This window comes from Nyctereutes procyonoides, unplaced genomic scaffold, assembly GCF_905146905.1.
Source record: "Nyctereutes procyonoides isolate TBG_1078 unplaced genomic scaffold, NYPRO_anot_genome, whole genome shotgun sequence".
Lineage (NCBI taxonomy): Eukaryota > Metazoa > Chordata > Mammalia > Carnivora > Canidae > Nyctereutes > Nyctereutes procyonoides.
The window spans coordinates 51107809-51178063 of NW_026575044.1; the positions used below are offsets into that span (position 1 = coordinate 51107809).

At 38.5% G+C, this 70255-nt stretch overlaps 2 protein-coding genes across 2 annotated transcripts; one reads left to right on the top strand and one right to left on the bottom strand.

The window, feature by feature from the left end:
- Positions 1-2792: 2792 nt before the first annotated feature.
- Positions 2793-25427, bottom strand: CEP76 (centrosomal protein 76). Its single transcript, XM_055324451.1, has 12 exons — positions 25192-25427; positions 23896-24051; positions 22786-22867; positions 21933-22157; positions 20624-20809; positions 18579-18676; positions 17904-18032; positions 12884-13072; positions 9206-9372; positions 7783-8116; positions 5705-5922; positions 2793-4896 (listed from the first exon to the last, which is right to left on the bottom strand). Exons 1-12 carry the CDS (start codon positions 25252-25254, stop codon positions 4758-4760), a joined length of 1986 nt encoding a protein of 661 aa, XP_055180426.1. The 5' UTR covers positions 25255-25427; the 3' UTR covers positions 2793-4757.
- A 282-nt stretch (positions 25428-25709) lies between these two features.
- On the top strand, positions 25710-45961 carry PSMG2 (proteasome assembly chaperone 2). The gene is made up of 7 exons (XM_055324427.1): positions 25710-25952; positions 30036-30207; positions 34306-34364; positions 37319-37437; positions 38317-38490; positions 44698-44818; positions 45647-45961. Exons 1-7 carry the CDS (start codon positions 25896-25898, stop codon positions 45794-45796), a joined length of 852 nt encoding a protein of 283 aa, XP_055180402.1. The 5' UTR covers positions 25710-25895; the 3' UTR covers positions 45797-45961.
- The last annotated feature ends 24294 nt before the right edge of the window (positions 45962-70255 follow it).

Sequence of the window (70255 nt, forward strand, 5' to 3'; positions counted from 1 at the left end):
CGCCCTGGTGCCCCTAACTTGAATTTAAATAAAAACTTGGAAGAAAAAAATGGTTAAAATTGTATGGTAGGCAAATTATGTCAATAAAGCTGAATTAATGATAAAATCTATTTGCTTATATTCAAATCAAATAGATCATCTAACTTCTGACAATCATCTTCTAGTTTCATGCTCCCATTGCTCCCATTCCCATGGTGTACAAGGAAAAGATTTTGTAAAAATTCGGTAACAACTGACCAGTTACATCTAATTTGTAAATAAATTCAGAATTTCAGAATAATGCTCTCAAAATACAGACAATAGGACTAAAATATTTTCTAGGTGTATGTTAGTTGGGACTATCCCTGGATCTGTTTACTGAAATCTCTCTTAGGTATACAAATAGTCGAATTCTACACCACCAAGAATCTTAAGCAGCTCACTGCCCCTCTAAGGGCCTCAGCTTCCCTAGGCCATCTTCCCTAAAAAGTAATTCTGGCCTCATGTCAGTGACTTGATACCCTAAATGTTAACTGTAATTTTTGATAGGTTATATTATGAGTACCATTAAAGACAGGTGCCTTCCATATTTCTATGTCTTGGGTACAACCACTAAAATGAAAACTTTCCATTCTATGTTGGATGGTTACTTGGTCATACCCAATAATGCCCACAGAGAGAAAAACTCACATTATGCAGATATAGCAAAAGGAGTAAACTCAAAGCCAGAACTTGATTTTAGAGCAGATCTGCTATTTGAGTTATATGTGTTTGGACAGGGAACTTCACTTCTCTAGATCTCCATTTCATTACTATATATATTATGTGGACTAGAAGACCTAAGACTCCTTTCAAGTCCAAAATCCTGTAATTTTAGGCCATGAAATATTAGATCATGTATAAAAACAGCCTATATATAAAGACAGTTAAAACTCTAGTTTCAGATACAAAACCAAAAAAACAAAAATGAAAACAAAACTAGTTATCTTCAAAAGCACTAGGAAATATCTGTTTTGGAGTATTAATATGAGTATTCAGTAGAATCAGAGACAAAATCTTTTCTAAGAATATATGTGAACTGGGACACCTGGGTGGGTCAGTCACTGATTTCGGCTCAGGTCATGATTTCAGAGTCCTGAGATCAAGCCCCACATTGGGCTCTGTGCTCAGCATGGAGTCTGCTTAAGGATTCTCTCTCTCCCTTTCCCTCTACCTCTCCCCCCCACACACACTGCTCACTCTCTCTAAAATAAATCTTTAAGAGAAAGAATATATCGTGAACTAATGACCAGCTAATAACCTCCTCTATTTCCCTCCTAATATCAATGACTACTTCAACATTGGTGTCATGTAGTTAATTCACAAACCAAATACAAGTCAAATGTAATTATGACTATGCCAACCAAATCTCAGGAGAAAACATTAATACCCAACATTTATATGCATTAGTGATAAGTCAACTTGTTTTTTATTTTTTTAAAAGATTTTATTTATTCATGAGGGACAGAAAGAGAGGGGGCGGGCAGAGACACAGGCAGAGGGAGAAGCAGGCTCCATGCAGGGAGCCTGATGTGGGACTCGATCCCGGGTCTCCAGGATCAGGCCCTGGGCTGACAGCAGCACTAAACTGCTGAGCCACCCGGGCTGCCCTCAACTTGTGTTTTAAATGTAGAACATGCTATAAACAATTTAGGTTCTTCAAAATTAGATGGCTTCTAGTTTATATGTTTGTCTGTTTATTTTATATAAGCTTTGACTAATCTCAAATTATTTCTCCACTATCAACAGAAACAACAGCTAGAAAGCAATGCTACTTTTTCATTGACTTAAAAGAGCACGTTTAAAATTAGATCATTTAATATCTGTACTTATCTCTTTAAGTAGAAAGGACAAAATTGTTATCTAATAGTCAAAAACAATTAAAAACCTGACAACTGTAGTCTAACCTAAATTATGTTTTTTTAGCACAGCATGAAATCAAAAGTGCTAAATCGGCAACTTAGAACTAATGCCTTCTGATGGTCAGTTATATAGCACAGAATACTTTAATAGCAAGTGTTTTCAAATATAAAGCCTACTTTTCATTTGGTTCAAATTTTGTCTTTTTTTTTCACTTTTTTTTAAAATTTTTATTTATTTATGATAGTCACAGAGAGAGAGAGAGAGAGAGAGAGAGAGAGAGAGAGAGAGAGAGAGACAGGCAGAGGAAGCAGGCTTCATGCACCGGGAGCCCGACGTGGGATTCGATCCTGGGTCTCCAGGCGCTAAACCATTGCGCCACCCAGGGATCCCAAATCTTGTCTTTGTTAAGAAGTAGAAAAGTGGGTTTAAAATATGTATTTTCCAGAACTGCCAGGTTTCAGGTGTTTTTGCAGATCATATCAAAAAATGTACACCTCAATAGTAGAAAAAAGTTCCAAGGCATTTGGAGTGTTCACTTAGTTGGAACTAAATTTAGTAAGTTTTATTCAACAGGCTCATGCTTGAGTAATGAAGTTTCTAGGTTTCTGATAATCTTCTACTAAATAAATACACCTATATATTATATACACATACATATAAATGTATAGAGGACTGTATTAGTGTACATATTGTCAAAAAAGAATAAAGACATATAAAAATTATTTTACATTTTTAATAGGAAAACAACTTTTATGACAGCTAAACAGACAATGCAAATTCAATTTTTAAAAAGAAACATTAGTAATAAGAAATCTAATGATAAATTCACTAAAAGAATCTTTTGAAATAAACCACCTTTACAGAAAATAATTTCTATAGACTTTATAATGGAGTCTTCATATTGGAGTCTATTAAAGTGCATAAAAAGAAAATTTATTTTAGAATTTATACCAAAGATGCATTATGAATATACATGTGTTTTTCTGGTCCACCCAGCCTCAAAGATAACATAGCCTTAATCTTAACATGTCTGCCTTCTAGTGCCCCATAAATAATTTTATTCCAAAAGCTGAAAATTATAAGCAATTTTCCCTATTGATAACCTTATGAGTAATTCTGGTAACAAAGTAAAAAAGTCAATTCTTATTTCGCTAATTCTCTAAAGGTATGTCAGTCTCACAAGAATATCTGATTACTGTTTTCAATGAAAACTGAAAGTAGAGGGATATTTTCAGATTTTTAAAAATAAGTTAAATCATAAATATTCATCATATGTAAAAATAAACAAAAGGTAAATTTTAGGGTATCTCTAGATTTTCATTTTTTAAAAAACATTAAATCATTTTATTTACAATTAAGTGATGAAAAGAGTAATTTTGCACAGCCAACTGGTACACACTGTTGCGTTTTTTGTTTTTTTTTTAAGTTGGTTCCATGCCCAGCGTGGAGCCCAATGTGGGAATCAGACTCACAACTCTGAGATCAAGGAGATTAAGAGTCAGACACTTAACCAACTGAGCCACCCAAGTGCCCCTCTTTTTTAGAGAAAGTGTTTTTTTTTTAAGATTTTATTTACTTATTCATGAGACACACACAGAGAGAGAGAGAGAGAGAGAGAGAGAGACGGAGGGAGAAGCAGGCTCCATGCAGGAAGCCCAATGTGGGACTCTATCCTGGGACCCCAGGGTCAGGCCGTGAGCCCAAAGCAGACATTCAACCACTGAACCACCCAGGCATCCCCCCACAGTGCTTTCTTAAAAAGACCAATAGATGAAGCAACTGAATCAAGATCTATGCACAGATGCTAAATGGGCAATCCAATCTATCAATTATGTCATGCAGCTTCTTACAAAAAGTCAAACTACTACTGCTTTTTTGATGCTCACTTTTAAAACTAACTTCTAAAACTCAGTTTTAAAGCAAATATCAGCATGGAGTCCCTCACATATGCTCATTTTTCAGGGGCCTCACATAATGATTCTCCAATTTAGAGTAATTGCATATACTCTGGTGTTTTTATCAGAATGAAAAAAAAAAAGGAAAAAAGAAAAACAAATGTGATTTCATAAGATGGAATCCATAAAAAGGCCAGTAATGAATCCTCTGACTACCGAGAATCAGCAACAGACTGCCAATAATAATTACAGAAAACAGTATATCGGTGTCGTAACAAAAGGGTATGGTGAACTTCTTCTAAAATACTCAGTTCATTTTTATATAATGAATCAAACTAATGTATTTATAAATTATTCATTTATCTTTATGTGAGATTTGTTTTATTAATATTTATGCTTTTCTGGTATCAGTTTTTCCTACTCTTGCATCAGAATCTTCCCATAAATCCCTGGAAAGTCACAAACATCCCTATGGCCAATGGGTAAGCCACAAAAGTGATAGTTCACCAAAATGTATTTTCACCTATTTAACAAATCTGTTGTGAGGTTAATTTCTAATTTATATAAAATAATCCCATTAATCATTAACCTATGAAAAATAATGATCATATTGATTTTTCTATGGCTCAAACCCTTAGACAAATAAACCTCTCTCTGATTACCTGTTAATGTAAAGAAAACTGAGTAAATTTTATTTTATTCATATTTAAACTACTGAATACCTGTAAACAATGTAGCATTTATTAAAATAGACACTTAATTTATACTAAATTCCACTCAGACTTTACAAGTTTTTTATCCTTAATTTTTAAATACACACATGATTTTTTTCAAACTATTATCAATCAGGTATATACAAAAGTGAAATATGACATCCAAGCCAAAATGTGATTTTTAAAATAATGAACCTCTAAACAGCTATAATGTACAATGTGTAAAATTCCAATAAAACACAGGTAGATTCTTACAGAAAAGTTAGTCCTATAATACCGAGCGATATTTACAAGCAAACATGATCCAAACAGCACATGCAGATTCGGGGTAAGTAAACACTCGGACACGAACTGCCAGTCGCACCTGGTCTCCACGGCAACAGATTATTTCTTCACAGAAAGGAGACCTACAAAAGAAAACTTATTTAATTAAGAAGTGAACACAGATTTTACTTTATCTCCAAATAAGTCCATTCCATATTTAAAATAATTTTTAAAAATCTAGTCTCTGCAGAACATGAGAGACTCCTTACTCTGGGAAACAAACAACAACAACAAAAAAAGAAACAAACAAACAAACAAGAGGTGGTAGAAAGGGAGGTGGGCAGGGGGTGGGGGAACTGGGTGGCAGGCACTGAGGGGGGCACTTGATGGGATGAACACTGGGTGTTATTCTATATGTTGGCAAATTGAACACCAATTAAAAAAAAAAAAACACACACACAAAAAAATCTAGTCTCTGTTACCAATAGCCCTATGATTTTGGTTTAGCTATTGAAATTACACAATATTTTCTCAGTCTATAAATTTAAAAAATTACACTAGATAAGATTAGAAATCCTCAGCTGAGATAGCACCAAAACCAACGGGAAAATTATTCCAACTACCTAGAGCCACATTTCAGACCTAATGAATCACTATCTGTGGCAAGGAAAATAAATCATTATAAAAGTTCACGTGATTCTAAAGTCATTCCTAAACAACCAGACTAACAGACTGCTAAAAGTCTAGGTTAATAGGGACACCTGGGTTGCTCAGTAGGTTGTGCGTCTCTCAACTTCAGTTCAGGTCATGAGATCCACCCTCGCACTTGGGTCCATGTCTGCTTATCCCCACTCTGCCCTCATCTCCTACTCTAATTAATTAATTAATTTTAAAAAAATCTTTAAATTCCTAAGACAGTTAACATTTACAAATTCATAAATTCCACCTTACCGAAGACATGTAGCAAATGCACGCCTTGCATTTCTATAGACAAAATGTATTGGGAACCCTTTAAATGTGTGACCATCAGGTACAGCCCTCCTTATGGCATCTTGAAATTCTTCATTGCCTGCAGATATACTTGTTGTACGCTCAAATTCATAAGAAGCCAAAGCTGGTGATAAGAGATAGGAAAGCTGGTCTTCCCAAACAGTAGTGAGACCAAGATCCTTCAGCAATTGAAAGATAAAAAGGTGAAATATACTAGTATTTTAAAAACCAATTATAAGTGTTGATGATTTTAATATATTTAAAATATAAAAAATATTTTAATATAAAGCCCATCATAACTTTTTAAACTTTCTATTATGATAAGGACACGTACAAATAAAGGAACTACAGGTACCTGGTTTTACTTAGAAGAAAAAAAAGAAAAAACTTTTAATACATTGATGTTAGTACAGGCTCTAAAATCTGTACTTCCTTAATATTCACTAGAAAATACTACATGGAACAGTCCTACTATGGAAAACACAGTGCTGCTGAAATTTGAAATCACGTTTTATTTAAAGAGTAAGATTGAATCTGCTTAATTTAATTGTCCCAACACAAATTCAACTATAGTAGGAGAGAAAAGTGAACAAATGAATTACATGATAATACTAACTTTTATACCGTAAAGGGATATAAAGGTGAAAAGATATGCTTTAAGCCTTCAGGGAGCTTAAAACATGTTTCTATAGAATGTTGAAGGCATTTAAGATTTCACTTGTAGTATGAAATGAACTACATATATCTATACACGTGATATTTTAAAAACATTGTTACAAAAAAAATTTTCTCAAAAATTCTAAATATTTTGATTATCATAATAGATCTCTGCCATTTCCTGATTTTGTATTCAAGGTTTTAGCTGGTTCCAAGTAACCCCAAAGGTCTATGTTCATCTATCTTTTTTTCCGTGGCGACAAGTAAATCTCACTTGCTGGCTTACAGCCACCATTAACTTAGTGATCAACACTAGTATCTAGCTCAGTTTTTTGTTTTCTTTTTCTACATAAATTCCTATTACAATAAAATACTGGTCTTATTTGTAAACAAGACCTAGGAAAACTAAAAGGCAGTATAGTATGAGTGATGGAGGGAAACGTGCAGTAGTGAGGGGCTTTCATTCTCCGCAGTGTAAGTGAAGTAGGTCCTTGAACAACCTACTGCTGAGAACAAACTATAAGTGCCAGATTACTTTCCAAAATGCACTTCTAAAAGCTTTGATGAGTTGGCAAGTGAGTACAGCAGATTTTAGAAGCCAAACTAATAGTAATTGGAAGCCCAGAAAACATAGTTAATAAATCACTTTGCCTTTGATGCCCTCAAGGAACACAGTCAACAGGATTCACTGAAGGTGGGGAGTCTATTATGGAATCCCAAAAGATGAATTAGAAATAAATATTCTAGTCCTTTGATGGTTATGTGTTGCACCCACTCCAATCATGTTTTCATTCATTCCCTGACTGGTTTTTTCCAATGAACAAAAATTCTTAAAATATACTAATCTTTTTATATCTTTTTATGTCTGCTATGTCTAATGCACAAAAGAAATCTAAATGGCTAATAAAAGGACTGATCTCATTAATAATCAGGGCAATGCAAATTAAAGCTAGAATGAGAATATAATTTTACATCCAGCTAAATTCATGTGATAGGGCAAAATAAACAAAACCAACCTGGAAAAAAATGATTACGAAAAAAATATAACCCAGTATTTTCAGTAGGAATAATATGAATTAAGTACTCCACAGAAAAATAAATCCAAAGAGTGGTATTCAGCAAAAGTCTGAACTAGTTTATCACTCATTTCTAGAAGTAATAAATTCTAAAAGTATTAGTGAGTTTGGAAACTTTTGGTCTCAGAACCTAACTCTAATGACTTTCAAAACTACAAGCTTAAAGGCAGGAACTAAATTTGTTTTGTTCAGGGCTAGAACAGTGATTGGTACTATCCTAGCTGCCCTCCTCCCCTTATGTATTATTGTTAAATACATAAACAAATGAAAAAAATGCATGAAACTACAAATATCAGTGTTAATTACCTTCCTGTGTTCTGACACTAGCAGTCTTAGCTGCATTTCTATTTCATTACTTGTTACTGAAGCATCAATTGTGGATGCACATAGAGGGGGAAAAGGAGGAAGAGATGTTGTAGCTCCTGGAGCACACACAGATCTGATTGCTTCTTCACTCATGGGTTTCCATTTGGATTCATCATTCAAATCAAATACACAGATTTCTACTGAGTCAGAGGGCTGACAATTTCCCAGGAACATCTGATGATTGAAAACACAACCAATTGTTCGATATGGGTACAGAGGTTTGGGCTGTTCTGCAACTGGAGATTCATCAGGATTGGCAGGTTTGTGGATGTACCTAAAAAAAGTAAAGTATAACTTTATACAGTAAAAACTTAAAAATTAAGAAGGTAACATTTATTAAGAAAGATATTTAGGGCTATAACTATTTCCCAGGACTAGAGTTTAATACTTATTTTTTCTTATATTTCTACAATTTTATTACAGTAATTGTATGGCACATATGATATAAAAATCAACTTTACTCAACATGAGAATATATTCTATGTATAACCATTAAGATCAAAATCATTCATCTCAAATAACACAATTAAAATACTTTAGCTATACATTAATAGGTACAACTAACAAAAATGATTATCAACCAGGGGAAAATTAAGAAACCTAAGAAGATGGCCCAGGGCTATGCCTTTAGAAACTCCAACATTTATAGATTAGATAAAGGTGAAGTAAGAACAGCCAGATAGGAATAATATAAACTAAAAAAAAGAAAAAGGAATAATGAAAACTGAAAGACAATGCTGTGGTAGAAGCTAAGGAAAGAGATGGTTCCAGGAAAGAGGGAACACTGAACTCTTTCAAAATCTGATGGCAGTCCAAAGAACTAAGAAAAGCATACAGTGAATTTACCAATGTGGAGTTGGTGACATCAAATTTTCAAAAGAAATCATGATTTACAACAATTTATTTTTAGGCTTGGGGAAAAACATTAGAAAAAGCATATGCCAATTACAAAATTTAAAATAAGTAATTTATTTTTTAACCAATATTATATTGGTAAAGAATATTTTAGGTGTACAAATTTTCTTCAAATTAAGAGCTGTTTTAATTGAAGCAATCTTTTGCTTGGTCATAAAAAGGCTCTAATAATGAAAATTATCAATTTGTGCATTTGAGTACCATCTAATATAAACAAAGAATCTTTAATTTAAAACATTTACATCTTGGCTCAGCGGTTTAGTGCCTGCCTTCAGCCCAGGGCGTGATCCTGGAGTTCTGGAATCAAGTCCCACATCAGGCTCCCTGTGAGGAGCCTGCTCCTTCCTCTGCCTAGGTCTCTGCCTCTCTCTCTCTCTCATGAATGAATAAACAATTAAAAAAAATTTACATCTTTATTTTAATATCCTTGTAAACATGACTGACAAACCTGTGTCCTGTTAAACTCTCCCAAAAAGTGATGGTTCCATCAGTTCCACAGGTCATAACCCATGCATGAGGTACTCCTTTTGCCTTAGTCCCAACACAGACAAAGGCTTCTAATCCATATCCAAGAAGAAGGCTGCACAGAAGGTTAGCATGATCTTCACAATCACCCTAGAAAATGAATTAAGTATTTATTCCTTCACAATTTTCTCATTAAATGTTCAATACAAAATTATAACTAAAAAGCAATATTAATATTCCATTTTTTAAAAGATTTTTTAAAGTAATTTATAAACTCAATATGGGACTCAAACTCACAACTCTGAGACCGAGGGTCACATGCTCCATTGACTGAGACAGCTAGCCACCCCTAATTTTTTTCTTTTAAGATTTTATTTATTTACTTGAGAGAGAATGAGTGAGAGAAACCAAGCACAGAGGGAGCCCGATATGGAGCTTAATCTCAGGACTCTGAGATGATGACCTGAGTGGAGGCAGATGCTTAACCGGCTAAGCCACCCAGGTACCCCTAAATTTCACTTTTAATCATTAGTCTAGTGTTAAGCTGAAACAATTAAGGAGAGGGGTAAGAATACATTAATTTTAGAAGAACCTAAATTATTTTACAAAGTCAGTGCTCACAAATCTGATAATCATACTTGGAAAGGGGGCATTATTCTAAAGTTTATTTAAAAACTTAGAGGAAGAAAAGCAGCAGGATTTTAAAGATGAATAGCTAAAGAACATGAACAGACAAGATAACAAATGATACACCAAGAAATGCAAATACAGAGGAAAATACTCAAACTTAAAACAATCAGTTATGGTATCTATATGTGATCATTTTAAGGCATTAACATACTAGAAAAAAAATGAGTGAAAGAACAGCAAAATTTCAACAATGGCTATAATTATGGGAGGTTTTCTATCACTTTCCCTTCTATTTTCTAAATTTTAACATTATGTTACTTTTACAACTTAAAAATATGAAAGCTACAAAAACAGAAAATATCTGATAATCTGTAAAAAAAATCAAAATATTAAACAGTAAGGCTACAATTATATAAAGGTATGTATTTAAGTGCAGGACTATAGGTTATATACAAAAGCAAAACTATTAAGTTCAATGTTAGCAGGAAGGGTGATTTTGTATTAGTGGCTCTACACAGATGCTTTTTGATCAACTATAATAGAACCCATACCATTTTAAAATCTCAATATGGGCAGCCCGGGTGGCTCAGCGGTTTAGCGCTGCCTTCAGCCCAGGGTGTGATCCCGTAGACTCGAGATAGAGTCCCATGTCGGGCTCCCTGCATGGAGCCCACTTCTCCCTCTGCCTGTGTCTCTGCTTCTCTTTCTGCCTCTCATGAATGAATAAATAAAATATTAAAAAAACAAATAGGGCAGCCCCAGTGGCTCAGCAGTTTAGCACCTGCCTTCAGCCCAGGGCGTGATCCTGGAGACCCAGGATGGAGTCCCACGTCAGGCTCCCTCCATGGAGCCTGCTTCTCCCTCTGCCTGTGTCTCTGCCTCTCTCTCTCTCTCTCTCTCTTTCTGTGTCTGTCATGAATAAATAAATAAAATCTTAAAAAAAACAAAAACAAAAATAAATAAAATAAAAAAATAAATTAAAATAGATAAAATCTCAATAGGACTTTCAAAAAATATAATATCCATTCTTTTAGATTCAGTAGTTTCTATAATACTGAGATTTTATACTAAAAAATTTCAAAAGAAATATAATAGTACTCCTAATATTCAGTGAAAAAAAAAATTCACTCACAAAGATATAAAAAAATTAGAAGCAAGCTACTGTAGCCAAAAGAAATAGTTACTACAATGGCAAAATAGTTATGTAGATTTTGTATACCAACTAAAGAAAACTTTACATTTATCCAACCATTAAGAAATGGAAATCATAAAAACTGTAGTTAACACATGGGAAAATGTTCATAGCATAATGTTCAATTATAAAGCAGCACACAAAATTTTATGTACCTCAGTTATGGAAAAAAATGATATATACAAAGGAGAAAAATACAAAAATATTTTTAAAAGGCAAAAAACTGGCAATGGAATTATGAGTGAAATTTCATCTTTACTATTGTAATGCTCTTGTTTGTGCAAGAATATCTTTTTTAATAATTTCAAGCTTCTGGGGCACCTCAGTGGCTCAGTTGTTTAAGTATCTGCCTTTGGCTCAGGTCATGATCCTGGTGTCCTGGGACTGAGCTGCACGTTGGGCTCCCTACTTAGTGGAAAGTCTGTCTCTCCTCCTCCCTCTGATCCTCCCCAGCTCGTGCTCTCACTTGCTCTCTTTCTCTCTGAATAATTTTTTTTTAATTAAGAAAAAATAATTTCAAGCTTCTCATTTAAGATGTTTTCCATTTAAACAAACTCAGGTAAATAAAATAATGAATCAAAGGGGCAATTATTTGCTTTATGAGTGAATTATTTACAGTGATTTTTTAAATTTATTTGAGATTGAGTGTGAGAGAGGGCACAAGGAGGGAGAAGGACAAAGGGAGAGGAAAAGGGAGAAGCAGGCTCCCCAATGAGCAGGGAGCCTGACTGACGTAGGGCTTGATCCCAGGATCTTGACCAGAGCCAAAGACAGATACCCAACCAACCGAGCCACCAGGCACCTCATTATATAATAATTTTAAGTATATACCATTCCTGCTATATTTGAAATAAAAAAAGCTGAAATCCATACACACAATTTTTGAGAACCACAGCTTGAGAATAAATCAAAGTAATTTTTTGATAATGTTTAACTATTTTTTTTCCTTTTTTGGGGAGGGGGGGAGAGAAGTAGGGAAGGACAGAGGGAGAGAGAAAAAAATCTTAAGCAGACTCCATGCTGAGTGTGGAGCTGGACTCCAGGCTCGATTCCACAACACTGAGATCATGACCTAGGCCAAAATCAAGAGTCAGATGCTTAACGGTCAGAGCCACTCAGTTGCCCGTTTTCGATTGTTTTTTTTTTTACATAAAAATCTTCCTAACAAATCAATCTAAGTGAGTTAAATAGGTTCTTCTACTGTATAAGCTTTGCTTTGTGAATGAAGACTCATACTACATATACAACCTCAGACCAAAAAATATTATTTCAAAACAATTTTTTTCTATTTCAGAACTGAAATGCTAAAGATAGTCTTGTTTTTATATTATCATTTTAGAACAGAGATTAAAAATATCAAATTACCTATAAAATTCATTTACTGAAATCAATTTAACATCAATAAATGTACGCAAATTCTTAAATATATACTTACACTTGAAACTAAACAAAATACCATGCAATCTAAGATTTTCTTCCATATTCCTTTTGTACTTCTATTTTCCCTTTTAAAAAAAAGTATCATCGAAGTAGCTTTTAACACATGAATAGTACTAGAAAGACCATGATTATCCCAGCATTGTCTCTAATTCAGTTGAATTTACCTCTGTATCTTGATTTCTGACATTACAATACTTATCTCCACCTCACAAAAATCATATTATGCTAAGAAACTATACAAGAAAATAAAAACGCTTTTTATGTATTAAAAACAAGAGACTGACTAGTTCAAACTGATCATTTATCCATTTTTCTAGGTTAATTATTTTCAAATATGATAAATTCACAATAACTATAATGTATTGCTGTTTATTTAATTCTATTAGAAGTGCAGAGTACCTTGTTTCTACAGAGAAAGGCCAGCAGAGTGCACCACTGTTCCTGTTTACCTCCTCCTCCAATAACAGGGGCTCTTTCATAACCAAGGACATTAACAAATCTCGCTGCTTGCCTTGGAGTATCCAGAAGCCTCCCAGCTCGAAGTGGTTTAATATAGGAACAAACTGGTCTGTTTATCCCATTTTCATCCTGAGGGAAGAGGGAAAAAATATTAACTGTAGGATAGATTATTCCCAATATTAACACCTTTTCTTAGAATATATTAATGTGGGATAAAATAATTCTGGATACCATTTATTGAGTGCTTACCCTGCATCCAGCAGTGAAGTGCTACACACATACATCTCTTTTAATCCTCTTAATATCTCTTACTATTTTCATTGCATAAATGAAGAAATTGAAGCTACAATATTATGCAACAGAGCCAGAATTCAAACCCCAAGCTATCTCCAAAACTTGTGACAGTTAAGGACCTGAACTACCATGATTCAGCAATGTCACTCTGAGATATCTGTAGCAACTGAAATCAATATCTCAAAAAGACATCTATCTTCACATCCATGTTCACTGCAGCATCAGTCACAATAGTCAAGATATGGAAACAAGTGAAATGTCCTTTAATGGAAAAATAAGTGAAAAAATGTGGTATTACCCATACAACAGAATATTATTTAGCTATATAAAAAGGAGATCCTGCCATTTGTGACAACACAGATGAATTTGAAGGGTATTACACAAAGTGAAATAAGCCAGATAGAGAAACAAATCTTGTATGGTTTTCCTTACATGTGGAATCTTAAAAAAAAAAAAAAAAAAAAAGCTGATTTCATAGAAATAGAGAATAGAATGGTGATTGCCAAGGATTAGACAGAGGGAGGAACAGAGAGATATAGGCCAAAGGGTACAGATTTTCAGTTATAAGAAGATTAAGTTCTGAGGATCTAATGGAAAACACGAGAGTAATTAATACAGTAAACTTGAAAGCTGCTAAGAGCAGATCTTAAGTCTCCTCACCACATAAGAAAGAGGTAACTATGTAAATTGATGGATGTGTTTATTATCTTGATCTTGATAGGCATTCCACGATGTATATGTATAGCAAATATACATATATATTGTACACTTCAAATATATACAATTATATTTGTCAATTACTCCTCGATAACTTAGAAAAACAAAAGGACTCTTCTGAAAACAGAACAGGCAGGTGGGTAGGGGATGGAGAGGGGATCTAAGTCACAGTATCCTTTCATATTATCATAAAGAACTTAATACTGTATATCCAAACAGAATAACTCTTCTGATTTACTAATATAACAACAAATTATCAGAGCTCATTTTCAGTTTGTTTCCATTACACCTGGAGATCCACAGGAAACAAGGATTTGTTAACCAAGTCAACTGCAAGCAGAGTTCTGAAAATCATTTAAGGAAAACATTTTACATTTTTAAATATAAATATATGATGTATCCTAGCATTTAAGGTAACTACAGTGCATACAAAAGTCTCTGGTGATGGTCCACCACTGTGCGTTTAGAGTTAATATTACCAAAGCCTGCATATCCCTTAACTTCATGATTACTGAGATGACAAAATCAAAACACTATTTTCTATTCAAAATTCAAAGACAATTTAACACACTGTGTCATGGCAAGGCTCCTCAGAAACAAAGTCTAACTCAGCTAACAGAAAAACAACTGTTTTGATTATCAGAACCAATGATGTCTTTCTATAACCACAAAAACATCACCTCTCCACTATAATCCCAAACCTTAGGAAGGAAAACAAAACAAAACACCCCTTTTACATTTAATTATAGCAAGAAAGATAATAAATTTTTTGATGTAGAGCGAAGTATTATTATGATTTGACTTTTAACTATGGTTCTCAATTCTAAAAGGCACTGATTTTTTTTTCCTTGTCTCTCCCACCCCACTATTACCTCCATGGCTCAAATACATCCATGGTGATCTCTTTCTTACTCTCCATCTCCCCATACAATCTTGGGAGTCAGAAATAGACAGAACAAAGGAATCAGCTAAAAAAAAAGCTCAAGTAGAATGAAGAATCAAAGACAATTAAGGAAACTAAGGAACAGAGGAAGACAAGAGATTTAAGCAAAGGGTGTTTCATGGCATTTATTTTATTTCTTTTAAAGATTTTTATTTATTTATTTATTTATTTATGAGAGACACAGAGAGAGAGGCAGAGACACAGGCAGAGGGAGAAGCAGGCTCCCTGCAGGGAGCCCGATGTGGGACTTGATTCCAGGATCCTGGGATCACAACCTAAGTAGACACTCAACCACTGAGCCACCCAGGTGCCCCCATAGCATTCATTTTAAAAACAGAAAACCATGATTCTAATTTTGGAGGGAAGTAGAAAACTATTATTTGGATTTCTTTCATATTAACTCAGTGTTATTACTGATCTAGTATAGTGTTGGAATATTAAGTCTTGAAATCACAATCTGAATATTAGAAGGATAACCTCAGTCTTCAAGTGATTTACAACACTTTTTTTATCTTTTAAAAAAGATTTTATTTATTTATTCATGTGAGAGAGAGAGAGAGAGAGAGAGAGAGAGAGAGACAGACAGACATAGGCAGAGGGAGAAGCAGGCTCTATGCAGGGAGCCTGATGTGGGACTCAATCCTAGGACTCCAGGATCATGCCCTGAGCCAAAGGCAGATGCTCAACTGCTGAACCATCCAGGCATCCCTATAACATTTTCTTAAATCTTAATGGTCAATTTCTATAACTTATTTTAAAATTTCTTGCACTAGAAAATTTAAGTTATCGTTAATTACTATTGTACTACAGTAAAACAAGCAAGGGAGGAAAAATAAGTACAACAGATTATTATGTTTAAGAACTTGGAGGATTCTACAGCTGTTACAATAAAGGTAATTAACTGAGTTCCTGAGTGGGCCATTTAGTCCTATTCTTACAACTTCACTATCAGAAAGGAAAGGAATGAGTACCTAAAAAGTGGATGCATTTACCCTAAGACAATCATCAAAAGTAGCATCTTAGAATACAAGATATATCATTGTTTCATTACAGCAGTATTTCTCATATTAGCCATAATACATCAAATGAAGGGTCTTGAAAATTTCAATATTTCAGCTTCTAAACCTGCACTGTCCCATTAAGAATGCCACTAACCCTGTGTAGCTATTTAAATTTTAATTAAAATTAAAATGTAAAATTCAGTTCTTTATTGCAACATTTTGTACACTCAATAGGTCAATGGCTATCAATCATACTGGACAGCACAGAGAACATTTCTCTCACTGCAGAGAGACAGTGTTGCTGTAAATTATTTTCTCTTATGCCTAGAAGCACTGGAAATTCATTTTCAGACCATGTATAATAATTTTTTGGTTTAAAATTTTTTGTGCAGTTTTTTTGTGCAGTTTTTGTGATTAGATTGACTGTCTTAAATAAATGCTATTGTTTCTTAACTTCATATCTAGTCAAATATAGAAAGCAGCAGCAAAGATACTTCTGGGGAACTGAAGTAAGATAAACATTTATTTACTCTCTATATGTCCAGAGGTGGTCCAGTCAAACCAAAAATGCCCTAGTCAAAACTGCAACTCAATGGAGTCTCCATGACTGGGCTGCTATTTGATCTTAGGAAAAAATCTTCACTCTTCTATTCTTTATACTATTTAGTTTTTACAAAATAGTAGAAACTTCTGGCCAACTGACAATCTCATATTGTTACCATGAGACTAAGTGACCTTATGTAGTTCAAATCTTACAACGAATTCTAAGAGATGGAAACTTGTTTAAGTAGTATTTCCTTAAAAAAAAAAAAAAAGAATTTGCATAACTGCATATCTCCTCCTATTCCTCTTCCTCTTTCCTTTGTCATTTTTCTGGTCTACTTACTCATCCACTCATTCTTCTCAAGTCCCAGATTCCTTATATAACCTCACCTCAGACTAAACAGCAGAGAGCCAGTTATATTTTGACTGGTTTCTCTTTGCCCCATCCTGGCATCAATGCTATCTTGTCTGCCCTGTTAAACAATGCATAGACAATGCTACTGAAAAGCAAGAAGCCATTTCCCACATTTCCATCCCTACTCAACTAGGCTCTCCCACTTCTAAGCTCCTTATCTACAAACTGACCTACTCTTAGTCCATCCTACTATGTAGGGTAAAACTAGATGAATGTACAGGATCTGAGAAAGATCAGTCAAAATAATACCACACTATAACTCTTATAAATGCATCTACATAAGGCTAACTATATATAAAAAATTTGAATGGTTCCTCAAAAGTTACAAAAAACATGGATCTGATCATATATTTTATTCTGATTTGATAATGAGAGAAAATAAGGTTAGGCTGTAGGAAAAATAGAAGCATATCTATATATAACTGAAATGCTGCAGTTAAATATTGCTTGTCATAGGCTCAGAGATGGTGGCTATATAGAATTATTACATATAAGACTGTCTTTAAGAAAATAGCCTAACAAAATATATTTCTAAACATATGTGCCCATAGCCCCAATTCTGCACATCAAAGCTGAATTTACATTATCAACTGCAAAGTATTCTAGTATTTAATCATTTAGTACTAAATATCACACTCCAACTTAAACAAAATGGGTTTTTATCTATTTTAAATCAAATATATTAAAAAAAGGTTTAAAAAAATTGAAATGAGGGACACCTAGGTAGCTCAGCAGTTGAGCATCTGCCTTCAGTTCAGGACATGATCCCAGAGTCCCAGGATTGTGTTATGTATCAGACTCCCCACAGGGAGTCTGCTTCTCTCTCTGCCTGGTGTCTGCCTTTCTCATGAATAAACAAAATCTTTTTTAAAAAACTGAAAATGAAAAGCAAAATAAAATACTGCGTTACATCACCTACTCAGCGAAAGAGAATATTACAAAATCATATTCAATTTTTACAAATAAACTTTCATTTGTCAGGAATACATTTTAACAATTCACCTTAAATGAAACTTACATATACAACAGTAAATATTAAACACAAACCTGTGCAAAAATCTTGACCAGCCGTGAGTTGTGTGAGGGTCGAATTTGCAAATATTCTCTCCACCACTGCTTTGCATATACAAGAAATAATCGCTCTTTCTCTGCAGTTTTCTGACGTTCCAAAGCAAGCTTGAAATTTAAAAAATATGTATTTTTCCTCCTTAAATACTATAAAATAATTAACAATTCTACATACTTCCCTCCATCTCTATCACCACCCTAACCCAAGCCATCATCTCCATCATCTGTAACAGCTTCCTGACGGACTTCCCTGTGTCTATACTCCCCCCTCCCCTTATAATCTAGTTTCCATATAATGGTCAGTGATCTTTTTTTCTCCCAAGACAAATTCTTTTTTAAAGATCTTATTCATTTATTTCAGAGAGTGAGAAACATCACAGAGGGAGAGGGAGAAGCAGACCCCCTGCCCAGGAGAGAGCCTGACGTGGGGCTCAATCACGGGACACTTAGACCATGAGCCGAGCCAAAGGCCGATGCTTAAACAACTGAGGCACCCCAAGATAAAATTTTTTTAATAATAAATTGTATTGTCATTCTCTTGCTTAAAACCAGTAAGTGGTAATTTTCCAAAAAGAAATTACTTTCTAGGATCAATAGATAAATATACTACTATGAAAACAAATACACAAAGAAGAGAAATTCAGAATCATTTACCTGTGTGTTCACTACTTCCTGAGATAATGTCTGATTGAGTGGTGGGTACATCTCAAGTTTTATATTTAAAATTCCAACAGAAACTTTTGATTCTGTGCCTATAAATATAAACAAATATTTAGAACTTCAGAGGTTTCCAGACTATGTATATTTAGTCAACCAAAGTCTAACCAAAATAATCTAAGAATTTTGTGGTTTACCACTTACGTGAAATACAGGTAATATTCAACATCTTTAATATTCATATTAAAAACAATTCAACTCAAATCAGTTTTTATTTTGCATAAAGACCTTGATCTAGTTGTAAGATTATCTATGTTTTGAGCTTGCTTATTACATTTTAAAGGGCTATCTGGATCTAAAGGATTTTGTATTCTTAATTTTCATCTTCATTAAACGTATACCAACCAGATTTACATTAAAAACAAAGTAAAGCAACTGTTAACATCTGGTTCTCAGGAAATATTTATACTTTGTCACATATAATAATTCCTTCCCATTTTTCACATCACATGTGAACACAAATTTTCAATCCATACCTGGATTTAAACAATTTGAAAACAAATACACTTGTTACAAGATCTACTGTTCCTCTGGTGAATCAGAATATACTTGTTTCTTGGTCACTACTATGATAATCATGTTAGGCCTATATTTGAAGACAAATAATGTGTATCTTTTGAAAATACATATATCCCACAAAAAACTTGTGCCCTTACTATTTAAGGAAAACCACATTCTGGGTATGACTTATCAAAATCTAAAGTACTAAAGCTATACCGTCCACCAACCAGGTTTGACTCTGTGACTTAGTTTCAATACCAAGTATTCCCTTATATGTTATGCATAAAATACTGGTAGGTTTTATTCTATTAGAAAATACATATCACACATCAGATAGTTCCCAAGAGTCCAAGGAAACAATGGTGAATAAAATAGGCACCATCTCTCTCCTCAGAGTATTATTCATAGATCCTGTCAATGAACAAGTCAGCACCTCTTTGAATCCCATATTCCCACATGTAAAATGTTGGAAAAGTATCAACTCCACATTCTGTAAGAACCACTGCTGCAGGAAGGCACTGATACTAATGGGGGATGCACTGTACACTGGAGTGTGCTGGAGTAGAGTTTTTACATATGCATCTGTGTGAAGAATCCTACTGGTCTTTATAGCCTTATATACAATCAAATCAATTTGAAGAAAAAAAATAAGCCCCTGAAAAAAAAATTTTTCCTTACAAGATCAGTTTGACTGTATAGTTCTATACCTTTTTTTTTTTTTAAGACTTTATTTATTCATGAGAGACACACACACACACAGATTGAGAGAGAGGAGGCAGAGACACAGACAGAGGGAGAAGCAGGATCCATGCAGGGAGCCCGACATGAGACTCGATCCCAGGTCTCCAGGATCAGGCCCTAGGCTGAAGGCAGTGCTAAACCACTTAGCCACCCAGGCTGCCCTAGTTCTATACTCCAAACATGCTTCACGACATTTCCCAAGACCCCAATACTAGAGTCCAAATGTAATTTTAATGAAATTCTTTAAGTATTTTATTAAGTATTTATCTATTTGAGAGAGAGGACGCACACAAGCACAGGGAAGGGGAAGGGGAGAAGGGGAGAAGGGGAAGGGAGAGGGGAGAAGGGGAGAGGGGGAGAGGGGGAGAGGGGGAGAGGGGAGAGAGAGAGAGAGAGAGAAATCTTTTTTTTTTTCTTCTTTTTTTTTTTTGAGAGAAAGAAATCTTAAGCAGACTCCTCCACACTGAGCCCAGAGCCTGATGCAGAGCTTGGATCTCATGACCCTAAGACCATGACCCTAAGATCACGAACTGAGACAAAATCAAGAGTGGAAACCTAGAGTCGGATGCTTAAGTGACTGCACCATGCAGGTACTCCCTAATGAAAGGTTTTTTTTTACATGTTTCCTGTTTGGTTTACAAAGGCATTCAGAAAACATAAAATGCATTTATAAACAAGCTATGGCTATAAAAAGGTAACAGTAAAAAAAAAAAAAAGGTAACAGTGATGAATCATCATACCTACACCCATAAGCTCCACAGTAAGACTGGTCACTCCATTTTCTGAGCCCAAAACTGATCGCCATTCGAGAAAATAGGATGCTACTAAAGTAGTCTCACCAAATATGTCTGTTTTGATTAGCACCATATGAACTGGATCACTTATTGATAACATTGTTGTTGAATCAGCCATTCTAGTTCCATCACCTGGCAACATAAACCAAATGCATCACGTTACATATTCCATTAGACCAACATAGAAGAATATGTTTATTGCAAAGGATACTAATATACTTACATAAAACCAAATAAAGTAATTTGGTAATGCCTCAGAAACCATGCAACAGATTACTTAATTTAAAAAGTACAATCCTGGGGCGCCTGGGGAGCTCTGTCAGCTAAGTGTCTGCCTTTGGCTCAGGTCATGATCTCAGGGTCCTGAGATGGATCCCCAGGTCACACCCCCTGCTCAGCAGGGAGTCTGTTTCTCCCTCTCCCCAACACTCTCTGCTTGTGCTCACTTGTGCTCTCTCAAATAAAATCTTTAAAAAAAAAATAAACAGCCTTATTAGGGTAACCTTTTTCACCAAGGGCAAAAAAATTTTTTCATACTGTATTAGCCATCTTAGCAATCTAAATTTCTAAAGGTGTAATTTTTTAGCTTTGCTAAGCAAACACATTAAGATTTCTATATTGAAATAACATAAAATGCAGTTACAGAAATAATATAAAAATTATAGGAATCAGGTATATAATTTTAAAAAATTAGTTACAGACTCCCATCCTATTTCTCAAAGTTATCCTTCATAAATGAGAAGAATTATGTCTTGTTCTTCACTATATCCTCAGCACTTGCCTAGTATAGTATAACGCATCTAACAGGCATTTGATTGGTTGACTGACTGATTTTGGGGGAGGGGGGGAAGAGGAGGAGAGGGAGAAAGAAATCTCAAGCAGACTCTGTGCTGAGTGCAGAGCCCGATGCAGGGCTCAAACCCACAACACTAAGATCATGACCTGAGCCAAAATAAGGAGTCAGATACTTAACCGACTACAGCACCCAGGCAACCCCCTAACAGATATTTAAATGTTTACTACTTAAGAAGCAACCATTAAAACAGTAAAAATAAAAAATCTTAAGGGAAAATTATTTAGCAGAAAATAAAGCAAAAAGGTAGAAGTAATTTATGTAAAAAAGAGCAGTGGAGAAAATAAAAGCAAAGTAGGAAGATTCAATCATCATAAAACTCTCCTTCTAGCAAAAGTTATGTTACAATAAAACCTAACAAATATTTACTCAATTAAATGACAAGTTATTATTGCTCCTTACCTAAGCTTTCTCTGTGTACTTCAAGTAAAAAGCCATCATGAAAATCTGGTTCACAGGCACATGGAACAGGTTTAGAACGAAAACGTTGGTTTCGAAAATGTAAACATAGAGTAAAGGTTGAACAAACTTGTCCAGGTAAAGGCTCAGGTTCTTGTAGATGTTCCAAGAAAGCTTTTCCACCCAAAACCTGAAGGTAAAGATACCTCCGTGTTGGATCAATATTAGCTGTAAAGTGTAGCAATATATATGAGGAAACTGCCAAACAACTTAAGGAATGTGATCAAGACAATAGGAAATAATAACTTGACAGAAATAAAACCAAAGACTAAATTAAAAAAGTAACAAATTTACTGTATACCAGGACCATTTGAAACCAAGAAAGAAAACATACACAATAAGATATATCTTTATCGGAGTTTTTATATTCTGGCTACTTTCTCCCAGCTAGAAAAGAGTCAGAGCCAAGGCTTAAGAAACCTTTGCTCTTCAGGTGCTTATCTAATAACACGCCTTCACCACCAAAGCCAAACCAAACAAATATAAACTCAGCAAGTGTACTTGTTAGGCAATTACCATTAAAAAAGCAAAGCTGTACAATGTTTATAAAACATATTATTAAAACATGAGAAACAGGTAATTCTGTTTTTGCTTCCACTCTGTGATATACTAAAGCTTCTGACATACACAACTTGGTGCAAAACAGAATCTAAGTTTTTTGGATGATTAATTACAAAAATGGTAAGAATCTCATTCGAGAAGGAAATAAATGGTTTTCATCAAATACCAAACACTACAGCACATCAATATGTAGTACTGTGCAAAACGAAATCAATGTTAAAAGAAATATACATACTTTTTTTTAACAACGTTGATTGTCTATCAGTAAAACAAACAGGTTGTTTTGGAGAGGAAGGTAGTTCTTGATCAACACTGTCCTAGAAAGGTGGGAAAAAAGATGAAAACAAATTAGAAAACAAAAATTATAGCTAAGCAAAGAAACATCAACAATGGGTCGGACTAAGAACTAAACAGAAGTATACAGGATAAAGCCCCCTCAAGGAAACTCTTATTTTCCCAGCATAATTAAAATAATGAAAAGAGTTGATGAACTGGTCACTCCTAAACTCTAATAAGGAAATAAACTGTCTTCAGTGTCCACAGAATGCTATTAACAAATCCTTAATACCTTAAACAAGGTTAAACTTTTTCTAAACCTAATATGACATTTGGCTTATGATTCTACCATGAACTGATTTTAATAAGGAAATGACATTCACACAGCAGAAGCTGTTATTGGGTCAATTTTCAAACAAATGGGTTTATAAACCTCAAAAACCAAAAAAGGAGGCTGTATTAAAATACTTATTCCCTGATGTATTATGCACTCCATCCAATTTTTACATTATACTACCCATGTATTATTAGGTCACAGTTTCTCATTATTGCCTCATTTTCAAAAGAAGGCCCACTTACTATTTTGTGCACAGAGGCTTATCATCTCACTACCGACCTATTTGTATAAAGAGATTTGAAGGTTCTTACACATTATTTTCTTTAAAAAATTGATAATCTGTTAATCACAGAGAATGAAGTTCTAAAACAATGTGTTTATTTAAAAAATATGCCTAATCTAAAAAAATTATAAGACACTACTTGCGAAAAAGAACTAGGTTATGGTGAACAAATTTCACTAAAATATGTATACTTACAGATACAGACCTAGGGAATAACAACAGAAAATTCTGTCATTGTAAAGAGAAATATGGTATGTAACTCCAATCTCACTGATACATAATCCCACTTGCTACATTCAAGGGTAGAGTGAGCTTATAGTAAGGATATTACCAGTCAAAAATGGCCTTTTAAAGTGATTTTACTAAAAACAGGCCCCAAATATGGACCCTATAAGCAGCATTATGCCCAGGAACATATTCTCAAAATTCTTCCCCACCAAACTACTCACAGTAACAAAATTAAGTTCTTTCATCACATCATCAATGATTCCCCGACGTCTAAGGGCTTTGATCAAATCTTCTGTTGATAACTGTTGTTGATCAGGTGCCAATTCTTCCCGTATTGTCTCTGCAAGGATTTCTCTTATTCTGCCATGGACATCCATCTGTGTAGAAAACTCGCATTATAACTCACATTTATAAAGCTGACAAACATTGCCAATTAGCTAACTTCTTTCTAAAGCAACCAAAAAAAATAATAATAATAATAATGGGAAAGTACTAGGGGCACCCGGGTGGCTCAGCGGTTGAGCGTCTCCCTTCCGCTCAGGGCGTGACCCCAGAGTCCCGGGATGGAGTGCCACATCGGGCTCCCTGCGGGGGACCTGCTTCTCCCTCTGCCTGTGTCTCAGGAATAAGTAAACATTTAAAAAATAATAATGCGAGAGTGGACAAAATTCAAGACGGCTTTTCAAACTAATGTTTGAAATGTAAAATTATTAAATTAATTAAATTAATGTAAAAATGTAAATGTAAAATTATTACTAGAATTCGATGAGAATAAAGCTAAGATTTTTCTTTATTTCATCCTAAATTTCTTTTAGTACAAATTCTAGAAATAATCTCTACTGGTTATCTACTACCTTTGTTACCATTTCCCCACAAATAACATTCAAAGAAAACAGACCTATTGAAAGTGTAGTACACTCAAGAGAACACGGACCTGGACTGGGAGATCAGAGAATGAATTTCAACTTTCAGCTTATTAGACGTGACCCTGAGTTAATTCGTTTACCCTGTATGAATCTGCAAAAGATTACTGCGAGGCTTAGGCCAAAGATGCTTTACCCTGAGCACAGAACCTGGCACACCGGTGCACTGCAAACGGGAGCTTTCACTGCTTCAGCTCCCTGCGTTCAAGGCTCCCGCCGGGCGCCGAAGGGCCGAAGGGCCGAAGGGCCGCAAGCACTCTCAGCACAGACCCTCGGCACTTCCCTCCGGACTTCTCGAAGAACTGCGCACGTGGCTCAGCTTCAGAGACGCGAGTGTCACCCTTAAAGTAACTCTAATTCCTACCCTCTGAACACACATCTGCTGCAAACCAGCTGGTATTCGGCCTGGCCTCCCGAAGCCGCGGGGTGAGCGCCTCCTCCTCCGCGCGCCGCGCCGCGCCGCTCACCGCCGCGGCCCTTCGCCGAGGCTGGAAGGCGGCCCCGGCTGCACCCTCGGAGCCCCCCGCCCGCGCCGTCGGCCTCGCCCGGGACGCCAGGCGGGGGGCGCTCAGGGCCAGACTTGATCACCCTCACCTTGCTCAGCTGCTGGTGGATGAGCTGCTTCAGCTCGGAGGCCTTCTCCGGAGGCAGCGACATGCCGCGGCCGCCGCTCACCGCGCTTCCCCCGCCTCGGGCGCGCCCGGCCGGCCCCGGGGTGCCAGTAGCCGCGGGGCGGAGGCGGCGACCGCTCGGGCTCGCGCGGCTCCCGGGGGGCGCGACGCCGCGTCAGGGCCGCGGCTGGGCGGGAGCCGAGGCGGCGGTGGCGGCGCTCAACTGTGGCTTTCAAACGGCGCGGACTGCCGGGGCGCGGGCTGCCCCCGTCCGTGCCTGACCGCGTCCGCCTGCCGCTCCCGTCCCGGGCGACGCCCACCGCGCCAGCCCAACGCTCCCCGCCGCCCTGCCCCGCGGGGGTCTCCGCCCGCACTGCCCGCCCCCATCTCCCCCGGCGCCCGGCCCTTCCCGCACCGCGGACCGGCGCAGAGCTGGACTGGCCCCGCAGGACCCCACGCCGAGCGGCGGCCCGGGCCCCGCCCCCCGCCCCGCCCCGCCCCCCGCCCTGGGGACTGCGGTGCCAGACCCGGCGCGGCGCCCGCGGGTCCGCCTGCCCGCCCCCGCCCCCGGCCTCCTGGGCCCGCGCTCAGTCGCCCCCAGTCTTCTCGGGCCCGCGCTCAGCGGTCCTCCCGCCTCCGGCCGGGCCCGCGCTCGGCCTTGCCTGTCCTCCCGCCCTCTGTGCCACCATGTTTGTCCCCTGCGGAGACTCGGTCCCCGACCTCGCGGGCCACACCCTCCTCATGGTGAGTCCCCGTTCCGCGAGCTCCGCGTGCCCGCCGGGCCGCTGGCCGTGGGGGCGCCCGGGGGCCGCCGGCGCCGTAGGGCTAGTTCTCCGGGCCGGGTTAGCGGCCCGCGCGGAGGACGGGTGGTCGCTGGGTGCGGCGCTCCGCTGACACTCGGCCGGCGCCGCCCGCAGACGTCCCTGACTGGACTCCAGTCTTCGCTGTCGCGCGGAGCCTGTTTGCTGGTTACGGGTAACGTGCGACATAGGTCGTGCGGGCCATTTTCTTTTCATCGTATCCTCGAAAATCTTTTTTTAGCTAAAATCAGAGCCATGCTTAAGCTGGCGAGACTTTAAGTCATTAGTTATTTAGTCATTAACTAAAAACCTACGCATAAGGTAATAAAAGCGATGTTGGCCGGTCACTAGCTCCTGCTTGGTTTTGGGTTTTTTGTGTGTGTTTTTTTTTTTTTTAAGGACTTCACCTATTGGTTCATGAGACACACACACAGGCAGAGACACAGGCAGTGGGAGAAGCAGGCTCCACGCGGGGAGCCCGACGCGGGACTCGATCCCGAGTCTCCAGGATCACGCCCTGGCTGAAGGCGGCGCTAAACCGCGGAGCCACCAGGGCTGCCCTAGGACCGCACTTGGAAAGGACGCACAGAAGAATCCTGGGACTTACTGGGAGGGGAAGGACGCAAAGGCTTGTTAAAGCTTTATATGTGGAATCTCGGGGCCTGGGGTGAAAAAAATCCTCAGATAAAGACACAGAGAAGGGGTTGGCGGTAGCCAGAGGCAGGTGAGGATGAGAGTTGCCTGAGTGAGATAGGTGGAGGCAGTCAAAAGGTACAAATCTCCAGTTATAAAGAGGTCCTAAGGATGTCTTGTACGGTACAGTGACTATAATACAAAGTATTGCATAGTATATTTGAAACTTGCTAAGAGAGTAGATTTTTTGAAGATTTCATTCATTTATGAGAGAGCTAGAGAGCACAAGCAGGAGGAGAGGGGGGAGAGAGAGAGGGTGACGCAGACTCCCCGCTGGGCAGGGAGCTGTATGCTGCCTCCATCCCAGGACTCTTGGATAATGACCGGTGCCTAAGGCAGAGGCTTCACTAACTGAGCCACCCAGGCACCCTAAGAGAAGAAATCTTAAAAGTTCTCATTATGAGAGTTATTTATAACTATGTGGTTGATTGATATTAAAGTAAGCTTATTGTGGTAGTCATTTCACAGTATATACATAGGTATATACCTATATATATATATATATATACACATATGTATCAAATTATATACCTAAGACTGATACAATGTCATATGTCCCTTATATCTCAATTTTTTAAATGATGGTAACACTTTTGGGCAATTCTTACCTTAATGATGCATGCAAGAAATATCAACGAATTGCTAAAATTAGTCTGTGTTAATATACTGAAGGAGGAAATTTTATATAATTTCAAAGTATCTCCCTGAAAAATATTTATTATATTTTCTAATAAAATGGAAAGATATCCTTATAGGAGATAACTGGCAGAAGAAAAAGCAGAAAAAGATCCGTAGGGAAAAGTAACGTCCAAAAGATTATTGGTGGTAACCTTGACAGTTACCAATAGTTAAGGGGTGAAGGGAGGGAAGCCATATTGGTGTGGTTTGAGTAAGTGGAAGAAGAGATAGAGACATGTATATGTATGTATATATTTGTTCATCAATTCAGAGATAAAGTTCTTATATTTTAGTGGACAACTGGGGAATTTTGGCTACGGAGAAACATGAAGAAGGAGGTGGTAGCTAGGGGAGTATGTGGGATCAAGGGAGAGTACAGCAGAGTGAAGGAGCTAAAGAAAGGAAGGGTATTTTGTTTTATTTTTTTTAAGGAAGGGTATTTTATTTTATTTTATTTTTAATTTATGATAGGGAGAGAGAGAGAGAGAGAGAGGCGGAGACACAGGCAGAGGGAGAAGCAGGCTCCATGCACCGGGAGCCCGACGTGAGATTCAATCCCGGGTCTCCAGGATCGCGCCCTGAGCCAAAGGCAGGCGCCAAACCGCTGCGCCATCCAGGGATCCCCAAGGAAGGGTATTTTAGAAGGGAAGGTTAGAGCATGTGTATATGCTGATGGGAAGAATCCAGTAGTGAGGAAAAGGTGGATGATATAGGAGAGTGAGGGTCCAAATAAAGTAGCAAAATCCTTGAGAATGGGAGAGAGAATTACAGGAGATAAGCACGAGACTAGTAGATGAGATCAAGGAGAAGTGGACCACCCTGAAGGATCCAGAAAAATAAGATGAAGGGGAGAAAAAAAGCAATTGCTAGAAGAATGCAAAGGAAGAGCTACATTAAAGAGATACTATGGAAATAGAATCAATGAAAATTGGATATATATGAGATACAGTTGTTAAGAGGAAAGGAAGAAGTTTCTAGGGTTAAGTATTAGATGAATAATTGTTGCTCTTCTCTAAAATACAAAACATGAGGACAAGTTTAGGCAGAAGTTTAGTTTTGTACATGTTGAATATGCATTGCCTGTGATATAACCATATGGAGATATCCATTAGGATCTGAAGTTCAGATAAATGTTTTGAGGTATAGGTAGAGATTTAGCAGTTGGACTCTTTGAAGTCATGGTGATAAATATGTGTGTGTGTGTTTAATGTGAAAAGAAGCTGACTCTAACCTTTAGGCACTAACAAAGCAAGTGGAAAGATGACCCAAGAGGCCTTTATACTTGTTTTCAAGCGCTTGCAGTGTTCTTTTCTTGGTGTGTCTTTAGGTGACCAGTTAATTACAGACCTGAAAGACATAAGGAAGACTGCCACACAAAGTAATTCTTTTCTTGATCACCCTTTTTATTTTATTTTTATTAAAAAAAAATTTTTTTAATTTATTCATGAGAGAGAGAGAGAGAGAGAGAGGGAGAGACACAGGCAGAGGGAGAAGCAGGCTCCATGCAGGGAGACCCATGTGGGACCCGACCCTGGGACTCCAGGATCATGCCTTGGGCCGAAGGCAGGCGCTAAACCACTGAGCCACCCAGGGATCCCTTGATCACCCTCCTTAAAATTGCAACCAGCCACTTCCATATACACACTTTTAATTTTTCTCCATAGCGCTTAGCACTATATGCAGGCATACCTCGAAGATTTTGAGGGCTTGGTTCCAAACCACAGCAATAAAGTGAATATCACAATAAAGCAAGTCAGATGAATTTTTTGGTTTCCCAGTGTATGTGAAAGTTATGTTTATACTGTAATCTATTAAGTTTGCTATAGCATTATGTCTAAAAAGACAGTGTGCATACCTTAATTTTAAGATACTTTATTTTTTTAAATATTTTATTCATTTATTCATGAGAGACACAGAGAGAGACAGAGGCAGAGACACAGGCAGAGGGAGAAGCAGGCTCCATGCAGGGAGCCTGATGTGGGACTCGATCTCGGGTCTCCAGGATCACGCCCTGGGCTGAAGGCAGCGCTAAACCGCTGAGCCACCCAGGCTGCCCCAAGATACTTTATTGATAAACAATACTGGCCATCTTCTGAGCTCTCAGTGAGTCTAATCACTGATTGCAGGTCAAATGATAAATATAATAATTATGAAAAAGTTTGAAATACTCAGAGATTTACCAAAATGTAACAGACACAAAGTGAGCAAATGCTATTAGAAAAATGGTGCTTATAGACTTCCTTGAGGCAGGGTTGCCACAAACCTTCAATTTGTAAAACAAATAAACAAAAAATTATCTGTGAAGTGCAATAAAGTGAGGCATGCCTGTATTTTATTATATTAAACTACTCTCTCACCAGAATGGAAGCTCCACAAGGGAGGAACTTTTGTCAGTTTTTCTTACTGCATTCCTAGTGTCTAGAGCAATGATTGACATGTAGTAGGTGTTCAATAAGTGTTGAATCAGTAGTCTCAAAAGTAGAGGAAGCCCCTGCGGAGACCTCTGTTGCAACGAAGGAAAGAGTTTCTATCCAGCTAGGACGTACCTGAGCATAACCATTAAAAGTAGTCCTATGATTATTGTCTTTTGTCTAAACTTTTAAAAGTGCTGCTAATTTTGATGACTTAATGAGCATATTTTTTTTTATTATTTCAGCCTGCAGTATCTGTTGGAAATGTTGGCCAGCTTGCAATAGATTTGATTATTTCTACACTAAATATGCGTAAGATTGGTTACTTCTATACCGACTGTCTTGTGCCGATGGTTGGAAACAATCCATATGCAACTGCAGAAGAAAATTCAACAGAACTCTGTATAAACGCTGAAGGTAATTAAGACTTAAGTCTGTTTTATTTTGTTATAAGGAAGAATTTTAAGTTAGAAATAGATTCTACGGATACTATTTTATAGCAGACACGTACTTAGTGCCGGCTTTGTGCAGAATCATGTTGTCCTAGTCTCCTACATCCTGATTTTAGTTCTTAGCCTTTTCTAAATGGCAACTCCTATAATGACTGTACTTCTTTAACTAGAATTTGAGGTTTCCTCTTTTTTTTTTTTTTTTTTTTAAATAACGTAAGGGGTTTTTTTTATCCTCGGTTTTAATTTCTGGCAAGTATAAGCATCACTAATATGAGGGAAAGGAGTAAAGAGTTCTACTGGGTTCAGCCCTTTAGGTTTAACATGTCCTACCTTACCTAAGCCTCATAGTTATCATCTCATACTGTAGAATCTATGATAATATAATATCAATAAGGCCCAGAGAGATTGAGTTCCCTAATACTGTTAGTAGGTGTAGGCTTTTCCCATACCATAAATCTCCATATAATTTTTCATTGGACTATCAAGCTTGATTAATTGGGAAACATAATTGACATTGTACTGATCACTGTGTTTATAATTTGGTACTACTCCAAGCTAATAAGGGAAAGCTATTGATCATGAAGCATAGGAGTATCCACTTGCTTTGTTTGATGGCAAGCTGCTCCGTTGACTGTTCAATTTTCTGTTTAGTTTTTTTTTTAAGATTTTATTTATTTATTCATGAGAGACAGAGAGAGAGAGAGAGACAGAGAGAGAGAGAGAGGCAGAGATATAGGCAGAGGGAGAAGCAAGCTCCATGCAGGGAGCCTGATATGGGACTTGATCCCAGGACTCCAGGATCATGCCCCGCGCTGAAGGCAAGTGCTAAACTGCTGAGCCACCCAGGGATTCCCAATTTTCTGTTTACATTTTAAGGTGGAAGCCACAGGTGATAGAGTAGCATGGAAGACCATTGATGGGGCTAAAAGACAAATGAAGAAGCTTTTTTTGTTGTTCATCTTATTAATGGCACCACTAGCTTGTAATAATGAAACAAACTTTTAAAAAATAGCCTTAAGGGGGATCCCTTGGTGGCTCAGCGGTTTGGCACCTGCCTTTGGCCCAGGGCGCAATCCTGGAGTCCCGGGATCGAGTCCCACGTTGGGCTCCCTGCATGGAGCCTGCTTCTCCTTTTTCCTGTGTCTCTGCCTCTCTCTCTCTCTCTCTCTCTCTCTCTCTCTGTCTATCATGAATAAATAATAAATAAAATCTTTAAAAAAGTAGCCTTAATATTAAAATTCCTGCAGGAGGGATCCCTGGGTGGCACAGTGGTTTGGCGCCTGCCTTTGGCCCAGGGCGCGATCCTGGAGACCCGGGATCGAATCCCACGTCGGGCTCCCGGTGCATGGAGCTGCTTCTCCCTCTGCCTGTGTCTCTGCCTCTCTCTCTCACTGTGTGCCTATCGTAAATAAATAAAAATTCAAAAAAAAATATTTAAAAAAAATAAAATTCCTGCAGGAAAGATGGCTTTGTTAACACAAGACTGAATTTCAGTTATTGCATTAAAGGATAAAGGACTGTAAATGATAGAACTAGAATTTTTTTTAATTTTTTATTTATTTATGATAGTCACAGAGAGAGAGAGAGAGAGAGAGAGAGAGAGAGGCAGAGACACAGGCAGAGGGAGAAGCAGGCTCCATGCACCGAGAGCCCGGCGTGGGATTCGATCCTGGGTCTCCAGGATCGCGCCCTGGGCCAAAGGCAGGCGCCAAACCGCTGCGCCACCCAGGGATCCCGATAGAACTAGAATTTATATACTTTCCACTAATGGTAACAACTATCATTTATTATTTCCTATGAGCTGAACACTGTGCACTTAAATGTATTCATTTAATCTTTGTAATTATTCAATGGGTAGTTTTATTGATGAGGAAACCATTGCAGAGAGAAGTTAATAATTGGTGTAACTAAGTTTCTGATCAAGGCTCTGACCCCTGTGATCTGCCTCTTAAGTACCACACTGCCCTGCTACTGCACTTTCACTCTAGTAGAAGACTACTACTTTTGTCCTTTCTGTGACACAAACTTGCAGCAAGTCAGTTGGGTATAGTCCTTTTATCCACTTTATTTTTAAAATGAGGTATTTTAAAATAAATTGTAGGGGCTTAGTTAATTAAGCATCTGTCTTTGGCTCAGGTCGTGATCTCAGGGTCCTGGGATTGCACCCTGTATCAGGCTCTCTGCTTAGTGGGGAGCCTGCTTCTCCTTCTTCCTTTGCCCCTCCCCACCACTCATGTGTCTCTCTGTACTCTCTCTCAAAAAATAAATAAAATTTAAAAAAAAACAAAAAAATAAATTGTAGACATTGTGACTTTCTACCTTCAAGTATGCATCTTCTTTTTTTTTAAAGATGTTTTATTTATTTATTTTACAGAGACTGAGAAAGAGAGAGAGAGAGTGAGCACAAGCAGGGGTAGTAGCAGAGGGAGAGGGAGAAGCAGGGTCCTGCTGAGCAGGGAGCCCGATATGGGGCCCAGTCCCAGGATCCCGAGATCATAATCTGAGCCAAAGGCAGATGCCTAACCGACTGAGCCACCCAGGTGCCCCCACCTATGCATCTTTTAGAAACATTTTCTTAAATAGCTAAATACCATCACATTTAACAAAATTACCAATTTCTTAATGTCTTACTCTACCATATCATAATCAAATTGTTAGAGTTTCCCCAAATGTTCTTTAAAGTTAGTCTAAACCAAGACCCACAGTAATCCATCTGCCTCTGAAATTTCTTTAACTCTAGAACAGTCTCTTTTTCTGCCCTCTTTTTCGTGAAACTTGCTTATTGAGGAAAAAACTGAACCCATTGTCCTATAGAACATCTCACCTGCTGCATTTGTCTGATAATTTGCAGTGTCAGCTGGCTTCGTCTTCTAGTCTCTGTATTTTCTGTAATAGTACTTAGATCTAAAGGCTTGATTAGATGAAAGCTAAATATTTTCCACCAGAATATGTGAAAGGGGATGTTGCTTTCATATTGTATCATATCAGAAAAGCAATGGGAAGCAGGATCTTAATAACAAAAAAAGATTTGCATGATACACTGTGGAGAACGTGAGTGTTGCCATTATAGGAGGTGGCGTATCTTATATTTTGCTCACTCCGTATGGATACATCCTCTTCCTACTAGGACTATACAATTGCATTGGGTATGTTTGTCAGAAATAGATTACAGGCCTGAGTGGCCCACATCTTAGTCCCTTCCCCCTAAATTTGTGCTCTTTTCCCTAATTCCTAAACACTCTGCTCTTGCCTTTGTTCTGAACATACCTGGTAGTCACTAGACTTGATGCTGGATACCCCCAATCACACCACACACAGGTCCAACAAGGTCCAACAAGACACTTACCAGAAGACTTACAACTTGGGGACACCAGGGTTGCTCAGTGGTTGAGCACCTGCTTTTGGCCCAGGGCATGATCCTGGAGTCCCTGGATCGAGTCTCACATTGGTCTCCCTGCATGGAGCCTGCTAGCCTGCTTCTCTCTCTCTCTCTCTCTCTCTCTCTCTCTCTCTCTGTCTCTCTCTCTTTGAATAAATAAATAAAATCTCTAAAATATATATATTAATTTGACCTATAAGAAGAAAAATAATTTTTGGTATTTTCTTAACAGTTAACTTGTCAGGGGCGCTTGTGTGGTTCAGTCTGTTAAATGTCCAACTCTTGATTTCAGCTCAGGTCATGATCTCAGGGTTGTGAGGTCGAACCCTGCATTGGGCTCCTCACTAGGCATGGAGCCTACTTAAGATTTTCTCTCCCTCTGCCCTCCACCTCTAAAAAGAAATAAAATAAACTGTTAACTTATCAGAAGTGAATCTGTTCCATAGAATAAAGCCCACAGGTGCATTTTAAGGTACTTCTAAAATGTTTAAATAAAACATTTAAATAAACTGAATGATATAGTTCATATGTTCTATATTTAATTATTGAAAATATTAGGTATAAAAGTTTTTACAATTCAGTTTGAAGTTTTTATATTAGTAATTTCACTTGTATAACCATCATTTTAACTATTTTATTATTATTATTATTATTATTATTATTATTATTATTTTGTCTTTGTAGTATATTCATTGCCTTCAAAGAAGCTCGTGGCTCTTCAGTTAAGGTCCATTTTTATTAAGGTTAGTATATTATATTTGTCTTTTTAAGTTGATCAAAAAAATCTTATAAAATTCAGAGCTGTTACTGTTATTTCATGATTATATTGAAAGGAATTGGGATTATATGATTATATTATATGATTAATTGATTAATATGATTATATTATAGCTTGGGTCTTATATATTCCCATCAGGTAGCATTGGTGAAAACATTTAAGCATAGGAATATTTTCTGTTTTTGTTACATTTGTATTACATTTCAACCAGTGGCATGTACATTTAAACCATGTATTTGTCAGAATAAATTCTGAAAATATCTTCTTTCCTCTTCTGCTGCTACCATGCTTTTCAAACCCCTGCCTTCTCTCAATGCTCCTGATTCTGCTGTGGTTCCACCCACCCCTACAAACATTTAATAGTCTCTTTGCAAATAACACTACCAGTGATCCTTTAAACCTAAATCAAACCCTCTGGTGGCTTCCTGTTTTATTCCCAGTGAACTCACAGCCCTAACCTTGGCTTATCCTGGTTCTTCCTCTGTCCTGGTATGGTATCCACTAGCCACATGCCATTCCTTAAGTTTGATTCATAAACTAAAAGTAAATAAAATTAAAAATCCACTTCCTCCTTTGTACTAGCCACATTTGAAGTTCTCTGTAGTGGCAGACAGCTGCCATCAAGGCACTTCGTCATCACAGAGCGCTCTCTTGGGCAGCTGCTCTACACCTAATCTAACTTAGAGCCATTCCTGTGTGCTCTGTGTTTCGCTCTTTCACTTAGCCTGCTTCAGCCACACTGGTGGCTGTGTTGTTCCCTGTGTTGTTCCAACAGATTAAGCTCATTCCTGTCTCAGAGTCTTTACATTATTGTTTTTGCCTGGAATACTTTTCCCCTAGATACCTAAATGGCTTGCTTCCCTCAGTCCTTGCTTAAATGTTACTTGAAGAAAGGCCTTCTTGGCCACCCTTTCTATTGTATTATCCTGGGGTGGCTTTCTACGCAACTCATCACTACTTGGCATATCATATATGTGTTTATCATCTACCTCTAATATAAAGTAAGTTTTCTGAGAGAAGTAACAATGTGTCATTCATTCTTATATCCCCAACTTCTAGAAGAGTGCCTAGCATGTAGAGAAGCATTTGGTAAATATTGGTAAAGTGGATTCAGTACCATCTGTTCAGGAGGTCAGAAATATGTCGACATTCCATAAGCTCTCCCTCATGCCCCATCCTAGTTATTATATTATGTAATGGAATCTTATGATATGTACTTATGTCTAGCTTCCTTTACTCAGCATCTATTTGTGAGGTCCGTCCATGTTGTTCCAAGGAGAGGTAGTTCATTCATTCTCACCTCTGTGGGATTCTCTTGTATAAATAAACCATAATTTATCCATTGTACTATTAAGGGAAACCATAATTTATCCATTGTACTATTAAGGGAATTTATCCATTGTACTATTAAGGGAACAAATACCCAAAATTTTGCAGGAGAATTGCTAATATTTTTACATTATGCCATGCATGTGGCTTTTTCTGTTCTCTTAATACCAGGGTGAGTTCAAGAATTAAGATAGACAAAAAAAAAAAAAAAAGAATTAAGATAAACATGTCTCAATGAAATTTTTGGTAAGATAGAAATAGTGATTTCAAAATAGCAAACGTTTATTGAACATGGATTCTTTGCACCAGTACTTATATATATATAAAGTACTCTACGTTGTCAACAATCTGATGAAGTAGGTACTGATATTATCCTCACTTTACAAATGAGGAAAACCGAAACAGAGAGGTTAAACAATTTCCTGAGACATATGGTCTGTGGGAGGTAGAGCCAGCATTCCAGACCAGGCAGCTTGGTTTAGAGCCTGCCTCTCTTAGTCATACTATACCACCTTCCTTGTTTTAACAGTCTGTGAAGAGTTTCCATAAAGGGAGTTTTTCTCCCCCAAATTTCATAACCCACTTCTCAGATTAACCAGCTGTTAACATCTTGCCGTTCCTGCTTGATCCGCTCTATTTGCGTATGTTTACACACAATTTCCTTCTGCCAGACAACCCAAAAGCAGTCTACTGATGTAATGATATTTTACCCGTAAATACTTCAGCATGCATCTTTCAAGAATAAGGACATTCTCCTTCACGACCACAGCGGCATGACCGCCACATTAAGCAAGTCAGCATTTAATGAATTATTCAGTAGTGTCATGACATTCAAATTTCCCCAGTTGTCCCTAAAATAGTCCTCAGTTCTGGATCCCGTCAAGTTTCACGCGTTACATTTGGCTGCAGTATCTTTTTAGTTGCTAACTGTTGAGATAGAAGTGGACTCCTCTTTCTGTTCTTCTCAATATTGACTCCTTTGAGAATGAAAGTCAGATGTTTGGCATCCTAGGTTCACCTAATTATTTCCCGGTCATCTTTCAGGTCAGAAATTTCTAGCAAGAACATCTCATAGAGGGGATCCCTGGGTGGCGCAGCGGTTTGGCGCCTGCCTTTGGCCCAGGGCACAATCCTGGAGACCCGGGATCGAATCCCACGTCGGGCTCCCGATGCATGGAGCCTGCTTCTCCCTCTGCCTGTGTCTCTGCCTCTCTGTCTCTGTGACTATCATAAATTAAAATAAAAATAAAAAAAAAGAACATCTCATAGATGTCCATTTGATAGTTTTTAAGTAATGGTAGATTACTTTAAGTAGAGAACTGGGAAATTTTGTCAGTCAAAATAGACATTTTTTTGAAATCTAGATTTCTCATTATTTCTGAATTGTAAAGATATAATAAAAAGCTCATTGCTCTTCATCCCTTAGCTTCATTTTAAGGATAGGAAGTGGATCTAAAAGTAATTAGAATTTTATATATATGGATTTCTTATCATCACAAAAGGTCAATAAAATATTTTATAGAATACTCTTATTAAATGCTAAGATCTAACTTTTAGACTTTCTTTTTATTCTTTCATTGATATACAAAGTATAAATCAAAGCCATTCTGTGAGAAACTGCTTTCCTGGGTGAAAAGTAGTAACTGTGCCAAAGTTATTGTTCTTTCAAGCAGCCATTCATATCACCGTAATGATCTACAACTTCGCAGGTATGTGTTTTTTACCTTTAAAAAATGTTATGATTTACACAGTATTATGGTGGTATCTCTATTTAAAAAGCTAAAATAAGTTTTAAAAGCCATGTATATCTTTACCTACCCTTTCTGGAATTTAGAAAGAAATAAAAGAAAGTCAAGAGATTGGAGAGAGTATGGTTAGGTAGTCCTGTGTTTGGTGCACAAGGAAGTCTTTGGTGTAAAGATAGTGATGATTCTGGAACTGTGCTTTAATTCTTTGATATTGTGTGTAGCAACATCACAGAGCTCAGCTGATGAAGAGAGAGAGGATACCTAAGATTCAGTGGATGATAATTTTTTGGAAGACTGAATTCACATTTCTATTTATTTAGCCATCGCAGAAGTCCAGTTGCCTTTAAGTGTAACTCCCAGGCATGTCAGACTGAATTCCTAAACAGAAGGCAAAGCATCCAAGAATTAAAAATATAAACTATTTTCATTATCATTTGTGCACCTATAAAAAATCCTGATGAAAAAAAACATTTAGCCAAGACTAACCTTTCAAAATTGGAGCTAATTCTTATTAATCTCACAGTAGGTATACATGTCTAGCAATCTTACAAAAGGCCTCAGGGCCAGAAGGGCACATGGCTGTGGGAAATAGGTTATCTTCGTAACCTTGCCTTCGTTTAAGTCGGCCTGCGTCTCTATACTCTCTCCTAAGTATGTAAATAGCAAACCAGAGCAATATTTTTACATTATTCTTCCATAGGCTGCTGAATCTTGTGCTTTGTTTTAGTAACAGAATACAGAGAGAACAAACATTTGCTTAAAAAAAAAAAAACTGATACTTGCCTTAATGTTCACATTTATTATGGGTTTTTAGAAAATTAACTATATGATTGTTTCTAGCACTCCCTTCAGATACCTACTTACACCCATTGTGCAAAAAAGTGTTCAAAATAGAATACAGAGCCTTAATTGGGAAGAAATGGAAAAAAGCCCATGCATTCCTGAAATAGATGATTCTGAGTTTTGTATTCGTATTCCTGGAGGAGGTATCACAAAAACACTCTATGATGAAGGGTGAGTTTGTTCATCTATTTGTTCATTTGTTCCTTATATAAAAATAAAAGTAAAAAAAAAAATAAAAGTAAGGGGCACCTAGGTGGCTCAGTAGGTTAAGTATCTGCATTTGGCTGGAGTCATGATCTCTGAGTTCTGGGATTGAGCCCCATATTGGGCTTCTCAACAGGAAGTCTACTTCTTTCTCTCTCTCTCTCTCTCTCACCCTGTGCCCCTACCTACCTCTCATTCTCTCTCTCTAATAAATAAAAATATTTTTAAAAAATTAAAAATAGAGGTTAAGAGGTGTACCTGGCTGGCTCAGTCAGAAAAGTATGAAATTCTTGATCTCAGGGTTATGAGTTCAAGCACCATGTTGGGCATGGAGCCTACTTTAATAAAAAAAAAAAAAAAAAAAAAAAGAAGGTAAGTAGGAGAGTGTTAGATTCGTATTACAACTTTGAAAATATATTTATAAAATATGTCTTGTATTCAGGGGAAAAACTGAAATTTAGTTTTAGGAAAATTCATTCCTAAGAAAACATATTTAATGCTTTGTAACGTGTGGCGTGTTAAGGATCCTAATACTTCCTCTATGCAACCTCTACAATCAATCTTATTTTTTTTAATTGTGGTAAAATATGCAAAACATTAATGTACCCATTTTTAAGTGTACAGTTATGTGGCATTAATGAATTCATGGTGTTGTCTATCCATCACCAACTATTTTCATAACTTTGTTATTCTAAACAGTCTGTACTTACTAAATAACTCCTATTTATTTCTGCAAAATGCATACTAATGTCCTCACCCTCATTTCTCATTTTAGTAATTTGAGTCTTTTTTTTTAAGATTTATTTATTTATTCATGAAAGAGAGAGGCAGAGACATAGGCAGAGAGAGAAGCAGGCTCCCCACAGGGAGCCCAATGTGGGACTCAATCCCCAGACCTGGGATCACGCCCTGAGCCAAAGGCAGATGCTCAACCGCTGAGCCACCTAGGCATCCCGAGTCTTTTTTTATTCTTAGTCAATTTTGTTGATCTTTCAAATAACCAACTTTTGGTTTTATTGATTTTTCTCTATTGTTTTTCTGTTCTGTTTGTTTTATCTCACCTTTAATCTTCATTATTTCCTGTTTTCTGCTAACTCCAGATTTAGTTTGTCTTTATTTTGTAGTTCCTAAGATGTAAACTTATGTTATTAATCTGTAAAATTTCTTCTGTTTTAAAATATGCATTTGCAGCTGTGACTTTACCTCTTACACTGCTTTAGCTACATGTCTTAAGTTTAGCGTGTTGTATTTTCATTTTTATTCACCCCTAATATTTTCTGATTTCCCTTGTGATTTCTTCTTTGACCCATTAGTTGTCTGAAATTGTGTTAATTTCCACATTTTTGTGAATTTTCCAGTTTTCCTTCCATTGTTGATTTCTAGTATCATTCTTTTGTGATTGAAAAAGACACTTTGTATGATTTTAACCTTTTTCATTTATCAGGGCTTCTTTTGTACCCTACCAAAGGTCTGTCCTCGAGAATGTTCCCTGTGCACTTGAGAAAAATGTGTATTCTGCTTTTGTTGAGTGGAGTGTTCTGTATATATCTGTTAGGTCTAACTGGTGTAGAAGGTTGTGTAAGTCTTCTATTTTTTTTTATTTTTCTCAATCTGTTTATTCCATCAGTTATTTGAATGCAGGCTATTGAAGTCTCCAACTATTATTGTAACACTGTGTCTAGTTCTCCCTTCAATTCTGTCAGTGTTTGCTTCATATATTTTGGGGCTCTTATTTTGTGAATACGTCTTTATATTAGTTGCATCTTCTTGATGAATTGGCCCTTTTATCGATATATAGTAGCTTTCTTAGTCTTTTATAACAGTATTTGACTTGAAGTCTATTTTCTCCAATATTTGTATTAGCCACCTTGCTCCCTTGGTTAGTATTTATATGGAATATCTTTTTCCATATTCTCACTTTCAAACTGCGTGTGTCCTTATATTCAAAGCAAGTCTCTTATAGACAGTATGTAGTTGGATCATGTTCCTTATTTGTAATTATTTTTGTCCCTGCTCCTTTCCAAAGTATTTAAGACTTCTTTAGTAGAAAGCATACAGGCATTTCACCTTGTTTTTCCAGTACACTTTGTTTTGTCTGTCTCTGGCCAGACTTGTGTACCATTCCAGCCTTCTCTTTTTCCCTGAAACCTACTCTATTCCTATTAAAATTGTCATTTCTTTCCTTTTTTTTTTTTTTTTCTAGTTTGTCACCTATTCGTGTTTTTGCTGCTTTTCCTAGAGGCTAGCTTATTCCTTGTAATATAAAACATCACTTCAGTTATTCTTTTACCACCGCCTGGAAGCCCCCAGCTGCCCCATCACACTCTGCCCATCCCTGCCCTGAATACTACCAGCCTTCAGTCCAGTCCTCCTCTTGCTTCATTCAGGCCATGTCATTTGTAGCCTGGACCACCGTAATGAAATACCATCATCAGGTGGCTTCAGCAGCAGCCATGTATTTGCTCACAGTTCTGGAGGCTAGAAATCTGAGAGCAGGGAGCAACATGGTTGGTTTCTGGTGAGACCTTTTCCTGGCTTGCAGATGGCTAGCTTCTGGCCATATCCTCACATGACAGAGAGACCTATGTTTTCTTCTCTCCTTACAAGGCCCCAGTCCTGTCAGATTAGGGCCCCTGCCTTATGACATGATTTAATCTTAATTACCTGCACAGATTCTATCCCCACATATGGTCGCATTGGGGTTTAGGGCTTCAGTTTTGGAGGGGCATGCACAGGTTTGGTCAATAACAGCTGCCCTTAAGAGCTTTTGATTGACTCCTCTACCACCTCCATTCTCTCTCTGCTCTGTCTTGAGTTTTGCTAGAATTAAAATTCAAAACCAGTCACAGCATCCCCTGAGTAAAGTCCATCAGCACTTTCACTTGCTGTGTGCAGAATCTGGTTCATACTCTTAATGTGCCTTACAAGGCTCAGCAGGATTTCCTTGCCTGGCTCATTCCCTGATGCCTTGGACTCCAGCTAAACTACTGGCAGTCACAGTTTCCTAAAAACTGTCTCGTTCTTCCTTCCCTTGTTCCGTGTCCTTTTCTTCTCTTGTCTACCTTGCAAAAACCAACCCAGTTTCCAAGAGTCACCTCATAACAGCACTCCTTGTGTCCTCACTTACTTCTCCCTTCTGCACAAGTGATTTACTACTCTCTGTATCCTCACAGCTCTGCTCCTTCATACTGACTTCTTAGTTCTTTACAAATCAGTCTCTTGCTTTTGCTTGGATTTTGTTAGAGTAATGATGGCAGACTTGCCATCTTGCCATCAGCAACTAGAAATTGGACAAAATGAATGAAACAACTTTTTCAGACATTAGATTGCCAAGAGCACACAGTTGTGTTGCCTAAGAGAAGGCAAATAGGTCCTACAGTTGCCCCAGCATTCTGTCTGCAGATACTTTGTTGACTACAACACAGGGAGGGGAGGGAACCTGAGCAGAGCGGTCTTGCTGAGTTGAGAAGACAGACAGCATCACCGGAGAATGCTAGGACAACAGGAATGAACACAGCAGAGAACTAGAGAAGGAAGAGCCCTAGGGGGTCTTCCTGAGTCTTTGAATTCTGAGCCACACTTACATATTTTTTTGTTATATATATTTTACCTTCGCATTATGAGAACAAATATATATTCTGATACATATACTTAGAAAAGATAATATTAATAGGTGGTGGCAGTGGTATGGCTGACCTGAAATCCCTTATACTTAATTGGAATAGAAGTACATTTATAATTTAATAATGGATGTATCTCATGTGCTAGATTTGAATGTCACAGAAGGTAATAAAATTAGCCATTTTCCACTTTCCATTTTTACAGAGAGGACCAGAGAATGGCATTAAAACTGTTACACTACTCTTTATATTACAAACTAGTAGTAGAAGCACTGTAAATCCAAGATATACCCCTGCAATTTTTAACTCAGAGACTTGAAAATGAAGGCACAGCCAGGGAGGCTAGCCTCCTGTAGGCAGGAGATGTTTCTAAGGCTACCACAATATGAATGTGTAGGAACTAGAATCTTCTGAGTCATCATGACTCACAGTGCTACCATACAAAGCTTGAGAGCCCCTAAGATATTTGAGAATTACATAGTGAGATGATGTAATTAGTATTAATATCTTCCAATTTCATTCATTCATTCATTCATTCATTCATTCATTTATGAGAGGGACGGTGTGTGCAAGCAGGGGGTACACCTGTTGTGCAAAAAAGTGGAGGAAGAGTGAGAGAGGAGCAGAAGAAGAGGGAGAGAAAATCCCAAGCAGATTCCACCCTCAGCGTGGAGCCGGATGTGAAGCTCGATCTCACAACCCTGATATCATGACCTGAACTGAAATCAAGAGTTGGACACTTCCCCAACTGAGCCACCCAGGCACCCTGACCAGTTTCTGATATTTAGAGACTGAGGTGCTGTAGTAGGTTTCTCCTGACATCTGAGACTTCTAAACCTACCTGTCAGAGTCTACACATCTGAAATCCCTGGCTTAGCAAGCCAGCACACCTGGATTTCTGTAGCTCTGTCAGTCACATGCTCTCAAGTTTTGGCATTACAGTATTCTCCTAGTTCTTGGTTTTAGAGCACTAGAAGTCTTTTTTGCTTTTGTTGATAAATGGAAGCTTTTTGCATTTATTTATCTCTGTCCCATCACTAGCTTGAGGCATTTACAGCCCACAGTTAAGAGACTTTTGGAGTCAGAAAGACCTGGGTTCAAGTCCCACCCCTGCCACTTCATAGATACAGAACTTTTAGTATTTTAACTACATTTCAAATCCTTTAAACCTCAGTTACTTCGTCATAATAGCTAGCATGTATGTAGTATTGACTATGTTGGGCACTGTTTGGTTTTTTTTTGTTTACTTTTAAAGATTTTATTAAAAAAAAAGATTTTATTTATTTATTCATGAGAGAGAGAGGGAGACAGAGACACAGGCAGAGGGAGAAGCAGGTTCCATGCAGGGAGCCCAATGTGGGACTAGGTCCCAGGTCCCCAGGATCACGCCCTGGGCTGAAGGCAGCACCAAACCACTGAGCTACCCGGGCTGCCCATTGGGCACTGTTTTAAAACACTTTGCCTCTACTGCCTCCTTTACAGTACACAGCAACCTGTGAGGTAAGTTCTGTTGTGTCCTCTTTTACAAATGAGACACACTGAAGCTCTGATTAAGTAACTTGCCCAACATGTCTGATAAGTGGCAGAGCTAGAATTTGAATCCAGGCATTCTGTCCATTATTCCAAACTGATTCATTGATAAAATAGAGATAATTTTAACTTCCTCAAGAATTGTTGCTGGTATTGGGATGCCTGGGTTGCTCGGTGGTTAAGCGTCTACCTTCACTTCAGGGTGTGATCCTGGAGTCCCAGGATCAAGTCCCACATCGGGCTTCCTGCAGGGAGCCTGCTTCTCCCTCTGCCTGTGTCTCTGCCTCTCTCTGTGTGTCTCTCATGAATAAATAAAATTTTAAAAAAAATTGTTGCAGATATTGAATTATAAAATATGTAGATAGTGCTTAGCACATAATAAATCAATCACTCAGTAGATCGAATCTGTAAGAAATAATAGTAAAATTTTTCCCTTTATTTCAGTTCCACAGTTTTCCTTCACTGCTTTAGGTTATTAGTAACGATGTTATTTCCTTTCAGTCTCTTTGCTATAGTGCTTCCAAAAATCACTATCTTCTACAGCAGATTTGGAAATATATCCAAGTATATATCAATGGGGATGGTTTTTTATGCAGCCTTGTGTGAGACACAAACTTGTATATGCCCGGAGTGAGCATTACATGGCTTCTAGTCCTGTAATAGCATATATCTGGGGCAAAGAGGGCTAAATAAGTGATGTTATTATGTGGCATCTTCTCCTTGCCTAAAACCTGGCAGATTGTTTTAGCTTTAAAAACAGACACAGAGGGATCCCTGGGTGGCGCAGCGGTTTGGCGCCTGCCTTTGGCCCAGGGCGCGATCCTGGAGACCCGGGATCGAATCCCACGTCGGGCTTCCGGTGCATGGAGCCTGCTTCTCCCTCTCCCTCTGCCTGTGTCTCTGCCTCTCTCTCTCTCTGTGACTATCATAAATAAATAAATAAAAAAAAAAAAAACAGACACAGATGGAATCAGCATCTTATATCAATAGCAGAATACTTAATTATTCTCTGTATTTGTTGTAGCTGTTCTAAAGAAATCCCAGTGGTGGTTCTGCTGAAATTTGTTTCAGAAGGAGACAATATCCCAGATGCATTAGGTCTTGTTGAGTATCTTAATGAATGGCTTCAGATAATCAAACCATGTGTAAGTTTTACACTTTAAGCCTCTAATTTCTCTGGTTATGTATACACTTGCATTTTATATTCTATATAAGTGGACCAAATAAGTGAAAGTTTGTTAATATATAAATTGAGGTTTATGTAAAATTTAGCTTAATTAAATTTTTAAAAAGAAAAGGCATTTAACCAACAAGTTATCTACAGTTGTTTCATTAAGGCTGATTTTCCAGAAGGAAGACCTTAAGTACTTCATTGTATTGATTGTTCATGTTGCATTAATTATAGCAGACATTTCTTAGACGAATAAACAAATTTCTTTGCAATTTGGGACTTTTTTTCTTAAGGAAAGCAAAACCTCTTTATGTAATACTATAACTATTGAATATGTATTATAATTAAAATACTTTTCTGTATTACACCCAGGGAAATCAGTTAGCTTCTGGCATAATAGAAGTACCATAAGGATATGATAGGTATTGTCTTTTTAATTCATGCTTTTGCTAGGAACAAATTCATACAAATCATACAACACTGATATTATTATTATTATTATTATTATTATTATTATTATTATTTAACCCCTATTCCTTTCAAATATGGTTTTACTTGATGGACCTTTCTGGCATTTCTTTATGATTTGGAACCTAAGAAAATTTGTCTTCAGTTAATGTAGAGACATAGAAATTTATTGCTTTGTTTTTCCTTACAGTAAAACTCAGCTAAAAGTATCAAAACCAAAAAGAGCAAGAACTAACAAAAAATTAGAGAAGGGAGAGTCTTATGCCGCTTAAATGTTAAGAGGGGATTTGGTGGTAAAATGGAAGGATTAAAGTATTTTGTTCTTCATTTACAGTGTGATGACCCCACAGCATCTGCCTTGCAGTGGAAAATGCCGAGTTCGTGGAGATTACTCTTTGGCAGTGGTCTTCCCCTGCACTTTTCTGATCTGTTTTCAGTTTTATACATTATGTCCCAAGACACTTACTACCAACACAACTGTTAAACAACTATATCAAAAGTTATACTATCTGAGAATGTATGGGAAATAAATCTTTACTTTTCACAGAAAATCTCAGAAAATGGATTAAAAGTTGTTTTGCCATGCTTTTCACTATATACAACAAATGTAAATTTTGTACAATAAAATACTTCCTGATTTTGTCTGAAATGTGTCCTTTGTTTTGTTTTTTGTTTTTTAAACTCAGATTTCTGTTTTAGTTTCCTGTGTCAGCTGTAATAAATTACCAAAAACTTAGTGGTTTAAAACAACACCAGGGATCCCTGGGTGGCGCAGCTGTTTAGCGCCTGCCTTTGGCCCAGGGCGTGATCCTGGAGACGCAGGATCGAATCCCATGTTGGGCTCCTGGTGCATGGAGCCTGCTTCTCCCTCTGCCTATGTCCCTGCCTCTCTCTCTCTGTGTGTGACTATCATTAATAAATAAATAAATAAATAAATAATAATAAATAAATAAATAACTTTAAAACAACACCATTTATTATCCTGCAGTTTGGGAAGCCAGAAGTCCAAAAATAACAGAAGAATATTTAATTATTCTCTGTATTTCTTGTAGCTGTTCTAAAGAAATCCCAGTAATAGTTCTGAAATTTTTTTCAGAAGGAGACAGTACCCAAGATGCATTAGGTCTTGTTGAGGATTTTAAAGATTTATTTGTTTTAGAGAGAGAGTGTGTTAGTTGGGGGAGGATATAGAAGAAGAAGGCAAGAGAATCCTCAAGCAGATTCCCTGCTGAGCGCAGAGCCCGGTGCAGCCCTCGATCCCAGGACCCTGAGATAGTGACCAGAGTCAAAATTAAGAGCCAGCCGCGGGATCCCTGGGTGGCCGCAGCGGGATCCCTGGGTGGCTGCAGCGGTTTGGCCCAGGGCGCGATCCTGGAGACCCGGGATTGAATCCCACGTTGGGCTCCCGGTGCATGGAGCCTGCTTCTCCCTCTGCCTGTGTCTCTGCCTCTCTCTCTCTCTCTCTCTCTCTCTCTCTCTCTCACTATCATAAATAAATAAAAATTAAAAAAAAAAAAAGCCAGCCGCTTAGCCAGCTGAGGCACCCAGTGTTGAGTATCTTAATGTCTGTAGATAATCCACTGGGCTAAGATCAAATCTTCAGAAACCAATACCAAGGAAATCGAAAACTATGACAAAGAATTGAAATTGTCTTAAGAAAGCACAATGATCTACAAGAGAGCAACAACTAAACAAAATCAGGACAAGAATGAATGAATAAAACGAGACAATTTCAGTGAAGAGAAACTATAAGAACAAAACCGGATAGAATTGTGAAAAATTTATTAGGTCCAAGAGCAGATCTGGTCAACCTGAAGAAAAAATCAGCAATTCTGATCATTGAAATTAAGTCAGAGGAATAAAAAGAAAAAATAATGAAGGAAAATGGAGCAAGCCTAAGGGATCAATATATGCACTATGAGAGTCCTGGAAGGAGAAAGAGACAAAACTTATTTGAGGAAGTAATGACTGAAAATTTCCCTAATCTGGTGGAAGGAAATGGATATCCAAATTTTGAGAAGCTCAGAGGACTCTAAATAGAATGAAACCAAACAGCCCCGCAAACAACTATAGTTTAAAAAAAAAAAAAAAAAAAACTTGTCACATTCAAGTGAGCCCCCACAAGATAATGAATGGATATCTCAGCAGAAACCATAGAGCCCAGAAGGGAGTGAGATACTATATTCAAAATGCCGAAACAAAAAACTGGTCAATCAAGAATACTATTCTTCAAAAGTATTCTTCACAAATGAAAAAGAGCTCGACTTTTCCAGATAAGCAAAAGCTGAGGCAGTTCATCACCACTGGATGTGCCCTATAAGAAATGCTAGAGGGAGTCCTACCAGTTGAAGAAGATGTTAGACATCAACATGAAAGCATACAAAATAGAAAACTCTGTAGTAAAAGTAAGTAGGCAAATGCAGAGTCCTTTATCATTGTAATGGTGGTGTGTAAAGTACTTTTAGTTCTGGTATAGGTTTTAGGAGACAAAAGCATTAAAAATTACTATAAAACTATGTTAATAGCTTAATATATAAAGACATATCTTGTGAATCAAAAAGTGGGGGAGAAGGTGGAGAAATGTAAAAGAGTAGAGTTTTTGTGGAGCACCTGGGTTGCTCAGTCAGTTAAGTGCCAAATCCTTGGCTTTGGCTCACAGTCCTGTGATGGAGCCCACGGCAGGCTCTGTGCTTAGTGCAGAGTGTGCTTGAGATTCTTTTTCCCTTCCTTTTACTTCCCCCTCTGCTCCTCCCCTCATTCATGCTCTCTCTCAAACAAATACAATCTTTAAAAAATAGAGTTTTTGTATATGATTGAGATTAGGTTGTTACCAGCATTAAAATAAATTGTTATAACTATAAGCTGTATTAGGTAAGTCCTGTAGTAACCTCAAAGAAAATGTTACTAAACCCAAGTGTAGCTGCAGATTGCCTAAAAGATCATCACTCCAGACGATGTTTGATAGGAAAGGAATTTGAGCTTTATTCAAGAGACCAGCAACCTGGAGAGAAGGCGGATTCTTGCCCAAAAGCCAACTCTGGTTTCTGCCTGGCCTTGGAGTTTTAAAGGGGTTGGGTAGTTAATGAGTAAAGAGAGTGCAGCAGCAGCATCTCTTGATTACATGCAGACTTGATGATGCCAGCCACAAACATTTCAGTACTCGGGGTTGTGCAAGGGGATGTGGTTCTTTGTTTTGTGTTGTATAGGAATTCTCTGTTCTTTCTGCAAAGATGGACAAAATCTATAGCTACCCAAAGGGAGGTCAGTAAAATCATTTGTGTAACCTAAAAGAAAGAAAAACATTTTGCTAAAAAAAAATTTGGTGGGCTAATCGGAAAGCTGAGGTGGCTTCAAACAGACTTACTGGCTTCTGTGGCCTGGGAAAGTTCTGGTCTTCACTCCTCAAGGCCAGCGGTCTGCAAATCTCAAAGAAAGTAAATTAGTTCTATTACAGATCAAGTGTCTTAAGTCAGCAAGTGAGGGGTATGTTAACTTGAAGCAAGTTAACTCTTAAGACTGATGACTGGAGTGCTGTTACAGAAACACCTATAGAAGACACACAAAAGAAAATGAGAGGGAAAAAAATCCAAGTATGTCAACACAAAAACAATGAAACAAAGTGAACAAAAAGAAAAGAGAGACAAGGAAAAAAAACAACAGAATGGCAAGAGAGAGTGGTACAGATGTTCTGACTGCGCCTCCCACATTCTAACTCCTAAAGCCTTTAGCTAGACAAAAGAGAGAGAAGACTCAACTAAAATCAGAGATGAAAGAGAAATTACAACTGATGGCACAGAAATAAAATAGATTTTAAGAGACTGTTAGGAAAAATTATATGCCAGCAAATTGGATAACCTAGAAGAAAAGGATAAATTACTAGAAATACAATCTAGTAAGACTCAATCTGAAGCAATAGAAAATCCAAACAGACCTGTGACTAGTAAGGAGGTTAATAATCAATTACTAATCAATAATCAATTACCAATTCAGTCAAAAACTTCCCAACCAAGAAAAGCCCAGGACCAGATGGCTTCATTGGAGTATTTTACCAAATATTTAAAGAATTAACACCAATCCTTCTCAGACTCTTCTCAAAAATTGGAGAGCCTGGGTGGCCCAGTTGATTAGATGGCCAATTCTTGATTTTAGCTGAGGTTATGATCTCAGGGTCATGGGATCAGGCCGGCATTGGGCTCCACTCCTGGTGCAGACTTTGCCTCTCCCTCTCTCTCTGCTCCTCATATCTCTGTCTCTCTGTCTCTTTCTTCCCTCTCTCTCTCTCTTCCCCTGTCCCCCTCAAATAAATAAAATCTTAAAAAGAAAAAAACTCTTCCCAAAAATTGAAGAGGAGGGAACACATCCTAACACATTTATGAGTCCAGCATTACTCTGATACCAAAATGAAAGCTACAACAAAATGCAGATCAATATCCCTGATGAATGTCAATGTAAAACTCTTCAACAAAAAACTAGTAAGCCAAACCGATAGCACTTTCAAAGGACTATACACCATAAACAAATAAGATTTATCCTTGGAATTCAAGAAGAATGCCAAAAAAGAAAAGTAATAAATGTAACATTAACGAAAGGGACAAAAATCACATGATCATCTTAATTGATATAGAAAAAGCACTTGACAAAATTTAACATTCTTTCATGATAAAAACACTCAAGAAACTAGGAATAAAAGGAAAGTACCTAAACATAATAAAGGTCATATGTAACAAGCCCAGAGCTACCATCATATTCAATGGGGGAAAACTGAAAGATTGTCCTCTAAGGAATAAGACAAGGATGCCCATTCTTTACACTTACTCAACATTGTCCTCAAGTCTTAGCCAGAGCAATTGGGAGAGGATGGAAGGGTGGGAGGGAGGAAAAAAATATCCAAATTGGAAAGAAGGAAGTAAAAGTATTTGTTAGCAGATGGCATATTCTTACATGTAGGAAACCCAAAGATTCCACACAAAAACTGTTAGAATTGCTAAATGGATTCAGCAAAGTTGCAGTTATAAAACTAACACTCAAAATATCAGCTGCATTTCTATACATTAACAATGGACAATCTGAAAAGGAAATTAAGAAAATCAATTCCATTTACATTAATATCAAAAAGAATAAAATACTAATAAACTTAATCAAAGAGGAAAATGACTTTTTTCACTGAAAACTATGAAACAGGGATCCTGGGGGGCTCAGTGGTTGAGTATCTGCCTCTGCTTCAAGGCGTGATCTCAGAGTTCTGGGATTGAGTCCCACATCCGGCTCCCCGCAGGGAGCCTGCTTCTCCCTCTTCCTGTGTCTCTGCCTCTCTCTCTGTATGTCTCATGGATAAATAAATCAATAAAATCTTTTATAAAAAAGAAATTTAAGGGGATCCCTGGGTGGCGCAGCGGTTTGGCGCCTGCCTTTGGCCCAGGGCGCGATCCTGGAGACCCGGGATCGAATCCCACGTCAGGCTCCCGGTGCATGGAGCCTGCTTCTCCCTCTGCCTGTGTCTCTGCCTCTCTCTCTCTCTGTATGACTACTGTAAATAAATAAAAAAAAAATTAAAAAAAAAGAAATTTAAAAGATGCATATATAAATGGAAAGGCATCTTGTGTTCATGGGTTGCAAGATTTAATATTATCAAAGTGTCCATACTATCCAAACCAATCTTGAGATTCAATGCAATCCCTATCAAAATCCAAATGGGTTGGGAGGATGGGGGGAATTCCAAAATTAGTATCAAATCTCAGAGGACCTCAAATAGCCAAAACAATCTTTTAGAAAGAACAAAGTCATGATCCGACACTTCATGATTTCAAAGCATACTACAAAGCTACAAAAATCAAAAGAGCATGGTACTGTCATAAAGGCAGACATATAGACCAACAGAGAGCCCAGAAATAAGCACATACATTTGTGATTAAATGATCTTCAATGAGGGCACCAGCACTACACAGTGGGGAAAGAATAGTCTTTTCAACAAATGGTGTTGGGAAAAATTATATCCACATGCGAAAGAATAAGGATGGACTCTTACCTAGTACAATATACAAAAATTAACTCAAAATGTATTAAAGAAGTAAACCTAAGACCTGGAACTATAAAATTCCTAGAAAAAAATGTTGTGGAAAATGTTTAGGACATTGTAACTGGGAAACAATTTCTTGGGTATGACACAAAAGTCAAAGGCAATAAAAGCAAAAATAGACAAATGTGACTTATAGCAAACTTAAAACTACTGTGCAACAAAAGAAATGAGTAAAAAGTCAATCTATGGGATAGGAGAAAAATATTTGCAAACTATATCAGATAAGAGGTTAATATCCAGAATTGCATAAAGAACTAATACAAATCAATATTCAAGAAACAAATAACTTAAAAATGACCAAAGGACTTGTCATAGACATGTCTCCAAAGAAGATATACAAATAGCTAACAAGCTTATGAAAAGATACTCAATGTCTCTAAAAATCAGGGAAATACGTATCAAAACCACAATGAGATACCACCTCACATCCACTAGGATGGCCACAGTAAACACACACACACAAACACACACACACACACATCAGAAAATAACAAGTTTTGGTGAGGATGTAGAGAAATTAGAATCCTTTTGCACTCTTGGTGGAATTCTAAAATGGTGTAGCCACTATGGAAAACAATATGGAAGTCCCTAAAAATATTAAAAATAGAACCACCATATGATTCTGCAATTTCACTTCTGGGTATATATCTTTAAAAATTAAAAACAGGATCTCGAAGAGATATTTGCACACCCAGATTCACTGCAGCATTATTCACAATATTGTGAATTTGTGAATAATTCACAAAATTTGGAAGCAACCTAAATGTCCACGGATGGAGGAATGGATAAAGAAAATGTGGTCTACATATACAATGGAATATTATACAAACTTTATTTTTTTAAAGATTTGTTTATTTATGATAGAGAGAGAGAGAGGCAGAAGCAGGCTCCATGCCAGGAGCCCGACGTGGGACTCGATCCCGGGACTCCAGGATCGCGCCCTGGACCAAAGGCAGGTGCCAAACCGCTGCGCCACCCAGGGATCCTCTTACACAAACTTTAAAAAGAAGGGACTCCTGTCATACACTACAACATGGATAACCCTGAGAACATTATGCTAAGTGAAATAGGTCAATCACAAAAAAGACAAATACTGTGTGGTTCCACTTATATGAAAGTATCTAAAGTAATCAAACTCATACACACAGAAAGTAGAATGGTGGTTGCCATGGATGGGGAAAGGGACAATCAAGGATTTGTCGTTCATTTGGGATAGAGTTTCATTCCCACTGGATGAAAAAGTTCTAGAAATCTGTTGTACAACCGTGTGCATATAGTTAACAAGACTGTACTATCTACTTAGATATTAACAAGGTAAATTTGTATTGTGTGTTTTTTGCCACAATAAAATAGTTTATAGGAGGAATAAAGTTTTTAGGGAAAATTAAAAATAATAATTACAAAAAAGATATAGAGTATAACAAATGTATATACACATCCAAATTTTTAAAATAAAATACTAAGAATACCAGAAAAAAAAAAGGTGGAGAACCACAGAAGTTTTGCAACTCTGATTAAAATGATTCTTTGGGGGGCACCACCTTTAGTCAGTTAAGCATCTGCCTTTGGCTTGGGTCATGATCCCAGGGTGTTGGGATCCAGTCCCCCTCCCCCTCAACCCGTGGGGCTCCTTACTCAGCGGGGATTCAGCTTCTCGCTCTCCCTCTGCCCCTCCCCATGGCTTGTGCACTCTGCTGTCTCAAATAAATAAAATCTTTTTTAAAATGCTTATTTTGGGGATCCCTGGGTGGCGCAGAGGTTTGGCGCCTGCCTTTGGCCCGGAGCGCGATCCTGGAGACCCAGGATCGAATCCCACGTCGGGCTTCCGGTGCATGGAGCCTGCTTCTCCCTCTGCCTGTGTCTCTGCCTCTCTCTCTCTCTCTGTGTGACTATCATAAATAAATAAAAAATTTTAAAAAATGCTTATTTTGGGGGGCACCTGGATATCTCAGTCAGTTAAGTGCCTGACTCTTGATTTCAGCTCAGATCACAATCTCAGGGTCATGGGATCAAGCCCCATGTCAAGCTCTGCGCTGAGTGTGGAGCCTGCTTAAGATTCTCTCTCTCCTTCTCCCTCTGCCTCTGCCCCCCATAAGTCGCTCACTCTCTTGTTTCTCAAAAAAAAGGGGGGAGGGTCTTGGGTTGTTTTTTTTTTAACCTAAGGATTTCCCTTTCTAGTGTATTGATTTTATCTTTCTTCTGACCTGTGTCAGAGAGATATTTAGATGACATCTCTGGTGATGAGTTTTTATGAGATCCCCTACAGAAATCGAGAGGCATAAGACAGTGGTGGAGATGTGCTACCAGACTTCAGGGGGACCGCCAGCCACCTGCACGATCTCCTTAGTCCCAGCGACAACCCGAAGCACCCTCCACTGCGCACCACCTGCAAAATTCAGCCTGCTGGAACTCAGCCGGCTTGCTTCCACTCCTCCAGCTGACGGCCTGCCTTGGTCGGCTGTTTCTGCTTCACACTCCTCTCCGCTTCTGGTGACCCACACGTCGACCTCCCAAAAGGAGCAGCTCTGACTAGGTCCCTTCTGTCCAATCTGGCACAGGCCTGGAAGCCTCTCCCAGGCCTTTGGCCCCTGTGCCACCCCACAGGCCATCCATCGGCTGTGCAATGACTAGTGTACAAATGGTGACCCAGGGAGGCAGGCCTGTGGGGCCTCCCAGCCTTGTCAGGGTCACATCTAATGGGCAGTGCTCTGTGCTTATGCCAAAATTCACCATTATTCCTTTTTAGAAGGTAAATTAGAAGTCAAGTCCTAGAAGCTCAAAGCTATACCAAAAACCATGTGATCGACTCTGAGTTCCCCCGCCCCCTTTTGGGAGTTATTTTCAGTTCCCTGTGGCAGATGTAAGGATAAAAATATGCATGTGTTACAGGAACGGGGAGGAGATGACCTGAGAACAGGCTGCTTGGGCTAGCGAGGAAGCGATGCCCGAGTGGAGTGGAAGCAAGCCACAGAGATGCAGGGGAGGGAAGGGGGCGGCCGCAGGGACAGACGCTGGTGTGGCGCAGCCGGGACACCGCGCGGGGAGGTTAGTGCAGCCGGGGCTCCGCACCCACGCTCCACGCCGCGCGGTACCCTTGCGGGCCAGCGCCTGACACCACGGGTCTGCTCAGCAAACGTTCACGCACTGAGCAGATAGTCGTACACGCGGGGCTTCCTATCTGGTGGAGGTCCGTGCAACCGCAATGAGCAGCATAGGCGCCGCATTCTGGGGACACGTGCGTGCTCCTTTACCGCCGCGGGAAAGGGATCCGAAGCTGTGCGCGTGGGGAGGACGCGGCTGCGGCTGCGCTGCGGGACTCGGCTGCGGGGAGGAAGCTGGCAGCCAGGGAGCCTCGAGGCTGGTGCTGAGCGGAGCCCCGGCCCAGGCGAGCGTAGGACAGAAATTCCCAACCTAGGCCTTTTCTTCCAGGCTTGAACCCATGAACCCTCTCCCCCCTGGCTGCCTGTGTGGCTCAGCTAAGGAACCTCAGGCGTCCCGTTTTCCAGCTCCCGATTGTAGCTGCACTTGACACAGTCAGACCTTTCATCCTCAAACGACCCAACTATTTCTGAAAAGTCTAAATTGGCTACTGATGCTACCAGATCTCCCAGACCTGGATAAATTCTCATAGGAGTTTGGAAGTTAAGAATGAATGTGTGGAGATGATGCTATTAGAAATGAATTGGGGGTCCGGATGCGGGGGTGGGGGGCGGCTCAGGGCGAGGCCCTCGGGTCCCGGGATCGAGTCCCACGTGGGGCTCCCTGCATGGAGCCTGCCTCTCCCTCTGCCTGTGTCTCTGCCTCTCTCTCTCTGTATCTTTCAGAAATAAATAAATTTAAAACTCTTAAAAAGAAATTAATTGGGGTCCTAGAGGTGCTCCCCACCCCATTCCTACTTTGGGGTCACTACTGGTCATGGAGCGACAGCCACAGGACTTGTGCCACTTTCCCTGCTCGCCTGGGAAGCCCAGCGGGCGATGCCTTCTCACCGGTGCCAGGGCCCCGGGACGTGAGCGCAGCTCAGCGCAGACGCTCAGGCGGCTGCACAGCACAGGAAACATCCCCTGGGGGCCTCTCCAGCTCAGGAGGGAGTCTGTGCACACGGCCAAACAGATGCGATATAAGGAGAGCTGAATTTAATCCCTCCTCCTCAGACCAGGCTTATTAAAAATACTTTTATTTCCGTTGTCCTGACTGTATATATGAGAGAATAAAGCTCCTGGCTGTCCGATAGACGCAAGGACGAGGTTAAAGAGGACACAAGCTGTTCCCTGGAGGTCACTGTCGCATAAAGCCTGTTTCTTAAACCTCTTGGATTCAGACAACCAGAATATCTACACTTCGCTTTTAGGAGAAAGATAGAACCAACAGCTACCAGAGATGTAGCTAAACAAAAACTGCCGGGGTCTGTCCTGGAGTTTGTATAGGAATGGCCCAGAGGCCAGACTTTCCACACCTGCTTGGTTCCCCCATGAAGAGAACTGAAGATTGCCCAGATGCCCTCTCTAGGGGAGCACTGCATTGAGACAGAATCTGGGCAGCCCGGGTGGCTCAGCGGTTTGGCGCTGCCTTCAGCCCATGGCAGGATCCTGGAGACCCCAGGTCGAGTCCCATGTCGGGCTCCTTGCATGGAGCCTGCTTCTTTTCTCCCTCTGCCTGTGTCTCTGCCTCTCTCTCTCTCTCTCTCTCTCTCTCTCTGTCTCTCATGAATAAATAAATAAAGTCTTTAAAAAAAAAGAATCTCATTACAGTTGGTATAGTCTAACGATTCAGGAATGCTTTTCAAAAACTCTTAAAAACTAGAGTAATCTCAGGGGTAAGCCTTAGGGATACAAACACTAACCAGAATAGCTTATTCGTCAAATCAATCATCTATTTGGTCTTTTATTATAGTTACCCAACACCATTAATTTCCTCCTACTCTCCCCAAAAGACAAAAGGAATGATCGGGGTTCTAAACTATGCAGTCTATCTCTTTAACTTTGTATTTATAGTCATAAAATTTACCATTTAAAATACATAGTTCAGTGTTTTCCCGTATATTCAAAAAGTTGTGTCGCCATCAATTTCACAACCTGTGGTAACCCCCTAGGAAACCCCTTACTCATGCTTAATGAATTTTACAAGCAGTTAAAAAACATCTCTCCCCTTTCCCAACCTGTGGCAATGACTAGTCTACTTTCTGTTTCTATTCTGAACACTTCATATAAATGGAGTCATAGAATATGTGGCTGGTTTCTTTCATTTAGTGTAATGTTTTCAAGCTTCACACATGTTTTACCATGTATTAGCACTTCATTCCTTTTTTTAAAGATTTTATTGATTTATTTATTCATGAGGGACAGAGAGAGAGGGGCAGAGACACAGGCAGAGGGAGAAGCAGGCTCCGGGAGCCCGATGTAGGACTTGATCCCAGGACCCTGCGATCATGCCCTGAGCCAAAGGCAGACAGATGCTCAACCACTGAGCCACTCAGGTGCCCTGAACTTCATTCCTTTTTAATTGCCAAATAATATTCCATTTATGGATTATACCATGATTTCCTTGTCCATTCGATAGCTAATGGACATTTGAGCTGTTCTACATGTCAGCTGTTACAAATAATGCTGTTATGAACACCTGTGTACAAAATCTTATACAGACATATGTGTTCATGTGTTTTCTAAAAAAACAGAATTTATAGGATATATAGAATTGACTTACTATAAGGAATTGGTCATATAATTATGGAGGCTCTGAAAAGCCCCAGATCTGTAGTCTGCAGCTGGAATCTCGGGACAGCCAAGGGTGTAAGTTCCAGTTCAAGTCGGGTCTGAAGACAGGAGAAGACTAACGTCCAGCTCCAAGACAGTCAGGCAAAGATAGTCAGTTCTCCCTTATTAATCTTTCTGTTCTATCAGGCCTTCAACTGACTGGATGAGGCCCATCCACATCATCCGGGAGGACAATCTGCTTTCCTCAGACTAACAATTTAAATGTTAATCTCGAGGCCCCTGGGTGGCTCAGTCTGTTGGATCCCGGGATCGAGCTCCATCCTGTCATGAGGCCTGCTTCTCCTGCTCCCCCTGCTTATGACTTTTCTGTCAAATAAATAAATAGTATCTTTTTAAAAGTGTTAATCTCATCCAAATACACCTCCACAGACACACCTGAATGATGTTTAACCTAATATGTGGGCATCTCAGGGCCCAGTCAAATTGACACATAAAATTAATCCTTGCAGATAGACACCAAGCAGTGCGATTGCTGCATCATATGGTGACTCTTTTAACTTCTTTTAAAAAACTGCCAAAATGTTTTCCACAGTAGCTGCACCATTTAAGGTGATCTCCAGTGAAGGGTGAGGGTTCCAGTTTCTCCACATCTTTGCCAAAACCATCATAGTGGGTGTGAATTGGTACCTCACTATGGTCTTGATTTGTATTTCCCTAATGACTGATAATGTTGAGCATCTTTGCATGTGCTTATTGGCCATTTGTATATCTTTGGAGAAATGTCTATTCAGATCCTGTGACCACTTTTAATTTGGGTACTTATCTTTATTAGTAAATTTAAAAATTCGACATAATAGACCCTTATCAGATATTTGATTTGCGAGTAATTTCTCCCATTCTATTTTACGTTCTTGGTAGAGTCTTTTGATATACTAAAATTTTTCATCTAAAATGAATCTTTAAATTGAGTGATGTAAGCTCCCTCTTCTCCCCTACAAAATCTTTTTTAAAGACTTTATTTTAGAGAGAGAGAGAAATGAGAGAGAGTGTGGGTGAGTAGAGGGAGGGGCAGAGAGTGAGGGAGAGAGTCCTCAAGCAGACTCCTTGCTGGTACAGAGCCTGAGCTGGGGTTCAATCCCAGGACCTTGAGATCATGACCTGAATGGGAACCAAGAGTCAGATACTTAACCAACTGAGCCACCCAGGCACCCCTTCCCTACAGAATCTTGAGTCATACTCACATTGCTGTAATGAGTACATTGTTTTGATCTTTACACCATAAGAAAATAAGTCCCTGTGGATTCACAGAAATTTAGAGGCTTGGGTTTTTTCCATATCTTGGTACTGAAGTTTGAGGAACTTTAAATCAGCTTACAGGTCAAGGGTCCCAACTCTTATTTGGGTTAAACCACTATTAAAGACATTTTGTTTACTATTCTTTGTTGCAAATGTTGTTTACTACTTCTATTACAATTAACACACTAAGTTAGCAATATTTTGGGTAAAATAGACTTGTGTGGCTCAATTTGAGAAGTATATTTAGAGCACTATTCCTATGGCAGTGTTTTGAGTTCTAAACAATCACATGGTAGAAACACACAATCCACAAACAAATTGGGAACTATCTGCATATGATTCCATGACTTATTTCAGTCATACAACTTGGCATATTTGAGTATTAATTCTCATATCTTTCAATATGTATTTATTCTTAAGGAATAAACTGTTACCTAAACAACTGACAAAAGCAGAGATTGAATAAGTTGACAATAAGAGTTGAAACGAGATCTTCCCATTGAAAGAAAACATTTTTATGTGCCTAATATCTATTAGGCATTTAAAACTTTTTATTGATAAACAGAATATTTTCCTAATTATAAAATCAATGCCTGATTAAAAAACCTTTAGAAAATACAAAAGAGCATAAAGAAGAAAATAGGTATCATCCATAATCCTTACAGCCAAAATAAAAAGCCATTGACTTTCTGGTGTAATTCTACCCAAATTTTTTCAGTATCTATCTAAAACATTTTAAAAACAAAATTGACATTATATTGCATATAGAATTTTGTATATATATATTTAAAATTCTGTAATTGTATAAGTGATGAATACACATTCACCATAAAAAATTTAAAGGATAGGGCAGCCCAGGTGGCTCAGCGGTTTAGCACTGCCTTCAGCCCAGGGCATGATCCTGGAGTCCCGGGATCGAGTCCCACGTCAGGCTTCCTGCATGGAGCCTGCTTCTCCCTGTGTCTGTGCTTCTCTCTCTCTCTGTCTCTCATGAATAAATAAATAGAATCTTTTAAAAAAATTTAAAGAATACACACATAAAATGCTTCCTCAGCTCATCCTTCCCACCACATGCCCTCCTTCCTGGGGAGACCACCTTGCAAGTTTTTCCTGTATCCTCTCAGACTTTCCTGTGCATTCCCATTCTGCAGGAGTCACTATGCCTAGCTTTCTATTAAAGCATCCAGTAGAGGGAACTGTTAGACTGTTTTCTTCTTTGAATTTAAGTTATAGCTCTTTTTGATTTACAAAAATCCAAGAGTCTTGGACGTCTTTTTACACAACGTAGAATGATATGTCAATTTATTAATATAGTATTTCTACTGACTAGTTTCTAACCTAAATAAAAATTTTAAATCTTATTTTCTTCCTTCAATTTTCTTGTTGGTTTGTCTGTTTTTGTTTCCTTTGACCTTGAAATTATGTGGTTTTTAAAGGATACTGCTCCCAGGTGTATTTATGGGAGAAAAAGTCCTTTCTGTTTGGCAGAAATATTGGTTTCTTTTCTTCCTTTGAGAAGAAGATAAATCAGATACAATTTAAAAAGAGATGGAGATGAAACTTTATTTAATGTGGCAGTAATTCCATTTAAAATCCTAAATAGATTAGAATAATTGAATAGAGACTATTTATATTTAGATACTCTGAAAATGTTTTTTTCCAAGATGATAAATTCTGTGTATATATTTCAGTAATTCTTTATGTTAATGATATTTATATTTTCACAGCAATTTCACAGCAGAGAGAACCTAACAGAACTTGGAAGCATATTCCATCTATTGTGCTGATGTTGTGGGGGTTTGTTTTCACAGCTGTTGTCGATTTGCATATTAACTAAAATACCCTGAAAATGGTGGTTAGGCAATGAATGTCCTAGTTATGAGGACTTTCCAAATAACTGACTCTCCTTCAAATGCCAACACTTCTCATTTTTAGTCATTGGAAGGGAATGCTTCCAATCAGTATTATATGGTTTACTCAGCTTTCTAAATAAAGGATATTGAACCTAAATTTTGTTATTGTTGACTACAATGTACTCTTAATCCCTATGTAGCTGTTCTATTGTTGACTACAATGTACTCTTAATCCCTATGTAGCTGTTTCTGTAGCTGTTTCTGTATCCCCACAGCTGTTTCTGTGAATCTTTTTTTTTTATTTTTATTTTTTTATTTTTTTATTTTTTTGTTTCTGTGAATCTTGATTCATTTTTCTCTCTTAGGTAGCTAATAGTGCTGGTACACGTCACATGCTTCATAAATATTTGATGAAAAAAGAATGATCTGCATGTCCTCCTACTGTCATTTTGCATGTGACTAACAGCCCCCCCCCCCCCCCCGTCTTAGTCGTTCATCCTGTGCCCCCCACATGATTCACCCCTACCTGTCCCTTCAGCTTGCACATCTAATCTGCTTGTACAGAAACAAAATAGGCAAGCCTAAATCTTGAAATTGTAGTAAGCAGTGGAGCTGAAAATGAAAGCATCAGGAACTTGGCTTTGGAGCTTTCTGTCAGCCACTGCCCTCTCTAAAACACAGATTCATCCTTCTGAAGTAATCAGCTAAGACTGGAGTGTTTTGTGAAATCCATGGGTAACTTACCTACAAAAGTACAAGACTTATTTATTTATAATAATGAAAACTTGAAAACAAATGAAACTGGAGACTGGTTAAATTTAAAGTTGGGGACATCTATAAGATAAATATCATATACCCTTTAAAAATGGTCTTAGGGATCCCTGGGTGGCCCAGCGGTTTGGCGCCTGCCTTTGACCCAGGGCGCGATCCTGGAGACCCAGGATCGAATCCCACATCGGGCTCCCGGTGCGTGGAGCCTGCTTCTCCCTCTGCCTGTGTCTCTGCCTCTCTCTCTCTCTCTGTGTGTGTGTGTGACTATCATAAATAAATAAAAAAAATAAAAAATAAATAAAAATAAAAATGGTTTTAGACAATAGTTCACAGTGTTCTGATATGAAGAACAAAGGCAAAAGAAATTTAGGGAAAAAAATTAAATCTCCTGACAATTTACAGCCATTGACAAATCCCTGAGATAGGCAAAATGACTTTCCTCTAAGAACTCAACTGCCTCAATGTTAATCCTTTGGCTTAATATTAGCCTGCCCTCCAGGATCCTGTAAGTCTTCTTTAACATATAAAAATTCCTTTGGAAACTTCCTTTATCTCTACCTCCCCCCAAGATTTGTGTTAGCAATCATCCTCCCACCATATGGCTCATTGATAGACATCTGAAGGGTCCCCTGACTAGGGTTTTACTAAAATAGTAGTAAACTACCTTTTCCCAATAACAGCTAGGCCCTCAACGTCCTGGAAACCTTGATTCCAAATTCCATAGAGATTTTTGCTAACCTTATCCCCCTCCCAATTTAAAAGTATAGAATCAGTCACCTGTCACTACCCTAGTGTAGCTCTTTCTGCCCACAGGTCTTGGTTCTGTGCTTTAAAAAAAACATTGTATTTGCTAATACAAAGATACTCCAGGAATTCTTTCTCGACCCTTTGCTCCAAATCCCAACATTTTCACATAGTAATTTTACATCACATGGAGAAATCCATGGAAATCCGTTGGAAATGATATATCTATGAAATGAATATCTATTTTATCATTTATGCGGGACCCAGGAAATTTAACAAAAATCCCCTACCCCTGGACAAGCAGAGCAGGACTAACTCCATTTTGTGCTGCACCCGCCACCTCCCCTATGACCCCCACATGACCTGCTTATTGCTTAAGGCGCTGCCCCACCCTGGTCAAACTGCTGGGCACACCCTAATCGGAAATCCGCTCAGTGATAGGCCAGTTCAAATGGATACTTTAGGGTAAAATGTAATTCAATGGGCCACCTGCGTGTGGACCGACATGACTGCAACTTTCTGCGTATCCCATGGGCCACTGGCCTCCATGAAGCTGCTGCGCCTCTTAGCCTCGGGGTCCAAGTCCCTGCTCCGCGGTGTCGGGTGCACTTGGACCCAAGCCCGAGCTTGTAAATAAACCCTCGTGTGTTTGCATCGGTGTCGGCTCCTCGGTGGTTTCTCGGATTCGCGATCTTGGGCACAACAATTTACCTTGAATTTTGATGAACCCATATGAATTTCTTTAACCACAAAAAGTTATGGAAGAATAATGACTTGAAAATATGTTCACTTAACCATATGGCTAAAGAAATAAAACGGATTACAAAACACTTTTTATCATATAATCTCAATTTAGGGGGAGGAAAGATGTGTTCGCGCATAACAAAAAGATGGGGTCGCTATTTACCAAAATGTCAGCAGCAATTATTTATGGGTGATTTTTTATTTTCTTGTTTGTTTACCCACATACCCTAAATTTTTTAGAGGTAACATATTGTTCTTTTGAAATAAAGTGGAGAAATGTCTCAATACTATGCCTGAGAGCACTTTAGAGCCTAGGCCATTGGTGGGCGTCCTCAACAGCAGGCACACGAGTCCAGCCTCCACTCACAAAGGAGCCAGGTTCCTAAAGGTAGCCCGTGGCTGAAATCAACTTGAGGTACTCATTGTTTCAGTATTGTTCACTAAATAGCTAGAGTTACTTGTGCTTTCCATATTTCTTTTTTGAGTGGGGCTGTGTTATCCTCCTCATATCCAAAAGAAGGCAACATTTTCCAAGTTAATCTAAAGGAATTGATATTTCAGGAGAACAAAGCAAGCCAATTTCAATTAAAGTGATAATAATTTAGGGGGAAAATTTGGAGTTAATGAAGTTGCCCAGGAAACAGGTTGTAATGTAATCATAAATTTACGTACTACCTTCTCTCCAAGAAGAGAGTACAAGACCAGAGGTACAGCAAATAGAACATGCTTTGTGTGTTTCTACTTATGAATAAATCATTTCAGGTCGTTTGCATTGTGAATAGGGTTTAGAACAGTTGATATTTATCAATATATATTTAAAATGATAGAGATTTTTAAAATTTCAATATTTAATATCTTCACTCCCAAGGCTTAAAATTCCATCTACATGCTGCTGGTTCTCAAATTTATATTTCCAGTTCAGTTTCTCCCCTGAACTCTAGATGTAAATATCTAACTGCCTAGTCCGCATGCCAAATTCATGACATGTGGGAGATATCTTCACATCACTACATCTAAAACTCTAAAACCAAACTGCCACCATCCTGGTCAAGCCTGTTCCTTACCATTCTTCCCTACCTCCAGGAACATCACTGGCTTCTTCCAGTTGCTCAGGCAAAAAATTGAGTTCTCTTCGTGTCTTTTGCCTTTCACAAATGCACATCCTGTCAGCAATCCCCGTAGGCTCCTCTTTCACCGTCTGTAGAATTGACTGTAGCTCACCATCTCCTACTGTAAGTCACCATCATCTCTCATCAGAAGAACTGTCTCTTTGTCCCAACTCATGCATGTGTCCTCCAGTCTCCTGCTTGGGATCCCCAAAGGCTAAACGCCAGTCAGAGTGGCCCCCCCTGGGAGGGAGACAGGGCAGAGAAGGATGGGCAGTGGTCTGAAGGCATTAATAGACACAGTAGGGCTTGTCGCTTCATACTGAAGAGGGTAACTTGATCCATTGAGTGTGATTTTCAACTTACAAAGTATTGTAGGGGAGGAAAAACAATTTTCCTTCTACCGTTCTAGGTTCCTGGCTGAAGAACACTCCTCCCAATAATAAAAGCTAGATTAACAAGATCAAAATAAACAATTTAAATTATATATGAACATATGTGCATACAAGAGTGTCACCCGTATACCATTTAGACAAAGAAACAATAAATTTGTGAAGAACTGACAAGACAAAGGGGTTTGGACTAGAGGTATTAATATGGTGAAGACAGGGGCCTCCGGGTGGCTCAGTGGTTGAGCTCTGTCTTTGGCTCAGGTCGTGATCCCAGGGTCCTGGGATCAAGCCCCACATTGGGCTCCCTGATCTGCGGGGAGCCTGCCTCTCCCTCTCTAGCTCCCCCTGCTTGTGCTCTTTCTCTGTCAAGTAAGTAAATAAAATCTTTAACAAAAATAATATGGTGAAGATGTCACAAGTTTTGTTTATACAGTCTTCTTGGCCTGAAATTCTCTCTTTGGTGATAAGAATTCCTTCTACCCTCTTGCTACAGGAAGATTATCTTTCACATCAAAGATTTATCTTCTGCTTTCAGAGACAAGGGACGATCATTAGTGTCCTTCTTGCACCAGCTTTTCCTAAAGCATGTTTAATTCAAAATAATCAATATGCCAAGGTGACATAAGCCACATGCCAATATGTTGAAATGACATATTCTTTTTTTAATATTTTATTTACTTATTCATGAGAGACACACGGAGAGAGAGGCAGAGACATAGGCAGAGGGAGAAGCAGTTTCCCTGCAAGGAGCCCGATGCAGGGCTTGATCCCGGATCCTGGGATCAGGACCTGAGCCAAAGGCAGACTCTCAACCATTGAGCCACCCAGGCATCCCTGAAATGACATATGCTGAACTCCAACAGTATTATTGTTGGCCAGACTCTTATTGCATTAGTTATTCATAAATAAATAGTACTATACATTTGAGGGATACAATATCATTTCCCACTTAAAATGAGGCTGGGCATATAGTAATATTACTAGACACACCTGAGGTATTTAAATGTACTGTAGCACCAGGGAAAGGGGAGAAGTTGGTGGAGAGAAGTGGGCTCAGTACCTGGTGATGACCAGGGAATGAATGGAGTCAGCTGTCTTACAAATTCATACTGTGGTGGCAAAAGGACCTGCTAAGGAAGGAGTCACGGCTGGCATTCATGATGTCCACTGCCAGGGCTAGAGAACCAAGCATGTGTCCCACATGGGTGGCAATGAACAGCAGCCTGTGCATGCAGATTGTTCTTATTTAAAATAAGTGATGTGTGCTTTTGTGTGATCCTGTGTGTACACACATATAAGATGATCCACTTCTAGTATTCAGCATAGCTTTTTTTCTTTTTTAAATTAAGTTTTTAATGTTAATTCCAGTTAGTTAACATACAGTGTTATATTAGTTTCAGGTGTACGATGTAGTGATTCAGCACTTTCATACAGCACCTGGTGTTCATCATGACAAGTGCGCTCAGTTTGCATCACCTATTTTCAGGTACCCTCCCCACCCACCCACCGCTCCCCTCTGGTAATGATCAGTTTGTTCTCTATAGTTAAGAGTATATTTCCTGGTTTGTTTCTCTCTTTCTCTTTTCTTTCCCTTTGCTTGTTTGTTTTCTTTCTTAAATTCTACATATGAGTGAAATCACCTGGTATTTGTCTTTCTCTGATTTATTTTGCTTAGCATTATACTTTCTAGCTCCATCTATGTCATTACAAATAGCAAGCTTTCATTCATTTTTATGGCTGAGTAATATTCCATTGTATATCTATACCACATCTTTATCCATTCATCTACTGATGGACACTTGGACTGCTTCCATAACTTGGCTGTTGTAAATAATGCCCCAATAAACATAGGGGTGCATGTACCCTTTGAGTTAGTGTTTTGTACTTTTGGGCTCAAAATCCAATAGTGTTATAGGGTAGTTCTATTTTTAACATTTTGAGAAACCCCTATAGTGCTTGCCACAGTGGCTACACAGTTTGGATCTCCTCCAACAGTGCATGAGTGTTCCCAGTTCTCCACAGCTTTGTCAATACTTGTTTCTTGTGTTTTTGAGTTCAATCATTCTGACAGGTGTGAGATGATATCTCATTGTAGTTTTGATTTGTAATTCCCTGATGATGAGTGGTGGTGAGCATCTTTTTTCATCTGTCTATTGGCCATCTGTTTGGCTCCTTTGGAGATATGTCTGTTCATGTCTTCTGCCCGTATTTTTAATGTAGATTATTTGTTTTGGAGTGTTGAGTTGTATTGGTTCTTTATATATTTTTGATACTAATGCTTTATTAGATATGTCATTTGCAAATATCTTCTCCCACTCTGTAGGTTGCCTTTAGTTTGGGTGATTGTTTCCTTTGCTGTGCAGAAGATTTTTATTTTGATGTAGTCCCAATAGCTTATTTTTGCTTTTATTCTCCTTGCCTCAAGAGACATAATAATGTTGCCACAGCTAATGTCAGAAAAATTACTACCTGTGTTCTGTTCTAGGATTTTTATGGCTTCAGGTCTCACATCTAGGTCTTTAATCCATTTTGATTTTATTCTTTGTGTATGGTGAAAGAAAGTGGTTCAGTTTCATTCTTTTGAATGTTGAAAACATTCAATTTTCCCAACGCCATTTGTTGAAGAAACTGTTTTTCCATTCTTTCCTTCCTCCTTTGTCAAAGATTAATTGACCATATCGTCGGTTTATTTCTGGGTTTTCTATTCTGTTCCATTGATTTCTGTGTCTATTTTTATAGTACCATACTGTTTTGTTTACTACAGATTTCTACTATAACTTGAAGTTTCTAGTAAAACTTTTTCTTTTTCAAGATTGCCTTGGCTATTTAGGGCCTTTTGTGGTTCTATATACATTTTGGAATTTTTGTTCCCCCGAAAATGCTGTTGGTATTTTGATAGGGCTGCATTAAATCTGTAGATTGCTTTGCGTAGTATAGACATTTAAAAAATATTTGTTCTTCCAGCCCATGAGCATGAATGTCTTTCCATTCTTTGTGTCTTCTTCAACTTCTTTCATCACTGTTTTATTGTTTTCAGAATAGAGGTTTTTACCTCTTTGGTTAGGTTTATTCCTGGGTATTTTATTATTTTTGGTGCAATTATAAATGAGAAAGTTGTCTTGATTTCTTTCTGCTGCTTCATTAGTGTATAGAAATGCAACAGATTTCTGTATGTTGGTTTTTATGTCCTGACACTTCACTGAATTTATTTATCAGTTCTAGCAGTTTTTTTGTTTGAATCTCTAGGGTTCTCTCTCTATATAGTATCTTGTCATCTGCACAGTTTTACTTCTTTGCCACCTGGGAAGCCTTTCGCTTCTTTTTTGTTGTCTGATTGCTGTGGCTAGGACTTCCAGCCGTATGTTGAGTAAAAATGGTGAGAGGGGACATCCTTGATTTGTTCCTGACCTTAGAGGAAACCCTCTCAGTTTTTCCCCATTGAGTGTGATGTTTGCTGTGGGTTTTATTATGTTATGTTCCCTATAAACCTACTTTGTTGAGGATTTTTATTATGATTGGGTATTGTGCTTTGTCAAATGCCTTTTCTGCAACTATTAAAATGGTCATATGCAGGCAGCCCCGGTGGTGCAGTGGTTTAGTGCTGCCTGCAGCCCAGGGTGTGATCCTGGGGACCTGGGATTGAGTCCCATGTCGGGCTCCCTGCGTGGAGCCTGCTTCTCCCTCTGCCTGTGTCTCTGCTTCTCTTTCTCTCTCTGTGTCTCTATGAATAAATAAAATATTTTAATAAAATAAAATAAAGTAGTCATATGCTTTTTATCCTTTTTCTTGTTGATGTGATGCATCATGTAGATTGATTTGTGAATATTGAACCACACTTGCTTCCTGGGAATAAATCCGACTTGATAGTGGTGAATGATTTTTTTTTATTGTGTTGTTAGATTGACTTTGGTAATATTTTGTTGAGGATTTTTACATCTATGTTCATTAAAGATACTGGTCTGTAGTTCTCTTTTTCTGTGGTGTCTTTATCTGGTTTTGTTATCAGAGTAAGACTGGCCTCGTAAATGAATTTGGAAGTTTTGCTTCTTCTTCTATTTTTTGGAATTGTCTCAGAAGACTAGGTATTAACTGGTCTTTAAGTGTTTGATAGAATTTACCTATGAAGACTCTGGTCCTGGACTTTTTGTTTGTTGAGAATTTTTTGATTACTGATTCAATTTCATTGTGGGCAATTGGTCTGTTCAAATATTCTATTTCTTCCTGTGTCTGTTTTGGTAGGTTATATGTTTCTAGGAATTTAGTATTTATGCATGTTTTAAGGCAATTTTATACAGTGCTGAATGACCAGTGTTCCCAACTAAATTCAATATGCTGAGTGACAATTCTTCATTGAATATTTATTTAGGGGAAGATAATTAGTGGCTCCTGAATTGAAGCCAACACTATGATCTCTTCCAACTCCTACTTCTTCCCACCCACAGCATGGTTTCCCACTTCCTTTCCAGTGTAAAATGATTCCTCCCAACATTGCTGTGACCAGCAGTTTCCCAACCAAACCACTGTTTTGTCTGTCACAGTCTTTTTTAAAAAAAGTCAGGCATATGAGTTTCATAGACAGAAATTCACTATTTCTTTTCAATATCTGACTTTTAGGTTTTTGAGATTTTGAACATTTTTGGTCTTGAGACAAATCTAAAAATAGTAATTACTCAGTAAATATTTATTAAGCACCTATTGTGTGCCAGGCACCGTTCTAGGCACTGTAGGCCCTTGCCTTCTTGGGAAACTAACATTCTAGATCAGCAATAAGTAAAAAGCATGGTAAAAATGTCCTCTGTATAGTATGTTGAAAGGTGATGAGTACTATGAAAAAAGTAGATTAATCTGGGAGACAGTCACCACTGCCAGATGTCACTGTCTTGCTCAGAAATATCTGATGGTTCCCTCAGTGTGCCATGTAAGCCTTTCTGTCTGCTCCCAGCCTACCTACACTCCCACCTCATTTGGTACTGGGCCATCTATAAAAACTCAGGCTTGAGCCCTCAATGTCTCCCACCGCCCTCCCAGCTCCAAGCCATCGCTCAGACTGTCTCCTGACTCTTGGAATGTGTGTGGATGTGGCCTATGAAAAATGGCAGTCCATGCCCCAAAGTCTTTGGGACTACTGCAGCACACACCCTGAGCACATTGACCTCTGAAGTTCCTGGTATTTGTTGTCTGTCCCTGGCATTCAGGCCCTTAATCAAATGCCTCCTTGAAACACTACTTAATGATTACTGAACCATGTAAATGGATTATCTCCCTGTGCAGATTATTATTTCCTGAGGTGCAGGCATCATCCTTAGGATTTAACTCAACTGCTTTCTACATACATAATAGGTCCTCAGAAAAATTCCTGTAGTTGAATAAATGAAGGATACACTACTAAGTAGAGACATTTGTATATAGCTTCTAAGTTAATGGACCAGACCTCTTTCCCTGCTCTTGGAGGATGTAAACAAGGAAAGATGAGTGCTGACTTTGTCAATCTATCTCCCAAACACCAGTTTTTTTTTAAAAAAATTATTTATTTATTCATGAGAGACAGAGAGAGAGAGACAGAAAGAGAGAGAGAGGCAGAGACACAGACAGAGGGAGAAGCAGGCTCCATGCAGGGAGCCCAACGCAGGACTCGATCCCAGGACTCCAAGATCATGCCCTGGGCCGAAGGAGATGCCAAACTGCTGAGCCAGCCAGGGATCCCCCCAAACAACAGTTTTTAATCTTTGCACAATTGTTTATAAAAAAAACTGATTTGAGATAAAACATGGTATTTTCAAGCCACTTATATATATATATATATATTTTTTTTATTTATTTATGATAGTCACAGAGAGAGAGAGAGGCAGAGACACAGGCAGAGAGAGAAGCAGGCTCCATGCACCGGGAGCCCGATATGGGATTCGATCCCGGGTCTCCAGGATCGCGCCCTGGGCCAAAGGCAGGCGCCAAACTGCTGCGCCACCCAGGGATCCCATATTTTCTAAGATTACTCTCTGGAACCATTCTGTAAAGGATTTTTTGATTGCTTGCTTGTAAAATTCTAACCAATGTATGGCTTGCATGGTTGTTAAGTAACTAGAATCTCATTCATTCAAGTCCCTGACATGGCTGTCAAACAAGTCTCGCTGAATTCAGTTTACCTTGCACAGCCATGCCCAGTGCCATAACAAGAAACTGAATGCTGTTATGACAATTCACATCTTGAGAAGCTCTTTTTCAAGAATCAGTAGACATCAACATCTTT

What these genes read in the sequence shown, in the direction of transcription:
- CEP76 (XM_055324451.1), bottom strand. Translation starts at nt 25,254, where the DNA reads ATGTCGCTGCCTCCGGAGAAGGCCTCCGAGCTGAAGCAGCTCATCCAC. An exon ending in TGGTCAAGATTTTTGCACAG is followed by an intron (nt 13,073 to 17,903) that starts GTTTGTGTTTAA and finishes CTCTTCCCTCAG; the next exon opens with GATGAAAATGGGATAAACAG. An exon ending in TAGTGTCAGAACACAGGAAG is followed by an intron (nt 5,923 to 7,782) that starts GTAATTAACACT and finishes CAATTGCTGAAG; the next exon opens with GATCTTGGTCTCACTACTGT.
- PSMG2 (XM_055324427.1), top strand. Translation starts at nt 25,896, where the DNA reads ATGTTTGTCCCCTGCGGAGACTCGGTCCCCGACCTCGCGGGCCACACC. An exon ending in CGGGCCACACCCTCCTCATG is followed by an intron (nt 25,953 to 30,035) that starts GTGAGTCCCCGT and finishes TTATTATTTCAG; the next exon opens with CCTGCAGTATCTGTTGGAAA. An exon ending in TTCAGATAATCAAACCATGT is followed by an intron (nt 44,819 to 45,646) that starts GTAAGTTTTACA and finishes CTTCATTTACAG; the next exon opens with TGTGATGACCCCACAGCATC.